This window comes from Rhinatrema bivittatum, chromosome 11 (genome assembly GCF_901001135.1).
Source record: "Rhinatrema bivittatum chromosome 11, aRhiBiv1.1, whole genome shotgun sequence".
Lineage (NCBI taxonomy): Eukaryota > Metazoa > Chordata > Amphibia > Gymnophiona > Rhinatrematidae > Rhinatrema > Rhinatrema bivittatum.
In genome coordinates, this window is record NC_042625.1 from 80,297,994 (window position 1) to 80,358,941 (window position 60,948).

Sequence of the window (60,948 nt, forward strand, 5' to 3'; positions counted from 1 at the left end):
TAGTTTCAATCAATGTAAAGATAGTGAGCAGCAGCAGAGATAAAAGATTTTCTTGCCTCTGCTTTCACCATTGATGCACCATACCAGCAATTAAATTGATTTCATGAGGCTAGTGCCTGCAGCTAGTGTAGAAATGCATCAGCTTCGCTCCCTCCCACAGTCCCATCTTGGAAGCTACTGTGAGGCACGTTCTGTTCTTCGGCTAAATTTCATCTCCATGTATTACCTGGTACAGCACAGGAGAGCCTATGGCACAAGGGCTAAGATTGCATTCGTATCCAGGCCTACTGGAGGCATAACTGCCAGCGGAAATGGACTCCCACTGACCCAGCCTGGTACTTGGAGGAAAGGTTGCTCCACAGGGCCAAGTAGAAGAAGCTGCTACCTTTCCCAGCTATAGCTATGCTTTGCCATGAGAGGGGACTCGCCACAGCACCTGAGACCCTGCTCATTTTGAAATATTATCATTTGCATAGTGCATACCAGATGTCTGCAGCACTGAACAGATGTATATATTGGATAGTCCCTTCACCTTGGAGCTTACAGTCGTCACAGAAAAAAACCAAACAAATAAGAGGCTTCAAATTAAGACAGCAAGACCATGATTGAGAGGATTTAAGAGGGTGCAAAATTACAAGCTAATTTTAAAACGAGCACCCAGGTGCCCATACTCGCACGTATAGGAGTGCAAGCGGAGCTATGCTGGAATTTTAAATCACGCACGCGCTTGTGCACATATAATTTAACATATGCCTACCACACATAAGTATGCTCCTAATTTTAAGCAGTTATTCGAGCAAACGTGCTTCGCGTATCATCCATAGGCTTTTGCTGGCTTTAATGCGCTTATGTAAGTGGATTTTCCAATTAGTTCATCAGTTTGCGCAGTCAATCTTGAGGTCGTCCAGACCTTTCTGGTTCTTTGTTCTGAACCTCCCAAGTTGATCCAGACCTCTTGCCCTGTCATGTTAGGCCTAAAATGTGATTTTCTTTTTTTATAACTCTTTATTTTAGCAAATTTCAGTACAAAAAGAACAAGAGGGAATCCATCTCCCACTAGAAACAACAGTAAAACTCCCCCCCCCCCAGAAGGGAATGAGAACTAGACATTAAGCATTGCAGGCCATATTCACAACATTACAAAAATACTGTAGGCAAACACATCACGTCTACAAGTCATGTCCATACAATTGTATTTATACTGAGCAGTTATTCGTACTCCCAATAGGGGAACCAAATTTTATCATATAACAGCATATTCTGCTTAAGTAGGTGGGTAAGCTTCTCCACCAGAGCAATTTCATGTACCTGACTCATCCAGTGACTCAACCTTGGAGCCGATTTCCACATTGAGGCTCTTGTAAATCTCCCAGCATGTATTCATTGATCTGCTAGCCTTTTTTGCGAGGTGGTGAGGTTATATTTCCCCCCAAATCCCAAGTAAACATAGCTTGGGTTTGATGGCTATCTCTTTTCCCAAGATAAGATGACAAACTGCCAGAAAACCACAATGAATTCACAGGACCACCAGACATGTATATAAGAGCCTGGATGACCCCCCCCCCCCCCCCCCCCCCCGCCAGCATAATCCAGTGGAATGTGAAGAAAACTTAGTGTAGAGCAGTGGTTCCCAACCCTGTCCTGGGGATACCCCAGCCAGTCGGGTTTTCAGGATATCCACAATGAATATGCATGAGAGAGAATTTGCATGTTATGGAGGCAGTGCATGCAAATTTACCAATGAATATGCATGAGAGCATATACCAGGACACAGTATGTTCCCTATGAAGCTACACCTTTTCCCCTGCCAATCCACAGGCCCAATGATAGCTCTATATGTCCGGGAGAGCCATTCCACCTGCTTCCTTAGGCCGCCAGAGTGTACCCAACTTGATGTGTGATGGTCTCTGGTGCCAAATAAATCTTGACATAGCCCCATAAAGAACAGAGAAAAAAATACCAGGCAAGTAACACTGAACATGCTGGAACAGGTACATTAAATGGGGCAAGATGTTCCATTTTCAGAACATTAATCCTACCAGCCCAAGAGAGGAAGTGATCACCCCAACCCACCAGATCTTGCTTGATCTTTGTGACAACAGGAGCATAGTTAAGTCTGTATAAATCAGTCGCCCTACGGGGCACCCAAATCCCCAAAGATTTGAAACCGTTCCATGCCTTCCTAAAGGTGGAGAAACATCTCGGTATCTCTTCTAACCTCAATGGTTCTAGAGGAAATAGTTCAGATTTGGAAAGGTTAATTTTATATCCAGAGAGTCTGCCGTATTCAGACAGTATAGCTAGTAATTTGGGGCCGGATTGCCAGGGGTTAGTTAAAAAGAGAACATCATCCGCATAGAGGGATATGATGTGTTTTGCCCCTTTCAGCTGAAATCCTGTCACATCAGGATTTGTCCGGATCTTATGTACCAGAATTTCAATGGTTAAATTAAATAATAATGGAGAGAGGGGACACCCCTGTCTCATGCCCCGCACAATGGGAAAAAATTCAGAACAGTATCCATTAGTAAGCACTTTGGCATGAGGGTGGGTATAGAGTATTTTCACTAATTCTCAGTATTCAACTGAGAGCCCTGCTTTCTCTAGAACTTTAAATAGGAATGTCCACTGAAGACAATCAAATGCCTTTTTAGCTAAGCTCGCAGTGCGGGTTTGCTTCACCAGGGCAATGATATTAAAAAGCCTCCTTGTATTTGTGGTCGAGAGATGCCTTTTGATAAAGCTGGTTTGATTATCCTTGACAAGGTTAGGCATCACTGTCTTGAGTCGCGCCTGTAATATTTTCACTAAAATCTTGACATCAGAGTTCAATAACTAGATTGGGCAGTACAAACCCGGGTCCAATCCATCCCTATCTGGTTTGTGAATCAATACGATGACCGCATCTGACATACTATGCGTTGCATTGGGGTTGCCTCTCAGATAGTCAAATGTCTCCTTCAGTCTTGAAGCTAGCTCGAGTGGAAATCTTTTTTAAAAATTGATATGAACGCCATCCAGCCCCGGACATTTGCCCTTAGATAAACCCATAATGGCCACATATACCTCTCCTTCTCCCTCTGTAATAGGTGACTTTAATCTATCTGTTTGCCTTTCAGTAAGTGAGGGGAACTCAGTCCCTGCAAAATATTCTTCCAACTCTTCCTCACGGCATTGTTCGTTATTACCATATAAAGTTTGGTAAAAAACCTTGAATACCTCATCAATACCTCTGCCATAAGCAACACAGCATCACTTCATTGTACAGAACCACATAAATATATCCTCTTAGATTAACTTAATTCAATTTCAGTTATTAAAGATTTTAGTGCCTTCTCGAACCATGTAGGATTCGATTTTCTGGTACTCATAATTAACTATGAGATTTGTTCATTTTGTTGATTTTTTTATGTTCCTATATATATTTTTTTTCCACACATAATCTTTTATACTATTTATTGTTAGATATATAAATAATTTCTATTTCAATAAGTTTTTCTTATTGTTTTACAGATTACAATTGTCGTATGGTTTTCATCGTTCCTTGTTATGATGTTTATGATTGTTCCTTGTAAACCGTTGTGAAGGCTTGCACCAAACAACGGTATATAAAAATCTACAAATAAATAAATAAAATAATAGACTAGGGATGACACCCAACCTCCCCAGCGGGGGGTCTTAAACACTCTATTATCGACTTGGCACATCTTTTCCGGATAGCTGAAGCTAATAATGCCCCCATTTTGTTCCTCTGCTTGTACAATTGCTGTCGAGAGAACTGAAACGATCTTTCAATATCCTCGACTTGCAACTGACGACGATCCTCCCTTGTCTGCTCTGGGAGAGCAAGTGGTAATTTTCTGTGCTTCAAGTGTTTTTATTCTCTTTTCCAGGGATTTATCTCTGCGTAACCGGGTTCACTTTTGATGGGATGTGTTGCTAATAATTCTGCCCCGTAATACAGATTTAAGCGTTTTGCAGAGAACAACAGGTGATTGCTCTGCCTCCCAATGCACCTCAGTGAATTCTTTTATTGCATCTCTAATCATCTGACAAAACTTCTCATTACTCAAAAATGAGGGTTTAGTCGCCAAATTATGGCTGCAGGAGGCCTCTGAGAGGCTCGCAGCGGCAATAGAACAGGACTATGATCTGAGAGGTGACAAGAAAGAATGTCAAGTTGTCCCATACCTGACAGCAAAGAGGTAGTACAAAGAAAGAAATTGATCCTACTGTAGGTTAGGTGTCGTGGGGAATAATAAGTGTAATCTTTTCCAGACAGATATTGAGCCCTCCAAACATCTCACTCCCAATCGAGCCGTTAGCTCTTTGAGCCCAACAGCCTGATTTGCGGCAGAGGTACACCACAAATCGGATCAAGACATACATTCCTATCTCCCCCCATCACTATTGGGAGGGGGGAGAAATCTTCAATTGCCATTGCTAACCCCCTATAGTATTCGTCCTGACCCATGTTAGGCCTGTACACATTTATCAGTGTAGATTGTGCTCCATAGAGTTCACATTCCATTACTAAATAGCGTCTCGCCGGATCTTTGATATTTTTTTAACAGTCAGAGGAAGAGTTTGCTAACTAATAGACCGGTACAGAATGGTGCTCTCGGCCTAGTGCACCGTTTAGCCCCCTTTTGGCTGTGCGTTTTAGACGCGCATCGGGAAAGTGGGCGCTCAACTTGGAGTGCTGGCTCTCCTGCATGTTTTATTGAATCGGCCTGTAAGGTACATACTCCCCTGCTTTTAGTGCTCTAAGAGGAATAGAACATCTGGCCGACCCACTCCCTTGGGAGCTTGACATGCTCCTTATCTGAAATATGGGTCTCCTGTAAAAGCACAATATGAGCCTTTCTTTTCTTCAGGTAATCCAAGATGCGTTTGCGCTTTACCAAAATGCCAATCCCTCTAACATTAAGCGTGATGATATTAATCTCTGTATTAACCATAATTGCAGTGATGTCGCCTGCACAATATGTTGCGACTTATACTCACTAAAGCTCCCTTCCAGGTTCCCACCAACATCCCAACACCCACCGAGCAAATAGCACGGAAACTGTAACCATCCCTAAGTTTCAAAGCCCGTCGAAGCAAAAAGCAAGAAGTGCTTATCCCCCAAACTCCATATCATCTTCTGCTTCCTAGGCCAGCTTTACTCAGAACCCTATGTCCTCCAATCCCCAGAACCACAAACCCCAAACACTTTTCCACCCTTCCACATCCCACCCCCAAACCCACTGGAAAATCTTGACCCAAGTTCCAGCCATAGTCCCTGACTAAATCGTCATCAGCGCCCAATACACAAATGTTCCATAAAACATTGAAAAGAGTCTCAGGATCATAGAACCAAATGCCTGCCATGTCTCTAAGCCGGTTACTGAAGTGCTCCAGGTATCAGGTCTCAGTCCTACGAAATGGAGAGAACCTCTTTCAGGTATCCAGAGAAGGCAAACTGGATGATCCGCCTCATCTTGTGCTTCATCGCCCAGATGAATAATCTGTCCAGCTAATATTAGAGCGCATATAGCAAGGAAAAAGCACTTGGCATATCCCCCCATCCCCCCGCACCACCCCCCCTACCCCCCATCCCAGTCCCCACCCTAGCCTTCTTACCCAGCTAAACTCCCCCCAATCCTCAGGTGGTAGAGACCCCCCCTTTTAACCATATAATACATTAAGCTCTGCAGAATTCCCACCCGAGGCCTCCCTCAAGAGACCCATCCTGAAAGGATATCAGGATTTGCTTTTTGACTGTGTGCGTGACACATCTCATGTCCAACAGCGCAAAGAACAGCTTGTGAATGGATACAGCAGAACCACTTGCGCCACACGGGCGTTTCTCACTCTGCCTTGCTTCGCTCTTCAGGCTCCGACCCATGGCACTTGTCTCTGGCTGCCTCCCCTATACCAAGGCACTAGGTAGTACTGAGGGCCACTGTAAGCAATCCTGAACACACCAAGAGGGGAGGCCTCTCGTGAGAATCACTCAGAGCAACGAATTTCTGGCTGGGGTTCCCCCATCTGCTACTGATGGGGGAACGTGGGCTAAGCCCAGCCACCCCGTATGTAGCATTAGGTGATTCCTGATTCTCTTTAGGCCTGTTGCCACCGTTAGATGCCAATTTTGCCTCTATGTTTTTCCAAGAACGCCGTCACGGCCCCTGGAGAGTCAAATGCTTTCCATGTGCTGTCCACCCAAATCAGCAGCCTTGCCGGATAAATCAGCTGAAGCCGGAGCTGTTTTTCATGCAACTGTTTCATCACCCCAAAGAACTCAGCCCTGCGTCTCAGGGTGGCTCCACTGTAATCCCGTCTACCTCAATAGGTGAGAGGCCCCAATTTTCGCTCCTGCCTCAGTATCTACTCTTTCACTTGATAGTAGTGTAGCACTTCCCCCCATTCTGTACAAGAGTGAAAATTGCCCTCCCCAGGCTAGAGTCCAAATTGATAATTACTTTTGAGTGCACCAACCCTATAAAATATCTAGAAAGTTGTCTTTGCCCAAATGTAACCTGCACCCTCCCACACCCGAAAAAAAATATTGTTATCTCACCGTGCCTAAAATTTGTGTTGCTGATTCATCATGGGATTTTCCCAGAGACACAGAACGAGTTGATAAAATTAATAGGGGCTAAGGAGATTAGGAAATTTCTCAGCTCAGCGACAAATAACAAGAAAATAAATCAAGAGTCCCTGGCTCACTGGTTGCCAGTATTTACAGAAGCTTCAGGCCACCAGTCCTCCACCTGTTCATTTTTCTGGATAGATATCATGGAGTATTTAGGCAGACAGAGCTGTGTCAGTTCCGGGCATGGATAGAAAACTATGAGGCCGTGGAAAACACGTGCGTGACGGTGCATCCAAGGTAGAAGTACGTGCAGAACATGGGCGTCCAACAGTGATGCACGTACGTCCAAGTCAAAAAAGTATAAAGTCAGTGGAGAAATCCCCCCAAAGATTTATTCATAAAGAATATGTGGAATATGGATGTTACAGAGAGAGGACTCCAAAATGGAAAGAAAAAAACCTGAATGGTATTGATATCTATATCTAAATATATGCATATACATAGATGCTTAAAGTCTGGGTAATAAAATCTGGCAGAGACTGGACACAGTCTTTACCACAAAGACCCAGGGTGATGTGAACAATAACTGTATTTCTTTGGTATCTGCATGCTTTGATACTTGAGGATTTTGTCTCCACACAATCCACAGAATAATCACTTGGAATTGACACTTCTGCAAATCGTGCTGTTTGGTGATGCTCCTCATGTGAAGGACACCTGGTAGTCTTCACAAAAGAGGGGTGTTACAGATTGCAACGTGGATGAGTCAATATCCGAGGAGTCCAGTGATCACTGGAGAGTGTAGTTTAAAACAAAAAGCACTGGTAGAGTCAGGCGAATGTCTTGGGCTTCATGAGTGCCAACTGTTTTAAGATGGGGAGGGACACATTAGGAGAGCACTGGCAGGAGGGCTCTGGGTGAAGTTAAAGAACAGTGAGCAAAATTAAAACAAGTTATTTAGGGATGGAAAATGGTTATGTAAAAAAAATCAAGAGTTAAATTAGACCAGGCTAGAGGTAGCTAGCAAGCTTTCAGCACACAGAAGCCATCATGGATGGAAGACAGACAAGCGTTTCTGGAAGGGCAGCGTGAATAAGGAACGTAGGTGCACACAGAGAACAAAATAACTAAGGACACGAGAAAGTATGGGGTCAGATTATATGACAGAGAGGAAAGGTGGGGAGGGGAGGGTGACAAGGAAAATAGAAATAAACAAATATGCAATATTCATAGAAGAATGGGGTTGGTGCAGGACCAGAGGAAAAGTGACAAAATTACAAATGGAAGAGGAGCGAACCTCAGTCCAGTTACAAGATTCTGGATGGAAATAGTAAAACTGAAAATGTGCAAGACAATAGAGTCATGCAGGATACATAAGCAGCACTCCCACCCCCTCATCTACACCTTGAGACTGGAGAGGTACCACTCAATACCAGGGCTTAGTCCTGATGGCTTTCTGGAATGGATTCTCTCACGGGGAAAGGATTTACCTTCTCGGCCCAAGGCTTGAGCCTTCTTAGGTGGTCACAAAGGCTCTTCATAGAGGCGACAGTATTCCAGAATAAAGTCTTCACTGAAGACTTCTCTAGCCTAACAGACTGAGCATAAATCACATTCTTCAGTGAAAACTCCAAAGTGCAAAATTGCACATAGACATTTGGCTTCTGAACCTTTCCTGCACCCGATCCTGGGATCCCCTCACGTCCCTCCTGAAATTAAGGTTCCCTTTGGACTGATGCTGGGTTCCTGATTCCCAAAGACCCTGGCGACTGACTGAACTGTGAGCTGCTTGCAATGTAATGAGTATCAGTAATGATTACTGATCCTACATGAGTTCCTGGTTTTGACCTCCCCTAAAAGACAGTGGACAGCACTCAACAGAATTCATATAGGGCTTCGATGGTGTAGCCACCTGCAATAACTAGTGGAAGATGAAAAATGATCCAAAGTGTGACTATGGCCATGAGTCGAAGGCAGTGGTACTGTATGCACTTCCAGCCTTCAGGGTAGTCATCAGGTCAGGTTTTCAAAATATCCTTAATCAACATGCATGAGATAGATTTGCATACCATGGAAGCAGTGTTGCTGCAAATCTACCTCATGCATATTCATTAAGGATATTCTGAAAACCTGACCTGTAGGGGGCTGGAAGTGAATATCTCTGGTCTAGGACCATGGAGCACATTACAAGAACATCATGGCCATCATGCAATGTTGACACCTAGTGGCCGCAAGCCTGGATTTAAAGTCATGATTGCAGGTGAAGCCGAGCTGAAGACTGTCACTGCAATGACTAGACTCGAGTAAGTTGGGAGGTGATACAAAATAGAGGACAAATCCCCCGGTAGTTACAAAAGAAGGCTTAGGGTTCCAAATCCCAGCCCTGGTTCCAATTGAGCTGGAAGCACAAAGGAGCAGGAGGAAACTACCAGGTCGAAAACAAAGATCTATAATGAGCGGCATCTAATTTCTCCATAAGGCATCCCAGGAGGACAACTGAATGGACTAATATCCTGAAAAAGATATACATTACAATTTCACCTGCTATGCAGCCTCATCGTACCCTGACCATGATGCCTCCCCACCAGCAGAGGTCTCCTTGGAGCTCTGTTTCATGCTATCCATGTCAGCTCCTTATTACTCAGTCTGTGGTGCAGCCTCCTCACCACCTGGAGTCCTCAGTATGCCTGCTCTCCAGCCTTGCCAAGCTCCTCCCCCTTGCCTGCACCACACCCAAGTATCAGCCCTACTTAACATAGTCTCTTCCCTGCTTCGATGTCTTTGCATGAAGTCTGTCTTGGCTCCTTGCTCCGGCTCCTGTTGTCTTGTGGTTCTGGCCTTTGCCTTGCTTTGTGCCCTTTGGGCCTTATTGCCTCTTGCCCTGCCTTCTGGCCTACATAGACCTTGTCTTGTTCTGTGGTCTATCTTGATTTCTCCTTTGTCTTGCCCCTTGGGGCCTTCCCTACCTAACACGGCTTTCTGGCCTTTATGTTCCATTTTCTGTGTTGTCCTTGTCTTGCTTTGTCCTGTCCTGTCTTAGTCAAACTCCTGTTCTCAAGCCTCAATTCCAATCCTTGCCTGCACTCAAGCTCCTGTTCCAGCCCTGCACGCCAGTCCAGCCTTGTTGTTTCAGTCCTGCAGTCCAATCCAGCCTTGCCTGTACCAGCTCCTGCCTTCACCAACACTCACTAAGATATACCACTTCTGCAGCTAAGCCCTACTGGCCCCCAGATTCCAAAGGCTCAACTTGCGGGGAAGGGGGCTGGCTAAGCGGAAGACCAGCCCTAGCCCTTTCCTGCCATCTTGTGGCACTCCCAGGATGGTGTTCCCATACACCTGACCAGCCAGTCCTGACAAAATCCAGTCGATTACAAGACTTGAAGCAGCATGCATTTACTAGGGGAACATTTTCTTTTATGTGTGCTTGCTGCTGTTGTTTTCTTCCCTATATATATATATTTTTTTTTTAAATCTTTTTTTTCTACTGTTTGTATATTCCAAGTGTAGTATTTTGCTCCTTTATTTTCTTTGTGTTTTGATGTCTGTACAGCATTTAGGATCCATTCAACATTAATATTTGCTGTGTGTTTGAGCAGATGAGAGGTACTGGAAAGTGTTAACATAACTTGTAGAAAGTGTGTGTGAGTATAAGAGATGTGACTTGAGTGTGTTACTGTGAGAGGGAGTGAAAATGTGAGAATAAGAAAAAAAATGCCTGGAATAGGCTGGGAGAGATGATATGCATGTTATAAATGTTAATGTAGACATTACAGTAGATCAAAGTGTTTCATGATGGCAACCACTGGCCCTTTCTAATTGACTTTTGCATGGGGACTTTAGGCAGGCTTTAAAAATAAGGGATAACTGAGAGAAAATGATTCGGTGTCTGCAGTTACCTTTCTTACTTTCTCCAAGTGTACAAAGGTTTGAAAGTGTCAAATTTGCTGTGAGGAGAAGGGGAGCCAAGTAGCTATTGCAATGGTCTGCCCAGAGTTACCCATTCTAGAGCTGGAGTAATTATAAGCAGGTCTGAAGGCTCATGGATTTGGGTGAAATGATGATTGTGGCAGAACAGAGGGGATTGACAGAGCATCTACCATGGCTACTCCCCAGTTTTGGGGCCATGATGAACTTTTTTTTTTTTGACAAATTTATGCTGAATTCCTGCTTTTTCTATTTGGCTCTTTTCCACTGTTTGTCCTCATAAGACCAAGAATAATTTGTGTGAATTGAACCCTAAGAAAGGTGCTCTGTATGTGCTGCATGGCTCATGGGACAGCTCCTAATCCAAATTGTTCCTTTCTATCTTGTGGAACAAATCTTCCCTGTTCCTCATTGTGTATTTCATATGCCCGCGTCTGTTTGTGGTATTGTATCAATGTCCTTCTTTGACAGCTGTTAGGTCTTTATTTATTGTGTATTGCTGCTAGGAATTTGAGCTATTCTACCTTGCATCTTTTTCACAAGAGTTCATTCCAGGTGGAGGCACGGATGGCATAAATCTTGCTTCTCTCACGCAGCGTCCAGGCACTCTTCAGGTCATTCCTGAGACTACATCATCACCGGTACAGATAGCTTAGCAGTGCCTTCGGGGTAAAGGTAGACTTGACCGTCTGCTTTCCATTTGCTTCTCTCAAGCAGCGTCCAGGCACTCTTCAGGTCATCCCTGAGACTACATCATCACTGGTTCAGATAGCTTAGCAGTAGCTTCGGGGTAAAGGTAGACTTGACCGTCTGCTTTCCATCTGGCAGACATTTGCTTGGAGATTTTGCATACAGATCCAACACTCATCATTGCCTCCATTCACCATATCCCTGTGAAATGTCACTATCTACCTCTTAATACGGGATAGTGATGAAACAGAATGCCAGGTTTAGACTCATGATTGTCAAATCCAGTCCCTCCCCCTCCCTCTACAAAATGGCTTTGCTGATCACGGCAACCAACATATGCAAATTAAACAGGATCTTGGACCAGATGCGGCTATCCTCCGGCTAGTTTGGGGGCTACAAGGGCTGGATTGGAGAACTACTGACTTAGATTTGGAGAGGGGGGTGACAAGAAGGGAGCAAAATAGTTGCTTGCAGGGTGTGTCCGCTTCTTCAGGCCAAACTCGGCAATGTGGTTGTGCAGAGGGGTTAGTACAGGCTCCGAGCCAGGAGAACGAGGAGAGAGCCAAGAAAACAGAGCACCTGTGCTGCTATTAATGAGCGTGTGAGCAGAGGGTGGAGGACATCTTAATTAGGCACATTTACTCACCTTGGAAAAGCAAAAAAAGAAATGAATCCAAAGCTCTCCTTCTCTTCCCATCCCGCTTCTCTACAGGCTGGCCTTTCTCCAAAGCTATGATTTTGTGTTCCTCATACCCTTGGCCCACGAGCCTCTAATCATTTGCGGTTGTTTAGTGTACTCCATCCTGGTCCTAGTCTATTTCCTCTTCTGCAAGGCATCCCGGGTAGGGAAGCCAAACAAAGATCAAAATAATCATAATAGTAATAATAATAATGACCCACGAGCAGGGGTCAGGAGTCACCTCTGTTTGCGCTTCTGCTAGATTACAGCTCTATGCTCTGGGACTGTAATAATTGTTTCCACATCCTCTCAAGCCGGACCCTCTACAATAAGGGTCACATTGCTGTTAACACCACACAACTAACAGCCAAAGGAAGTAAACTAATTGCATTATTTTGCTTTACATTCTTTCCTATTATTTTTTTTTAGCCTTGTCTTTATTTTGCATCATCCCAGTTCCACTGGAAATGTCTTTAAAAAAAAAAATAGTCAGCACTTGACACTAAAGACATACTCATATATCCAAAGAACAGGTACAACACAAACAGCAGCAGTGCTACACACACTCACAGACACACTCACTCACTCACTCTCTTTTCCCCATTACAGGGTTTTAGGTACCTGCCTCTCATCCCTAGAAGCCTAAATTTAAAAATTAGATGTGAAGGGTGGCATGGATGTGAGCCCTTTGTGCTGCAGCATAGTTGACACAGCCTCATAGGCGAGCCTAAGAGGCCTACGCCGGCAGCAGGCAAATGCGTCCTGTGGCTGGAGCTTCACCTGTACCAGCCACCTCCCCCGCAAGTTGAGCCCTTGGGTTCTGCCGGACAGCAGGTCTTAGGCAGAAGAGTCCAATGATTCGCCAGGGTCAGGGCAGGCAATAGACTAATGGAGTCAGAGTCAGGCCAAGGATGGGGCAGGTTGGGGCGAGGATAGTCAGGTCCAGGCACCAGGCAATCATGATCAGGTCCAGGCAAGAGGTCAGGCCAAGGGTGGACGAGGACACACGGAAATCACTGGATGAGATGGACAAATCAAAGCAAGGCTAGACAAGGAAGGTTGGACGAGGCAAGGCTGGATGAAGAATCAGGAATGCAGGACACAGGAACTCAAAGGCAACACGCACTGCTAAGGCAGGAGATCGATTGCTGAGGCAAGATTGTAGTGCAAGGCCCTTGCTTAAGTAGGCCGGTCAACCTGAAGTCATCGTTGGGTGCTGCTCAGCATTTCCTGTCGCTGGGCCTATGTGGGGATGGTAAACTTTAAACAGGCGCATTCGCGCTCCTTGGCCCGCACCAGGGCCGTGGTCATTTTATAACATTCGCGTATATAGGCATGCATGGTATAAAAGAGCCTGGATACGTGTACATGTGCGCTCAGTTTTAAATGCGCACAAATCCCGTATCTACCGAGCAAGTGGTGAAATTTTACAAGGGATGCACGCCAACCCCATTGCTGCTTTTCCCAGTCCATTCCCAGTTCACCCAGTTAAGGGATAGGACTTCCAAACCCCCTAGTTTAAGAGCCTCCCTTTCCCGGTGAGGCCCAACCCTTAAAAGCCCTCTGACTTGCTTAGAGTTTTTTTGTTTCAACGCTTCCACGACATCCATAGAAGTAAAGTTACGCAGCAGGGGACCTGGTGCATGCTGGTGCGTGTGCTGCACGCAAATTTCAAGTGTGAATCCTGGAACGCCCTTGGCCCACCCACGCCCTTTTTGCTAAACTTTTTATTTGCGTGCACAGCGGGAAATATCTGCATACGCAGGCGGCTTATAAAATCCACTCGACGTGTGCCGGCCCAACTTGTGTGCCTATCTCCCGGTTCTGGTGCGCGCTGGGCTTTTAAATATCACCTAAATGTGCACATAGGCGCGCACGCCTGCCTAAGGGTTGGCAGCTGGGTGGCGTCTCAGGCTGCACTGGGCGGCGTTCAGAGCAGGAAGCAGTGTGCTGGCCATAGGTCAGGTCCGGCCCACGTCAGGAGTGCGAGGCGGTTCGCGGGACCCTCTCGTGAGCGGCCAAATTTAACATCAGGCATCTAAGAAACACTTGAACCTTGAGTGCCAAAGGTGTGTTTTCAATTTACATACAACTTTATAATCTGCTATGAACTGCCATTTGTGATTTGTGCAGGTAACACATTTTAATAAATACCAAAATACCAAGCATCCTTATTTTCAATGTTAGACGTCTAAACTGTCTCTGGCTTATTGCAACTGTCATTTAGGTATCTTAACTAGGCACAGTAGAGTGCTCAATTAAATATCCAGATAGAGATTTAATCATCGGCTACCAACTGAAAAATCTGTCCACCATTTTGTGCTTTTGAATTCCCACCACTGATGTGTTTGAAACAGGGTCGGCTTTATGACTATGGTGCACATAGGCAGAGGACCAGGTTTGGGAAATTTTGTCCCCAGAAATCAGACATCAGTAGAGGGAGTCCCCTTTTTTTGGGTGACTTTAGAATTTGGGGTCCAAGGTGCGGGCCTACGTTGCCCGAGGCTAAATATGGCCCTGGTTTGAAAATTTAGCCTATGTAGGGTCAGCTTTTTTAAGACGATGGCACCGATAGCCAGAGGACCCGGGGCAAGGAGCTCCTTCCTTCTCCTCCCCCTGGAAACCAGGGCGGGAGTTCCAGTTTCCCGTCTCCTTCAGAATTTGGCACCCAAGGCCCCGTCTCTATGCGCCTACATCCGACCCTGGGCCTAGGAAAGCAAGAAATCCTGCCATGATTCAAGGCCTCATTGTAGAGCAGGGGGTAAGGGGGAGATGCTGCACTTGGGGGCTTTTTCGTGGAATATAACATGGCACAGAAATCAAAGCAAAACCCAAAAAAAAAAAAAAATCCAAACCAGGGTACAGACAATGTTTCTGCTTCTAAGCTTAGCTCTGTCTGTGCCGCACCACACGCACACAGCAAGGGAGTGTTTATTTATTTGTATTTATTTGAGCTTTTTTCTATACCGATACTCATGCTTAGACATATCACATATGGATTTTTTGGGCATAGAAACCTCTCTTTGGTCGGAGGATAGTGTTCCTGTACCTATGCATGTAGGTTTTGTAGGCGGAGAGTGAAGCTGTAGTGGGGTCCTTGCGCCGTAGGTGTTCTTTATGTCTTAGCTCTTGTTTGAGTTTTTTCAGTTCTGGTGTGAACCAGGGTTTTTTATGCTTGATGGCGGGGTTTAACTCTTTCGACGTCAGGGGGCAAATTTTTTTTTTTTTTTTTTTTTTTTTAATAAAAGCTTTTTTTTTTTACTAGATAAAAAAGGGGCTTGAGGTAAACAGTCCTTCAGGAGTCTTATGGCCTTTTATCATGTCTAATAAGCAGGATTTACATATTTAATGGTTACCATCAGTGTTGTTTGTCAGTTGCTGCTTTTCTCTGCCCCAATGCTATAGCAACAAAATAAGAAAGTAAAGCAGGCAGGAAAAAAAAAATCTAATATTTTCAGATTTGGAAGGGTGGATCTATCACTCACTTTGTACCTGTGGGGCTGGGATCAGCATCCAATTCTTGCATTCCGGCTCGCATGCCATTGCTAATGAGCCAACAGGTCCTTAACAGTGCGAAGTGTGGAGGGGGGGTTCTCTCTCCCTCCCCTCCCGCTCCCTTTTCTCTTTCCCACTCTCTCCCCCTCCCTTCTTCTTCCCACCCCTTTATGTTTTTCCCTGTCTTTTCCATTCACTCTCTCCTCTCCCTCCCCCGCTCCTTATACCTCTCGATCCCTCTTCCCCTTTCTCCATTCTTCCTCCTTTTTTCTTTCCCTTCCTCCCTTTCCCACCATTCCTCACCCTCTCTCCTTTCTCTTTCCTCCCCTCTACCTCTCTTCCCTCTATCCTTCTCTTTCCCTCTCTCTTCCCCATTCCTATATCTCTTTTCCTCCCCTCTTCCTCTCTTCCCTCTATCCTTCTCTTTCCCTCTCTCTTCCCCTATTCCTATATCTCTCTTTTCCTCCCCTCTTCCTCCCTTCCCTCTATCCTTCTCAGTCCCTCCCTCGTCCTATATCTCTCTTTTTCTCTTTGCATTCTCCCTCACCCCCACCTCACTCCTTGATTCTCTTAAGGCATCATGCAATAAGGACAGGCATGCCCATTTTTTCTCCCCAGGGACTGTAACGGCCACATTTCCAATAAATAGGTGTTTGGCCACACGTTTTTGACGCGCTATTTTTACCCCTTATACAGTAAGGGGTAATATCGTGTCAAAAACACGCGTCCAACCCCCCCAAACCTAATAGTGCCTGCAACATGTAAATGCATGTTGATGAGCCTATTAGTTATTCCCACACGATACAGAAAGTAAAATGTGCAGCCAAGCCGCACATTTTACTTTCAGAAATTAACACCTGCCCAAAAGGTAGGCGCCGGGGAAGTGTACAGAAAATCAGAAAAAACTGCTTTTCTGTACACCCTCCAACTTAATATCATGGCGATATTAAGTCGGAGGCCCAAAAAATAAAAAAAATGTTTAAATTAAAAAAAAAAAATTAAAATTAAAAAAAAAAATTAAAATGTGCCCACGGGTCGGAAGAAGAACCGCTCAATTATGCCGGCGTCCGTTTTCCAAACCCGTGGCTGTCAGCGGGTTCAACAACCAGCGCCGGTAAAATTGAGCATCGGCTGTCAAACCCCTGACAGCCGCCGCTTCTGTCAAAAAGGAGGCGCTAGGGACGCGCTAGTGTCCCTAGCGCCTCCTTTTACCGCGGGCTCTCATTTAAATACTTGATCGCGCGCCCAGAAGAGTGGCCTGGGCACACCTTGGGAGAGCGGGCGCTCGCCTCGGAGCGCCCGCTCTCCCGCGGGTTTTACTGTATCGGCCATGGTGGGGTCAGGAAGCATCTGATTGCCCACAGTAGCAACTTAACCTGCTCAGAGTCAGTGCATAGATCATCATCTGCTTCAAAAATAACAGCAGCGGGTAGCAGAGACAACGCTGACGATCCGACCATAAGAGAAAGCTATGATAAAGTACATTAGAATTTTGTATACTGTTGAATATGTACGGCAGTCCTGGTCTTCCGCTATACTTCTAATATAGACCAGGATCAAAAAGCAAGCAGTGGTGATTCCCAGCCAAGGTCTGGGATACTTATCATCAATATGTTGTTTGTTTCTTCTTTTCTTTTCTATTTGCTGTATTTTCAGTTTTGAATGCAGCTACATTTAGTTGTATTTTCCTTCTTTCCCTGCTAATTGTAACTACCTGACTGGTATTCATATATTTTTCTGTATTTTCTTTTGAATGCACTAAACCATTTCATAAATAAAGAGTTATAAAAAAAAAAAAAAGAAGAAGAAGCAAGCAGTGTCTCCGTTCAGATGGAGAACTCAGTTCACAGAACAAAAGATGACTCCATTAGCTCAGGACAGACAGGCGAAGGATCTACAGAGGCAGAAGAGACAAACAAAACCAAGGTGCAGGAGTTTTACAAAGAAGAATCAAAAAACAAAAAAAAACTAACAACCCTTGTTAATTAAGAGGCAACAATGCAAGACATCACATTCTGTTATATATGTGCATTTGTGCTGAGGTACCCAGACAGACTCATCCTCTCTGCAAATAATTACCTAGCACTGCGTGTCTGTCACTCTGCCAGTCACACTGAAATCTGTGGGAGGGGAAGTAAGGACAGCTGCTGATGGATTCCGTGTCCTTAGGCAGCCCCTTATGATTTTGCGACCACCCCCGGAGCATGGCATTACATACTGCGGAGGATATTGACCCTGACAGCTTTGATAGAGGACTGCCTTTCCTGCGACATGGGGTGGCAAACAGCACGCAGGGAGTGACCTGTCGCGATGTGCACTGACAGGCCGATGCAATAAGCTGAGCGTTAAAGCACTGTGCGCTTGCCTTCAGCACACGCTTTTAACCCTCAGCTTAAAATATTTTTCAACTCCCTGATGCAGCAACCTAATGCTATGCAAATGCATTGGGAGTTTAAAAAAGCAGGTTGCCTGTAAAATGTGCCTTCGGCACAGACTGAACGTGCCTTTCAATTCAGGAAGGGGGGGGGGGGTGTGTCGGTGTATCCCTGACAGGCAACTGTAATGGCCAAAAAGAAGGAAATTGTAAATAAGCCTAGTGATATCAATTTAAAAGAAAAAAATCATGCCATACAGCTTGTGTGCATGAAAGGACAGCATCAATCCTGAGTGTATCTGATCCAAAAAGTCAATTAATAGCAAAGACAGGGTACCGCCACTTAGCCGGACAAATACTGATTTATCTGGCTTTCTGGCATAGTTCACTGCTGCTATTTAGCCAGATAAGTCAGTACTGCGCTCCAAGCAGGAGCTCCCAGCTGAGCCCCCGACTGGGAAGTCACAACTCCTGTGCCGAAGGCTCGAGGCTTTTGCACCGAGCGCACCGATGGTGCAGATGCATCGAATGCGCTGGCTGACGGCACCAAACACTCCTGCATTGTGCGTTCAGCGGGCCAGATTCTCCTGCATCAAGGGAGCTGGATGCTCCTGCATCAAGGGAACTAAATGTTCCTATGCTGACAGGCACCACAAACCACTCTGCAAGGACATCTGCTCTGGTGCCCTGTGCTTCGCTTCCTACTCAACCCTACTCTGCCACGGCAATATCTGGAATCCAGCGCCTCAGGGAGGGAGAGGCCTGTGCGAGAAGCCCCTGTTCAGCTCGAGTGTAACTGAAATAAGAACATAAGAAACTGCCATACTGCGTTAGATAAGGGTCCATCAAGCCCAGCATCCTGTTTCCAACAGTGGCCAATGCAAGCTACAAGAACCTGGCAAGTACCCAAACACTAAGAAGAACCCATGCTACTGCTGCCAGTAATAGCAGTGGCTATTTTCTAAGTCAACTTGATTAATAGCAGGTAATGGACTTCTCCTCCAAGAACTTATCCAAATCTTTTTTAAACCCAGCTACATTAACTGCACTAACCACATCCTCTGGCAAAGCATCTCGCAGGCACAGATCCGAGATCTATGGACACAGAAAGTAAAGGCTATTATTCTTTCTTTTTTTCTTCTTTTTTTTTTTTATTTTTGAAGCACTGAATGTGCTGAGGGGTTGTCTAGGCAGCAGTGAAAAAGAGAAAAACAAGGCCCCAAGAGCAAAAATCAAAAACATTTTAAAAGAGAGAGAGAGAGAGGGTACCCTTCCAAACAATAGTGCGGATAAAGAGAGACTGAAGGGTTCAGGAAGCACTACACATGCTCAGTAGTAAAAGCTCTACTGAGCTAGAGAGATGGGTCTGTTCAGCGCCATCGGATGATCTCAGCCACTTGTCATGTTTAACTCAGCCCTGCCTGTCACCGGAGAATAGATGCTCACCTTGCATTTGTGGTTTTATGCAGGTGGCTGAGGAGGGAACAAGCCCATGTCCACTCATGAGACTGTCACGCATGTGCACAATGTTCCTCCCCTAACCTCGTACCCAGTCTGAAAGTACACACGTTAGGTAAGGCCGGCACCCTGGCCAAACATAGACTACACATTTAGCCGGCCAGAGGGAATTTTTAGGCAACCTATTATACTTGGGCAAATTACTATTTACTTTGGCAGATGGCTTGAAAATTGTTCTCCATATGAATAACAAACCAGTCTTTACATCAAAGAACTTAACATAAATAAACGGATGCTTGAGGCAATGGGAGATATGGTGACTTGGCCAAAGTCAGATGGAGAAGCTGGAAGTGAATGCTGGGTTACTCCCTATGCCAGCAGGTGTAGATGTATTTCTAAGTCCCTTTTTATAGCTTGGTAGCAGCATCCTTCGAAGACCTCTAGCTCCAGTAGGCTTTCTCGTATCTCTTCCCTTGTGTTCAGCTGCAGTGGTGCTGGAGGCCCTCTGCCAGTACCTGCAGCATGGCGACATTGTTTTCCCAGCATCTCTGGGGAAGGAATATGATGATGCTAGGGGTGGAGGGGAGGAAAGGGAACGTGAGGATGCCGGGGAGGGGGTAAGAAGAGGAAAGGTGATGGTGTGCTGCAATCAAGTGAACTCACTGCTGGGTGTGTCATGGCATAAAGAGGGCGGGGAGCCACTGGAGAATATTGTAGGCTAGGAGTTCCCACAATAGATGACACCAGGAGGTGTTGAGTGGAGATTGGATTAGCAACCATTCAGGTTGATACAGAACGGTGCGCTTGGCCGAGCGCACCCTTTAGCCCCAGTTTGGCTGCGCGTTTTTGACGCACTATTATTACCCCTTATACTATAAAGGGTAATAGCGGGTGGAAAACGCGCAGCCAACCCCCCTGAAACTAATAGCACTCACCAAATGCAAATGCATGTTGATGAGCCTATTAGTTAATCACCCAAAATACAGAAAGTAAAATGTGCGGCCAAGCCGCACATTTTACTCTCAGAAATTAACGCCTGCCAAAGGCAGACATTAATTTCAGACAGCACCGGGCAAGTGTACAGAAAAAACTGCTTTTCTGTACACCCTCCGACTTAATATCATACCGATACTAAGTCGGAGACCCCAAAAATTAAAAAAATCCCCCAAAACTTCTTTTAAAAAAAAAAATCTGCCTGCGGTCCGCGGGTTGGAAAACGGACACTCAACTTTGCCGGCGTCCGTTTTCTGAACCCATGGCTGTCAGCAGCTTCGACAACCGACGCCGGTAAAATTAAGCGGCAGCTGTCAGACCCGCTGACAGCTGCCGCTTCCACCAATAAGGAGGCGCTAGGGACGCACTAGTGTCCTTAGCGCCTCCTTATTAGTGCGGGCCCTAATTTAAATAAAGAATCGTGCGCCCAGGAGAGCGGGTGCTCGCCTCGGAGCGCCGGCTCTCCCGCGGACCTTATTGAATCGGCCTGAATGGAAACAATTAGCTGGAGCTGTTAGAACTTTTGTGGTCACTCCTCATCAGGACTGAGAGCTGAAGGCGCTAAAGACCTTGGCAGTGAGCGCTGAAGACCTCCATCTCAGATGCACAGTGTGACACAGTGTCTTAGACACTGACTTTAATGGATGGCATAAGGAGCTGCATTCAGCCTCATTTAAATTTGCTTGCATGATAAATGAGTAGAGGGTCCATCAAATGAAACTGCTGACTGTCCTGGCTGATTTATCGAGGAGTTTTGTTGTTGTTAAAGCTAATGGAAGTGATTAGTTGGAGCGTGAAGTGCACATTTATCAGCATAGTGCTGCTCAGTCCTGCAGTTTTATATTGGTAGGAGACTACAGCAAAGAAGATGGAAGGCATACAGATGTTCAAACACACACACACTACTTCTCTTGCCCCTCCCCCCCCACCCCCAGAGCAGGTGCAGCACAGGCAACAGCAGTGCAAGCATCCTATGTGCACGCACACGCACACACACACACACACACACACACACTAGGGATGTCCATTCGTTACATTTGTTTTGGCAGGTACGCGTATACCGCACTGACTTTCTAATACTCGCAGGAAAATGAATAGTATGCATAAGTCTCAGTATTAAAAATACACGCATACTCTCCATTTCCCGCGTGTACTAGAAAGTCAGCGCAGTACTCGCATACCTGCTGACATGGATGTGACAAATGCACGACTCTAATACCTAATGCACACTGCTCCAGCACAAAACAGATACAGCACGGGCAGCGGCAGTGCAAGCTTCACCCACACAGCCCTCACCACACAACAGGTACCGTTCAGGGTAAGCTTCCCCTATGTGCTAGACAATTCTTGTCATTGAAATTTATCAGAGCCTGCAAATAACATATAGTGACCTAGATGGGAAACGCTCTGCACAGCCTTCCGGTTCAACTGCTCTGTGCGCACATAGGTCATTCCTGGCAATGCTTCCGATGGGGAGTGTGGGAACAAGCACCCACAGTCTTTAGGTGCAACGAGTGTTGAAAAACAGGAAGCCCTCCTCCCTGGAGGCTGCAATGCCCTCACTCCGGTTACATTATCACAGAATAATTCCACATTTCCTCCTCCTGACACATTACTCTGGTTTGCCTAAAAGAAAAAAAAAAGGTCCAGCAGATCCCTGATGTGATCCACAGCAAATCTCGACACAAGTGGAAACTGGATGGTTTGGGGATGGAAAAGGGCCACAAGGCTTGCCTTATGGTTTTAGCACAGAAAGGAATGTGTATTCCATGCAGATGCCTCTTGCTAGAACAGCAAGAGAGAGGGCTCATGTCTTACTGAGGTTTCGAGAGTCCACTGTTATGGGTGTTTCAATCGTGATTCACTGTTTTACCGGACAGTGCAACGCCGTTGCTCAACGCCGCTCCATTCACTTCCTCTTCATACCGGCAATGTTAACATTATAGTTGTTACTATATGTGTTACTATATGTGTTACGACTCATGTTCAATTCTTTACAATTGATGTACCAATACCCCACTCTTTCTTATCAAGTGCCTCGATCTTCCTCAATTGATGTTATTGATGTCCAAAGCCCCAACAAGGCACCTTGTTTCACTCTAAATCGGGCTTCTTCAGGGGACTCTTATTATGTTGCACAATTTCAATCGTATTGCCGGTATGAAGAGGAAGTGAATGGAGCGGCGTTGAGCAACGGCGTTGCACTGTCTGGTAAAACAGTGAGAGACTAATATTGATATTCGTTAGTTGTGGAAGTCTGGTGAAGAAAAATCGAGTCCCTCCTTTGGGTATTTGGCTGTCGGTGGGAATTTTGTGTTAATCGGCTGTAAAAAGTAATATGGAAATGTGTGGATGCACTTTGTAAGCATATGTAGCGAGGTCCGGATAAGCAGTGTTCAGTTGATTATGATATTCGTTTCATTGAGAGTGATGTACGATTGAAATTGTGCAATACAATAAGAGTCCCCTGAAGAAGCCCGATTTAGGGTGAAACAAGGTGCCTTGTTGGGGCATTGGACATCAATAACATTGAATGAGGAAGATCGGGGCGCTTGATAAGAAAGAGTGGGGTATTGGTACATCAATTGTAAAGAATTGAACATGAGTCGTTTCATAAATGTTATAAAATTAATTTAACATATGAATAGATGATAATATTAACGAAATTAATGATATTAGATCATTTTTACGGGGTATGGGGTTTTACGTGGATGAATGAATGAGTGTGTGTGTGTGATATTAGGGGGTTAGGGTTGGAATAATGATGATGAGTTAGGACTTGTCCGGACGGGGTGTATACAAAAAGGTGATTTAATATTGAATTATCAGAATAGAAATTATGATAAGTTATATGCAGGTTGAGGGGTAATGGGATTGATGAATATGTAATATTGAATATGATGTTATGAGAAATTATGTATTTAATGTAGTTAAATGATATATTTAATGATCATTTTAATAAATGTAACATATTAAATATTTATGTGTTAAGTACAATAAAGGATATAATTGTAAAAATTTGAAGAGCAATTTAAATTGTTGGTACACTTTTTTTTTTTTTTTGCCTTATATCCTGGAAGTAAAATGCATTAAAACGGCATTTGTTGCATGTATTCACGCATCCTATGCCACAACTGCCAAGAGAAAAATATATTCCAGAATTTCTTAGAAAATGGAATAGCTTGGTTGGATTTATTTATAAATAACAACATTTACATTCCACTAATCCACAGATCTTGGTACATTGCAGCAGTACATGCACAATTAGTACACACAATTATTTTTAAGGATAGCTTCTACCATTTTGCCAGGCACCAAATCAAGCTACAGTTTCATGGATCACCCCTGGAGCCTTCTTTAAAACTAGCATTACATTGGCCTTCAGATACTGTGGTTATTTTTACACAGACAACTGACATTTAGAGTTTTGCATGCAAGGCACTGAAAAGAGTTTTTCCATTTTTTTTTCACTCCTTTTCAAAAACTTTGCAAGTTACAATCAGAGCACTTTGATTCTTTGTGCATTAAGTGACAATGCTGAACAGAACCTCACTCACATTAGCTGCTATCTGTTACAACTATTTTTGAATAAAGGACAGGGATAATAAATACCAAGACCCAAGTATGCATCTCTCTGGCAGATTATAAAATAGCAACTTATATGCGTAACTGTTGGCCCTGCCTTGGCCCACCCCTTTGTTATATGAGCAAATTTATTCATGCACAATTTCTTGAACGTGTGCGTTCGAGGCTTATAAAATAGAATTTATGTGAATATGTTATTTGTGCACACATTTACTAATTTGTATGCACACAACCCTTTGAAAATTCCCTTTAAGTGTGCAAAGCTCAAAAGACTCACAACTATAATTGCTGACAAAGATGCTTTCACCAAACGTTGACTCAGGCAGTGGAGACTTACCCAATTGTTGGATTTCAGTTGGGTTTTTTAAAATACGTATCTACCCCTTTGTCGTCCGCCCCAAAAACGTTTTTGGCCCTGAAAGGTGTGGAGTATGATGTGCTGTTCAGCGGTAAAAATCCTCCTCATTTAAATGCACAAAAGTCTGATGCACACAATAAAGCGTGAAACATTTTTTGATGGCCAATGCATATTGTTATGCAGTTACAGATTAAATTTGCAGCTGTCCCAATGCTGCCCACCCCACCTTATGTTATCTTTTAAGACTCATGCATACATCTTTACAACCCCTATAAATCAGAACACACGCCTGTGTATGAGGCTTACTACATCATGCAATTTTAAGCCTTCACTAATTCTCAAATGAAGCCATGATCATCAACAATGCTGAATGAGTCACATTTAAAGTCAAGAGATTTGTTGGCTAATAGTTACAGATCCCAAGAAATCTCTGGAAGCCTTTGCAATTTGCACAAAAACATCATTTTTTGTTTTCACAGTTAAATTCACCTATATGGTAGTTCTTCCAATCCTTGGCACAGATCCAGCAACAGCTTTGAACACACAAACCACATCAGCTTCGTGTCCACATGATTGACAGCCGTTGTTTCGATAATTCCCATGCAGGGCTCGTGCTCTTTCTCTCTCCAGAGCCCTCTGACTGCTTCCTTTTCCTGTGCGTGGAAAAAGACCACCATCAAGTTTACCACTTTTAAGCCTGTGCCCATGTTCTCACATGCCTTATAGGGCAAAAACCTACTCCCACAGACGATCTCCATTACTTTGGCCGTTCTTTTACCTTCGCCTCCATCTTTTCTGTGAAAGCCACAGGTCACTGGTGAAACTCACTGGCTCACATATAAAGCTGAATGGTGTATCAGCACATATCTACAATATTTCCATCTAGACCTGGATTACTAGACCTCCACATGCCCATAGGTTTCACAGGAAATCAATGGAAAATGTCCACATTGTGTGGAGGCACTACAGGGCTCCATGTTATTTTTAAGATAAATTGTCACACTCGGTCAGACTTCACAGTAACAGATCTGCCTGCAGATCTGAAAACTCTCAAACAATGCAAGCTTCCCATGAAGCAATCTAGTAATTCCTTAGGGATTTTCCCGCAGTTTAGTCCAGTCGTAATCAAGAACCGATAATAACAGTGGCAAATCCAAAACCAACATGTAGACTTCCCTCCTCAGAGTCCAGGAGCTCAGGAGAGCTGGCACAGGCCGGGAGAACGCGCCCTTCAGGACAAAGGAAGAGACAAGACATCCCCTTCCTGGGCCCCGGAAAGCGATAAGACTCAGCGCAGGATTCTGGAAATCCAGGAGGCAAGAAGAATCAGCACGGGATGGGGGATTCTCTCCCTTGCCTCTGGCAATAGAAAAGAGTTATCGCGGGTCGAATTAAAAAAAAAAAATTCACATCTGTGATTTTGGATAGATTTTTACTTGTTTCTTATAAGGAACAACTGTTCAGCACTAGTAGTTAAAAAAAACAAACCATAACAGTCTATGAAGGAAGTTTATCTCAGGGTAACGTATTCATGCCAGACATTTTTTATTTTAGCTACGATAATAACTGTAGAAAGTTTGTCTTGAATACAGTGTTGAAAGGATTCATTGTCTGGACCTTCAAATATGATGCTGAATGTTTTGTTCATTTAAATTTGAAATTATTCCTAATATGACCTACAATAATTTCAGGGGTATTATAGTTTATAGTTTATTGATTTTCTAAACCGTCACATCAGCCGTAGCCTTCACAACGGTGTACAGTAATAATTTAACATAAGAAATACAGTAAATTCATAAAAAACAATAACAGCTAAAAATACTAAAAGATGAAGCACAGAAATAAATTAGCTGTTAAAATTACATGGAAATAATAAAATATTTAAAAAATAAACACAATAAAATTCCTAAACCAATATAAATAAATCAATCATCAAATCTTGTACATATTAAAAGCTTCAGTTTTCCCTATGATACCCAATATTTCAATCTCGCGTATAAGAGTTGGCAGAACTCTGGTAGCCAGACTGGAATCTTAGTAGGCTGTTAGGGAACTGGCTGGGATGTTGGCGACTTAGGAATTAACAAACAAGTACCTTAAGCACAGGATTCAGGGACCCCTTCAGGAGTTCCTGAGCTTGGCGAGACCTAGTGACTCACGGTAAGGTCCGCAGAGAATATGCAGTCCATGCAAAAAGTGGAGCTCCAGGAAACCCCCAGGCAAAAAGCCCAGGCAAGCGGTACAAAATCATACGCAAAAGTCCAGGGCAAAGCAAAGTCCAGGAGAGAACCAGTCGGGAAGTCCAAACAAGGCAGGCTATAGAGATTGTCAAGGCGCAATCCAGCACAGGTAACACAGAAGTTAATCTCAGAACAAGGCAAGGTCAGATCCCAGACCAGGTCACACAAGTTTGTATACAAATCAGGACTAGTGTTGTACACAAACACGGAAGTTTGTGTACAAATCAGGACTAAGGCTACTACTCACTCAGGAATGTAAAAGTGCATTGAACCAGCCAGGAGAAGGACTGAAATACATCAAACAATTTTGCCCACAAATCTTCCTGGAAAAATTCCGAGGCCAAGTTTCAAACTCCCATAGTGCTTTGCACCTGCGGGCTCACAAACCAATTTTCAAAGGGAAACTCTGTGAGGACTACCTGCACCCAAGGTCCCTGTTTGTTCCTCAGTCGCCCACATACCAGCCAGTTCCCTAACAGTCTAAAAAGATTCTCGGGGGCTGGCTGGGCCCAGGGTTCAGAAGACCTGATCCAGGCAGAGCCATCCCTACAATATCTCTCTTTTTTATGCGGCCAGATTCATGCACCTTATGAACTTATGGGTGTATTTTTTTAGGCAGCTGAGAATCCACAAGCACATGAGGTCAACTTACATGTGCAACACCTCTGGTTTGCAAGCACAGGACCCCACCGGGCGTTTGAAAACATTTCCCCCAATGATCTCTCAAAGCTCCTGCCCGGATGAATTTACAGAAGGATCTTTCATTAAAGAGTTTGCGTTTTCCCCAAACCAGTTCCTTCAGACACATTTGTCCACACCTTCGGGATACTTCACTGCTGGTTTTGAAAACTGCCGTAGAAAAAGCTAAGAAATGGACCTCATCACCCAAAAGCTATTCTTGTTTATTTCTGATTAGACAAGATGGCAATAAATGAGATTCAGAGAGCAGCGACATCTTTACCTCCAGCTATGCAAAAAAAAAAAATGATGGCAGTTCTGGCCTTGCCTGGCACCATCGGGGGGGATATGTGTTCGACGTGCGCTGCAGCAGCATTGCTGGAGGGATTCTAGAGGAGGAAACGAGTTTTAAGAAACAGGCAGAGATACGGGCTGCTTCTATTTTACAGGTTCCAATGAACTGCGGTAAGCCCCTATTTCTAAATAAACTTCTTCTGTTTACAACACGCTGTGCTACAACAACCTTCTTCACAAGCTACGTCGAGTTGTAACGCCCAGGCAGAAAAACATAATTTCCAGGTCTCAGGGCCTCAAACTGGCAATAATAAAAAAAAAAATGCAAATAAATCTTCAGCTTTCCCTTTACGTGTGTTAAGCCTGTTTCAGGGCTTCCCAAACCTGTCCTAGTGACTCCACCGCCGGTCGGGTTTTCAGGATATTCTCAGTGAAGATGCACGAGATGGATTTGTATGCACTGGAGTAACACAGGAATAAATACCAGATCAAGGCAAGATCAGATATCAGGGGACAGGTTACACAGGACCAGAAGCTGAGCAGATTCAAGCCTCTCTCGTGTATATTCATTGTGGATATCCTGAAAGCCCCCGACTGCCGGTGGAGTCAGCTGGACAGGTTTGGGAAACTCCGGCCTATTCTCCTGTAGGAATCCTGCTTGTCTTTGGAAACCAGACCATAAGCATCAACGTGTATGAGAAGGAAGGCAGATTACAAAATCACCACCATTAGAAATGGAGCTGGATTGGCAGTTGTTTTCCTGTTCGATCCTTTTAAAAATATCCCTTACTGAACCTAGCTGCCGTCCCTTCTTGTCCCTTTGCATACTTTGGAGCTTTTGGGTTTTGCTCACCTCATTAGTGGGATGGAGAACTGGAGGAAGGTAGTGGCCAAGAGGCTAGAAATTCCTTCAGCATTTTCTGGTACATGATACCACCATGAAGCGCTTTTGTGCAGACAGGTGCCACCAGGATGACAAATGGAAGGAAACTTCCACCTTATTAGTGGCAGCTACCTGCATCGGCACCTACAAGGTGATATTTGGCACTGCCAGCTGTCCCGGGAAATGCTGAGCAATGTCCCGATTCTTCTGCCCTCTGTCTACTCCACCTCCCTGCAAACAGCTTCTCTTTCCCTTCCCATCTTCGCTTATCTCCCAAAGGTTTGCTTCCTCTATGTGGGGGCCACATCTTCTCCTCCCTACAACAGTGGTCTGTCACTCTTCCATCCTCCCAGCACCAGTGCAAGACTACTGCTCTTCCTCCCTGCTACTCCTCACTCCTTCTACTGCTGGCACAAGACCTTGGATCCTCCTCATCGTAGCAAGGTCACTTTTCCCTCCTCCACAAGACCTTGGATCCTCCACTTCCTCATCGCAGTATTGGCACCTCCTCTCCTCAGCAGCGCTCTCTCCTTCCTTCTCCCAGCATTGTCTGCTACTCACAGAGCAACATAATAGATAGATGGTGGTGGTTGACAATGACCAACTGGCCGATCCATTTCTGCCCTTATTCCTGTTCCCAATGCTAAGGGATGTAGCCCATAATCCCAGCAGCCAGGCATAGAGCATGACCACTGGTAAGAAATCATTCCTTATCCAAGATGGTTTTGTTTTTTTTTAATCATCTTCCTCCTCTACACACTGCCATCTTGGTAGACGATCACACAAGACCGCTTGCTTAATTCACACTCAGCCATCCTCCCTTTCCAAGTCCAACCACAAGGCTTTGCTATAATCTAAATGCCCAAACATCTGGCATCCTAGAGACCAGGGAGTCTGGATCAGACCTTAGCGAGGTCTCAGGTGTGGTCTTTTGATGCCCCTCAGCCTCAAATGGGATAGACTGGATGTGACTAAGTTAAGACTGACCAATGGACTCCACTGTTTCAATATGGATGAAGTGGCTCAGAAACAATGGAGGATGATCAGGTATCATTTATTGAGCAAACATGAAATAGAAACAGCAGGCAAGCTGGAGGCCTCCACCACACGCTGCTTCCATTGCTATCACAGTCATGATATCACATTAGGGGAGAAGGAGGAGTAGCCTAGTGGTTAGAGCAGTGGACTATGAACCAGGAGACCAGGGTTCGAGTCCTGCTGTCGCTCCTTGTGACCTTGGGCAAGTCACTTTACCCTCCATTGCCTCAGGTACAAACTTAGATTATAAGCCCTCTGGGGATGGAGAAATACCTACAGTACCTGAATGTAAACCAGTGTGATATCTCAATTGAGATCAAATGTCAGTATATAAAAAAAATAATAATAGAACTAAGGTTGCTAACTTTCAACCATCAAATTTTCAAACACTTGGAGATGCTATATATCTTCTCTGACAGGGTTTTTGCAAACGCAACCTTTATTGCCCTTCTTTGCCATTATAAAAACTCAGAAACAGAATATAACAGCAGATAAGGATCCATTTAGTTTCTGCCCAGTTTACTTTCTGCCACAGTGCTATAGATCCCGACTGATCTCCGGCTTTCCCTTCACTTCTTCACAATTAGCAATCCTCTCTATTTGTCCCCCATGCTTTCTTGAACTGTTATTGTTTCTGCATCCAAGCATCCAGAAATATTTCCCGCTGTTACTCCTGAGTCTAGAACCTTGGAGTCTCAAACCATGACTGATAGCTCTAGAACTTCTTTACTCCAAAAAAATGGTTTGCTTATACCAGTCCAAGGGCCAAACTAATGTTTTATTAATTTTTTTAGGCCTGTGACTAGATCACGGACTGAAGTCTACGTATTTCACACAAAACAAGTGCAGCCAATGCATACTGCATAGAGAAGCTACCAAAGTACATACTACATTGTATACTCACGGAGCAGGACTGGACGTTGAGCTGCAGGTTGTGAGCTAAATTTAGGACATTTCAGTCCTCCTCCTTTTTTTTCTGACTAGTACCTCAAAAAACAGGGAGTACTAGACTAGAAAAAAAATCAGGACAGCAGGCAATCCTAATTAGAATCTTACTCCCCCTAAGTGCCACGAGGCCTGCAAAACCACACCTTTCACTTCATTGCCCTCTTCTGCAAACCCTGGACCTACAAAACCCCCGCCTGGAGGTAACCAAATCATTATAGACTTTCACAAATGACCTCAAGCATGCTATTGTCCGAGGATCTCGCGTCTGGCAAATACTGTCAGAGGTGACATCCCACACAGGCTGCATGGGCCAATTAGATTGTATCTGTAAGCTCCTTTGTGCCAACATTAGTGCCCCAGTCCAAGGGAGTAGCTTAAACCCTTACATTTCAAAGTGAAACACTGAATTCTTAGAAAGCAGATGTTACCACTTAGCATATGAGCCCCTCCAGACCACCGCCCTCTTTTGATAAGATCTGGACTGAAGCACAAAGTTTAGTGAAGTTCAGTGAAAACTTGCTAACATGCTACATACTAGGTCTGGTTTTTTTTTTTTTTTAAGCTCTCGGTTCTTTCATATATTCATCATCTGCTTGTATCACCAGGCAATCTGCCAAACTCTAGCTATGCTCTCTAGCTAGTTGCCATGTGTCCACATGGAAGATAAGGTAGAGGATTCCTCAATGTGCGTAGGCAGCACTGCCAGAAACCAACAGTCAGCCTTTCATTCTGATCAATGTAAGTCTCCTGCTGCTTTCACCATCTTAAAAGAAAAAATGGCTGTGGTCTATGGCAATGCTCCCTCTAAGCTGCACAGGAGTCAGCTGCTTGTGTTCTAACTGCAGGCCACGCTGAAACCCTACCTCAGCTGAAACTTCACCGAGTGGCCAGGTCCCAAGGGACTCCCGTGGAACCTGCCCACTCTATGTAATTCAAACTAAGGGAGGGCGGCAATATGCCCCTCAGTTAGAATGTGCACAGCAGACTCCTGCGCAGCTCTGAGGGAACATTGGTCTAATGGTTTATGGCATTGCACTGGGGATGGCATAAGCATGGTTTAAGTTTCAATCTTGCTTTACTGCCTTTCTATAATAATCAAACCTGTGTACTATAAAGTTGATGAGGTATGCGGATACCGCGAAACGTTTGTAACAAATGCACATCCCTGAAAGAAAACAAAAACATCAATAAATTGCAGCAATTAAATTCAAATAAGGTAAAATAATAAAACAAATTTGACATAAAACATAACGACATAAAATTATATGAAATAAAGAATAAAACCTCATAAAAGGCATAAAAAGAGAAAACGGCAAGCATATATCATCAGAACAGAGTAAGCTAAAAGAAGACTAAAGATCCTCAAATGTCTGACTGAAAAGTCAGGCTTTAAATTTTTGCAATACGGACTGGATTTCCTTGTTTTCTTTTATATTCTATGGTATTAATAGGGACCAGATTGGGAGGCTGCAGTATGGCAAACAACTCACCTTTTACACCTTCAAGTGCAGAGGCAAGGGAAGAAGTGATAAGAGCAAAAGGGCAGCGAATGGATGCAGAACCTGGTGATAATTACAGGCCATGGGCTGATGTCATTGCCAGGCACGAAGTGAAGAACCAGCCCAGGATGGGGGGGGGGAGGGGATGACCAGAGAAGGGGGTGAGTCAGAGGGAGACCCACTCCACTAAGGGAGTTTTCATTGATTCACACACAATTTATACATATTGAGCAGCAGCTCGTAAGGCACCACACCTCTTCTGATTAAGTCCAATTTAGTATGGTATGCGCTATATGTTATTATTTTATCTGGTCTTCAGGAGACGAGGGTCTCTTCAGGGTCTGAGGGAGTTACAGCAATCACGGTGAGGCAGCTTAATTTTTCTCTCACATTCTATTCTAAGACGTGTGTTGGTAATTCTAAGGCCAGGGCAGGCACTAGAGCTTCATGAGGGTTTTACCTATTCAAGTAACTGGGGGCAATGGCAGATGTGATCGAGAGACAAAGTCGGCCTGAACATTACTTACCTTGCGCCTCCCACCACTTTAAGCAGGTGGAGAGGCAATCACTTAACCAATCCAATTCTTTTACATGGTAACATAGTACTGTCGGCAGAAAAAGACCAAATGGTCCATCCAGTCTGCCCAGCAAGCTTCCCCTGGCAGCAGCTGCCGCTCCGTGCAGGTTACCCCCGAGTGTCCGCCAAATGAAAAATATAAAAAATATGAATCAATGCATTAAAAACCCAAGCTTCTATTGTGCGCTGGCTCTGGAAATGAAGAAATCTATTGCTATCTGAGGGGTTTATGATTAATCATGGAAAAAAAAAACATAATCAGTCTTTTTAATCATGATGTCCAATAAAGGAAATTTCCCTAGACCTGCTATTTTATTTGAAACCTGAGATTCTCATCTCTCAAATTCAGGCAGTGATAAAAACTGGTCAGTTCGACCAAATTACCTTTCCAAAGGACAAGAATATCATCTATGCATCCCTTCCATGGAGTAAACGTTTCTAAAAATGGATGATCTGTCAGAAAACTTTTTTTTGAATTATTTATTTATTTTATTTATTTGAGTTTTTTCTATACCGGCATTCACGGAATTTGTATCATGTCGGTTTACATAAAACGAGGGGTGATCAATACATTAAAAAACGTGCATAAATATAACAAGAGAGTATACATTTACAAATTATAACAAGTTATAACAAGTGCGCAGAAAAATCAGTTACAATAAAACAAGGATTCTGCTACCTATCAATTGGTTTTATCCAGGGTCACTGTGGCACCGACAGTTGTAGCCTTAGAGAATCATATTGGTCTCTTTCTCCTTTTCCCTGGGTTAACCTGCCTTGCACAAAGATTTGATGTCTTCTCAGTGCTCCCTTTTGTTGCTCTCCAAGGTTCCCCTGTACCCTGCTGCACTCGGATACCCAACAGGGGCCTCCTCAGCCTCTTGAAGTTAGCACTCCTGAAGTCCAGTTTTGGTACAGTTCAGTTCAGGTTGGATTTTCACATTACTAGCAGGCATCCCAAAAGGGTGGCGGGCACAGATGGTAACTATATATTTGGGCATGAGAAAATCAAATCAGAAGTAACTAGGCACTTCAGACACACACACACAGAGCAATTATCACTGTGGATAGGCACAGTGTATTGCAGGCATTCCTGCCCTACATCACAGTCTCATGACATAAGTGCGCTGTAACCAGATGGGCCAGAAATCAGGAAATGACCTTGCTAAAGAAATAATGACTTCTTGTTTTCTTTGGCATTCCTGACGGCATTGTGCAGTGAGCACTCCAGGGCCTGATTGACATTCAGCCTTCATGGACAACCCAACCCCCCCCCCCCCCCCCCCCACTCCATTCCCCAGTAGCAGCCAGCTAAAGGCAGCCCCAGACACTGATATCAAGCCATTGTCATGCCTGGAATCTGAGGACTTCCTGATCTAGCACCCGGAAATGTTTGGGGTGATACGGGTAGGACTCCAGCCGCATTCCACACTCAGAACGACGAGTAAAACGTGCCTACTGCTGATTTTATTTTCCAGCTGCTTGACTAAGATAATTTCAGTTGCTTTATGTTCAGATAAAAACCAGTCCACTAAAAAAATAACATATCTGCAGTCTAAACATACCAAATAATGTGCAGGAAGCTAAAGTGGGCTATGGAGAGACTGTCCTACCGCGCAGAAAGATGCCCCGGTGGTACACAGCAGAGTGTGCCGAGTCACTGTTAGCGGCGTGCGCTTAAAGGAGGCGAGAGAGGAAACCACTGCTGCCACCCAGCAGAGAAGCTGAATCGGCGTCAGCATGCATGCAGAAGGGCTGACAGAGGGAGGCACTGCAGCACCCAGTGAAAGATGCCGAGTTATGGCCAGAAAGCTACCCGCAAAGCAGGGTCAGTTGTAGAGGAGGGGGCAAAGAGGGCCGTTGTCTGGGACCTCAGTACCATAGGGGCTCTCCCTGGCAAATCTGAGTGATGTCACCAAGGCAGAGCTTCGGGGCGCCTGGCACTGGCTATACAGGTCCACACCTCCGTTTCTGTGCAAGGCCCCAGTGTGTCTAATGCTGGCCCTGCACACGGCACAGAAATGGAGGATCGGAGCGATATTTGCACCTATTGGAAGTAGCAAGGCAGTCCTTCACAAACTTCAGTGCCAACGTGCTTGCAACCTCGCCACAGGAATTTTGAGTCGTCCCCCAATAAAATGTTGAAACCACAATATCATTCATTACTCATGTTTACCTAGGGAAATCATACACCATAGTTTTTCCACAGAAGGGGATTTTCATTGTTGCAAAAGTTCACACGGCTGACAGGTCACAGTTACCTATTATCGTTATCTCTGGCTAAGTGGTGAGAGGTTGTGGAGCTGAAGTGTCTTTTCAGCAACAGTGTTCCACGTCAAGGATTACTATGAGCAACCCGAGATTACAGGGGAAAGAACACGCCATCCCTTCCAGTTTCAGAAAAGAGGACCTATAGATAGAGGCTCTATTATTCAGGTGCCGTTTTTACAGTAAACCTGAGTGCAAGATTATTTGGTGCCCTAGGCAAACCTTTAGTCATGCCCCCCCCCCCCCCCCCCAGCACAGCCCTCCATTCCTACCGGATGGGCAGTGGCACCAGCACAGCATTCCCTTCTTTGCCAGGACTGGCTCTGGTACGGCACTCGTCTGGGCCTAGTGCTGGCAGGAGTTTGCCGCCCCCAAAACGTTGGCGCTCTAGGCCAGTGGTCCCCAACCCTGTCCTGGGGGCCCACCCGCCAGTCGGGTTTTCAAGATATCCACAATGAATATGCATGAGAGAAAATTTGCATGCACTGCCTCCATAAAATGCAAATTTTCTCTCATGCATATTCATTGTGGATATCCTGAAAACCCGACTGGCCGGTGGGCTCCCAGGACAGGGTTGGGGACCACTGCTCTAGGCAACCGCCTAGTTTGCCTAATGGAAGCACCAGCTTTGGCAGCAGGGCTCCAAACAGCTTTGATACAACCCTACCAGCTTCCTTCTCCGAGCCCTGTGAATGCAGTGGCCGAATGATGAGGCATCCGTGCAGAACTGATTTCTTCCTGAAACGGCACAAAGTCTGGATCACAGAAATAGGTGAATTATTTTATTTCTCTCCCGTTTTTTTCTCATCCAGAGCCCCCTCTTGAGCTAGAGCCAAAGTGTAAAACTATTGGTACTTTTCAGTAACTAACAATCCTCTGGTCTGAAGAGGATTATGGGTAGAAAATTGTTACAGGGGAAAAAAACCCAAACTATACAAAAATAAAAAGCCCAAGTCATCCATTCCTGAAATTCCTGTTGGTTTAGTTTCAAGAAATAGAACTTGTGTGGCAATGTCTTACTGCGAAACCATTCTTTTTCTACAAGAAAAAGGCAAATGGGTAACAGACAACTTTTCTGCACCCTGTCAGCCGTTCTACCCACCTCACGCCCCAGGTCAACAGAACAGGCTGATCTGCTCCAGGTTTTGCCCCATTGCATGCAAAGACTTCTGGCTCTGATTTTCCCATCAATTTCCTTTAGAAAATCAGAATCCTAAACCCACAGCTGTAAAAAGGGGGCAGGAGCAAACGAACCGCTGGCTCACATCGGATTTACAACTCTCTATCTTCAGTTGATACATTTAGCATTACCAATTGGTTTTGCCATTCCACTGTTGTTATATTGAGGATTTATAAAACTCTCAGATGATTTTTTCTTATTGTTTTGATAGCTTTGATAGCACAGACCGAGGGTGTTTATCTGGGATGTTATTTGAGCTTCTTTTTCGCCATTAAACTTACACTTCATTTCTGGAGTTTCCATAAGCAGTTAAAAAAAATCGTTTGGCACAAGCAACAAAACACGTTTTTATAAAAATATTTGAGGTGAAACCAATGATTGTGCCCTTGCAAAGGTGGAAGGTGGTTTTCACCCAATTTCCTCCACTATTTTGAGGTTTTCCCATCTTTGAATAGTGTAGGGTGCTGTATTCCTTAGGAGGGATTCTCAGCCACAACTCAACAGACATATCTTCCCCGTCTTGTTGTTCTATTTCCCTTCCCACTTCCCATTCGGGCACTTGATCCTTGCAGCCTTCCTTCTCCCCTTCTGCAAATCTTCTGTCTTTGCATCTTAGTCATCCACGCCTTAATAGCATCCATAAAAACACAGGAATAAAGAACATGGACAGCAGAAAAGATGATGCGGCCCATCCATACACCCTGCTCAGCTTGACAATCCCTTCCTCTCCCTCAGAGATCTATGCGGCCACCACTTTCACTGTAAAGAAATACATGATTTCCTTAGATTACTGAGTCTACCCCCTTTCATCCTCACCCCATGACCTTCCATTCTAGAACCTCTTTTCTGCTCCTCCTGTGGGGAGGAGGATTAGCCTAGTGGTTAGAGCTGTGGGGTATGAACCAGGAGACCAGCGTTCAAGTCCCGCTGTCCCTCCTTGTGACCTTGGGCAAGTCACTTTACCCTCCATTGCCTCAGGTACAAGCTTAGATTGTAAGCCCTCTGGGGATAGGGAGATCCCTACAGTACCTGAATGTAAACCAATGTGATATCTCAGATCAAATGTCGGTAAATAAAAATGTATTCCATGGAGATATTTAAATGTCTCTCCCTTTTCCCTAGATGATATACATCTTTAGATTTTTAAGTCTGCCCCCATATGCTTTATGATGAAGACTGTTGTCCATTTTAGTGGCTGCTCTCTGGACTGACTCTGTTTGGTTTACATCTTTTTTAAGGTGCAGTCTCCAGAATTGTACACAGTACTCTAAATGAGGTCTCACCAGACACCTATACAGAAATAATAGCAGCTCTTTTCCCTGTTGGCAATTCCTCTCCTTATGCACCCAGACATCCTTCTGGGTTTTGCCATCACTTATCTACTATTTGTCCACCTTAAGATCATCAGATATGATCGCCCCCCCGGATCCCAGTCTTGTTTTGTGCACATAATTTCACCCCCTATACTGTACACCTCCCTTGGGACTCTGCAACCCAAATGCATGACCCTGCACATTTTAGCATTAAATCTTAGCTGTCAAACTCTAGACCATGCCTCAAGCTTTACTACATCACTTCTCATGTTTTCCGCACCTTCCAGGGTGTCTACCTTGTTGCTGATTTGGGTATCACCAGCAAAACGGTCAACCTTGGATTTAATCACTCATCTTTCCAATCCAAGATCAAGGTGAGTTACAAATTCAGGTACAGTTGGTAGGTTTGGGTGGGCAACAGCCAGGGAATGAAGGGCTACATTCTTAGCAACAGTGCCAACTAGGGAATTGGAAGTAAGCAGGGCTAGAAGTCATAAAAGTCCAAGAAAGGAGAAGATAGCCACTCTCTCCATTGAACTGTATTGTCCAAAGCCAAGCTAAAAGAGGGTTGCTAGGAACAAAAGGCTACCCAAGTGCTCTGATAAGGTGAACACCTTCCTTCTGTGGCAAAGCCCTGCTACTTGAAGTTCCAGTTCCTGCCTTGTTCTAGTCTGCCAAGTTCCAAGATGTGGTTCCTGTCTTTGCTTAAAGCTCAGTCCAGCTTTTATGTAAAGCTGCAGTTCCAGCAATGGTTCCTGAGTGAAGCTCCAACTCAAGTTTCCTGTACTCATTAGTCCATCGCCTGCTCTCAATGCTAAGTCCCCAAGGACTGCTCCAAGGCCCCCAATTCAAGTATCTGCTCAGAACTTCAGTTCTAGTCATTGCTCCAAGCCTCCAGTTCCAATCTCTGCTTGGAGCTTCAACAGCAATCACCACTTTGTGCTCTCACCTTCAGCTTCAGTCCTGGGATGCGGTTAAGCTTCATTTGATCAGCTATTCAGTGCTGATAGCCAATGTTATCTGGAAAACTCATCGGCCAAATAGTAAACCAGTTAACTGGTCATTGTAGACATGAATGATAAGATAGTTTAGACTCAATGGAAAGTATGTGTTTGAGAAATAAGTGCACAGGATAAGGTCTCTTTTGAGCTGTGCAGCTTTGCCCCTGAGGACTCCATCTTTGACGAAACAAGGCCTGTGAGGGGGAGAGGAAAAACTGTTATACCAATTCATCCAGTGACATATATACCTTGGAAGTTTCAAGAAGATAAATCACTAGATACATTTAGGAGCTCTATTTGAGATACTTTATTGAAGGATTCTTGGTCAGCACATATTATTTTAGATCTGCTTTTTCATGCATTTGATAATTGATGTGTGTCAAGTTATTTTGCCACATTGGCAACTTATTGCCAACCAGTGGCACGTCTTGCCAAAAACCGGGGCCGTGACTGGTGTATGAGTCAGCTCTTACTGCTCTGTGGAATGTTTTGCGGTGTTATTTATGAACCAAAATGCATTTTTTTGCATGTGCTCACTCTGGCCTTTAAAAGGCAGCTCATTTTAAATAAAAGCATTGTCCTCACTACCTACACCACAGAGTCATGATGACACAGCGCACGCAAAGCTAGGTCCTCCCAGCAAGCTTACTTTTAATGGAGAGGTGTCCTTACTGTAGAGTTTCCAAATTGGAGATGTTTCACTGTAAACAAAAGAAAAAAAAATTAAGCAGGCAGCTGGCCAAGCTGCGAAGCATTCTTGCAAGTGTTGTTATCAATGAGCCGGACACAAAGCATGACCTGCTTTGTTTAGTCTCGTTTTTTGAGCGGCAGGAAAACATTTGCCATCCTGTTTTTGAGCCCGCACCGTACAAACAAGAATGGGAGAAAACTCCGGCATCCTTCTACCAGGCTGGGGTTAAATGCCGCTGCAGTGAGGTGCCATGGCAGTAAGAAAACAAGGCAGGGGAACTGAATCATTTGTCAGGTGCAGGACTCTGCCCAAGCTCGGTCCACTTCGGCCCTGGTTTTCAACTCGTATAGTAGAGCACGGTGGGCTGTCTGGTATTGCATGCTGTTTTCATAGAAAAATCAGTACCACCATTGCCGGCCTTGGATTTGGATTTTAGATTTAAATACTCATCTTTTCAAATACAAGCTTAAGGCAAGTAGCAATCAAGTATCGTCTGCAGTTCTTTGAAATGGGATTGATATGTTTCAGCATCATTTCACTGCTGCTGGTACCATCTGTCATCGGGTCCCCCTCCCATAAATTTATTTTATTAATGCGGGAGTGGGGGAGAGGACTGGCTGGAAAAGGGAACTATTAGTCAGGACATCATGTAGGATGCAAGGTCAAATCCGAATTTCTCTGCGTTCCTGGGCGAGTCATTTTATCTCCCTATGCTTCAGTCCTAAACCCCAGCACTGCCACTGAATCAGTGTGACCTTGGGCCTGTCACTGTATCTCTCTGTGCCTCAGGTACCCACTTAGATTGTAAACTCTCTGGGGCAGGGACTCATTGTACTAGTATGCACTTTGCAACAAAATGACCTGGTTTAGGGCTCTATAGCAATGCCAGAGTAATAATAATTAATGCATCACATCTGATAGTCAACAGCCTTGCTAAAGTTGAGATATGTCACATCTGCTGATTCATCCCCATCTTCCAGTCTTTAGGGGTGTGCTTGGAAAAAAAACATTTGCTTTTTTTTTACTATTTTTTGTTTGTATTTATTCTGTTTAATTTCATTTTGTTTCTGTCTTTTCATTGTGCTAAAACAAAAGAAACGAAACAACATTTTGTTGTTTGTGTCGTTTCAGATGAGGAAAGGACACAGAAGAAAATGTGCTTGGGTGTGGCATAGTTCGTTCTTCACAGATCTGGGCTGGTTGTTTTGCTCCCGTTTCGGGCCGATACAGTACAGTGCGCTCCACTGTTACCCCGCGATTGGATGCGCGTTTTGGATGCATTAGCTTTACCCCTTATTCAGTAAGGGGTAATAGCGCGTCCAAAACGCATGTCCAACCCCCCCGAACCTAATAGCGCTCGCAACATGCAAATGCATGTTGATGGCCCTATTAGGTATTCCCGCGCGACACAGAAAGTAAAATGTGCAGCCAAGCCGCACATTTTACTTTCAGAAATTAGCGCCTACCCAAAGGTAGGCGCTAATTTCTCTGGGTACCGGGAAAATGCACAGAAAAGCAGTAAAAACTGCTTTTCTGTGCACCCTCCAACATAATATCATGGCGATATTAAGTCAGAGGTCCCGAAAGTTAAAAAAAAGTAAAAAAAATAGAAAAAAAAATTTGAAATAGGCCCGCGGCTCGCGGGTCGAAAACCAGACGCTCAATTTTGCTGGCGTCCGGTTTCCGAACCCGTGGCTGTCAGCGGGTTCGAGAACCGATGCCAGCAAAATTGAGCGTCGGCTGTCAAACCCATTAACAGCTGCCGCTCCTGTCAAAAAAGAGGCGCTAGGGACGCGCTAGTGTCCCTAACGCCTCTTTTTACCGCCGGCCCTAATTAAAATAAATTAAAATACTGAATCGCGCGCACAGGAGAGTGGCCTGTGCATGCGCTTAAGGTACAATTTGTTCCAGGGCTTTGCGAGGACAATTTTCAAAGCCATTTACATGGGTTTACATTGGCTGTCTGAAAACTGAGGGTCCCTCACTACACCTAAAAGTAGGTATATTGGAGAGGAAGGGAAGCAGCAGCAGTTACAGTGAGAGTCTCTTGTGCCCTCATGGTAGGGATGTGCATTCTTTTAAAACAAATGCGCATTTAGTAATGAATAAGGCAATTTTCAGTTTGTTTAGAACAGAATGAACCAAACATTGACTCAGCCAAAAAATATCCAAAGATTTTTACATATTTTTTCTGTTCATTTAAAAAGGGGGAGATGGATGATTCTGTTCAATATTTTCATAAGCAATATTGTGGAAGGGCTATTGGGAAAGGTGTGGAGAAGTAGCCGCCCTAGTGAGTACAGAAGCAAGTTGAGAACTAGAGAAGCCAAGGTTCAAATCCTGCTTCTCCCCCTGATGCTTCTTGTGATCTTGAGCAAGTCACGTCACCCTCCACTTCCTATTTACTGAACATGTTTCCATAGACATAAAATAGGAGTAAATAGGTTTCTTAGATTATAAGCAGAACAGGGACTGAGCTTTAAGGTTCCCTAGCCACATGGGTACTCATGGGTAGGTCTTTGGGATTAAGACAGAGGGAGGATTCCTGTCATGCTGATGCTGGAAACTGGAGCTAGAACTTGGTGCAGGAACTACCTCCTGAGCTGGAACATGGAGCTGAACCCAGAACTCAGAACAGAAGCTGAGGTTTAAAGCTGGAATGTGAAGCTGAAGTTGGGAACAAGTAACTGAAGCTGGAGGCAGAAGCTTGAATGTGAAGCTGAAGGTGAGAGCACAAAGTGGTGATTGCTGTTGAAGCTCCAAGCAAAGATTGGAACTGGAGGCTTGGAGCAATGACTAGAACTGAAGTTCTGAGCAGAGACTTGAATTGGGGGCCTTGGAGCAGTCCTTGGGGACTTAGCATTGAGAGCAGGCGATGGATTAATGAGTACAGGAAACTTGAGTTGGAGCTTCACTTAGGAACCAGAGCTGGAACTGCAGCTTTACGTAAAAGCTGGACTGAGCTTTAAGCAAAGACAGGAACCACATCTTGGAACTTGGCAGACTAGAACAAGGCAGGAACTGGAACTTCAAGTAGCAGGGCTTTGCCACAGAAGGAAGGTGTTCATCTTATCAGAGCACTTGTAAGACATGTAAGATGAGGGCTGCCTCATTTTTTTCCAGGGAAACAATTCGCCCAGACAAAATTTAGTCAGCAAGTGGGGAAAAATTTAAAACACCAGGGTTTGTCTAGCTAACTCCAAAAGTTAGCAAGACAAAACCCTTTGAATATCAACCTCAATATGTTTACCTGTGACTATGTCACGCCCTCTTCCATTCTCTTATCAGCATTGGGTTTCTCTGGTGGAAAGGAGCTGAAGATGTTTGACTGACAGATGATGGTGAGCAGTGGTAAATGGAACCTACTCTGAGGAGAGAAGGGTGGTAAGTGGAGTGTCTCAAGGATCGATACCGGGGCCGGTTCTGTTCATAGCGAGAGATAACCAGCAGGAAGCAATAATGCCGCTGTACAGATCATTGGTGAGGCCTCACCTGGTGTAGAGTTCAGTTCTGGAGACCGTATCTCAAAAGGATAGAGACAGGATAGGAGCAGTCCAGAGAAAGGCAACCAAAATGGTCTGAGGTCTGCACCGAAAGGCTTATGAGAAGAGACTAAACATGTATACCCTAGAGGAGAAGAGAGACAGGGAAGATATGATACAGACTTTTAAATAATGCACAGGAATGAAATCTCTTCCAATGGAAAAAGAAGCTGTAGAACAAGGGGTCATGATATGAAACTCCAAGAAGTAGACTCAGGAGCAACATCAGGAAGGATGATGGATACATGGAAGAGGTGCCGTCCAATATACATTCATTCTGTTTTCCCAATATTCAACACTAAGCAGTTATTTAAAAAACACTTAAAGTGCAGACAGCTTCTCATTGATCATCACCATAGCATCCTCAATGTTACCACCAGTCGAGTGAATCAACTGCACATCATTAGCATAAAGGAAACCCCTTACACTCCAATTCTTTAATTTCCCTAATGGCTGTATGAAAAGATTAAACAGTAAAGGGGAGAGAGGCGAACCCTGTGGAACCCCACATTCGAAACCATAACGCCTAGAATGCTCATCTCGCAGCTGCACCACAGCAGATCTCTCTTCCAAAAGAGAGTTCAGCCATGTTAAAACTGTTCCTTGCAGACCCGATTCCTCACATCGTTCCAACAATAAAACATGGTCCACAAGGTCAAACGCGCTAGACAAATCTCCAAGGATTAGAAACACAGATTCTGCTTTCTCCCTACACCTCAAAACCTCTTCCTGTACTGCCAAGAGCACAGTCTCTGTACTATAACCACGTCTAGACACACATCCAATCCATTAGTCTCCTCCAAATATGAGGACAACTGTAAACACACAGTACACTCAATAACCTAAGCCAATAATGGGCTATTTGCCACTGGACGATAACTTGCACAACATCCCTTTTCCAAAGTTGGCTTTTTCAACACTGGAGTCACAACTGATTCTTTTAACTACACTGGCAAACAACCACTAGACAGTGAGATATTAACAATTTGTTGTAGAACTGGTCAAAATTTATTTGGCATATTCTTTAGCAGAAAGGGAGGACAAGAAAGCTTTAGTTACATTTTCCACAACTCCTTCATCCCCACAGCGGAAAACTCTTCTAGACCCCAAGTCTGATTCCTCAAACTCAGGTCTTGACGACTTCCACCTCTTATCTCCACACAATTATCAATCTCTCCTCCCTTCGCTGTCAAAGAAAAACTACACTACTGAACCTTGTTTTTCCAAAATTTCACAAAACTATCTCCATTAAGCTCCTCTGGAATAACTGTCCTTGATCTACAATCATTGCCCAAAGCGGAGCATACCACTACAAACATTTCCTTTGATTTATTCTCAGCAGCTAAAATTTTATCTTCCAGAAACTGTTTTTTAGCAGAAACCACCTACCATAATATCTATTTGCTTCTTTACGCCATAAAAGCTTATCTACCAAATCATGCATCTTTACCCATTTCTTCTTCATTCTCCTAACCACCCTTTTCTGATTACATAAAGCTGGGGAGAACCAAGGAGCTGAAGCCCTACGCCTTCAGCTCTTAAATTTTTTCTGGCGCTACCCTTTCCAACGTTTCTCTACTGCTAATATTCCACCAATCAAGTAACCCCACCATATTTTCTTTTCCAACCATCGGAATTTCACTCCATTCCTGATAAAATTTGTCAGAATCTATTTTTCCTCTTGATTTTTTTTTATCCTTATATCATATTTTACATTTTTACTCTCAAATGCACAGAAGGAAAAAAGATTCAATTTGTGATCTAACCACCCCACTTCTTCAACCCCCTCTAGTTTCAATTTTCCCACTTCTAAACAGAACCAAAAACCAGATCTATCATATGGCCCTTATTATGAATTGGCTCACCCACTAATCATAGGCTCACCCACTATCAAAGGCCATCATGGAACCTATTAACCTACTGGCTAATGTATCTGTAGGATCTTCTATACGTAAATTAAAATCACCCACCTCAATCAAATTGGGAAATTTTTCTGCTACCTCACCACAAGCTCAATAAGTTCATCCACCCTAATCCTGGTGGGGAATATAGCACCAGCATGCCTAAAGCTTGTTTACCCCCTACTTCACTAACAAACATTCACATTCCCTATCAGCCCTCAATTAAATCGATTCAACTTCCCAACTTTCCTTATAAATAAGCATTGCTCCCCCACCCCTCCTCCCTATTTTGATTAACCACTTTATACCCCCTAGGGCATAACTGAGGCAATATTCCTGCAGAATCTTCAGGCAACCAAGATTCAGTTGGTTGCTGACCCCTGATGCTTTTTTTGTTTTCAACGCTGATCCTTTGTTGCTGGGGATATCCGCATGAAGTCTCTTCCATAAATGCTGCTACATTAAAGGATGAGTTACCTGTCTAGCAATAGGACTTCCAGAAATACCGAAGGATCATGTGAACAGCGGAGCTTGCATTAGGATAATCAAACTCCTTCCAGCTTCCTCCTCCATCTGTCTTCTAATGCTCTCCTAGAGTCCTGGTCTCTCTTTGCACTAAGAATGGGCCATGCCAATAGTGTTCTCCAGGGAACTCCTTGGGAGAGCTCATTCCCTCTGTGCAGGTGAAGCAGAAAGTTGGCTCTCTTTTCTCTCTCCCAGAAGAATGAACACCTTCCCCCTTAGGGGCCTCTACTCCAGCTACACACGGATTAGACCATTTCAGCCTTTTCCAAAAGGGGTGCCCTGAAACGGACCACACCATCTTATTGCTGAGATATACAACAGCCATATGTTAAAAACTGCAATATATTGTAAGGCCACCACCAGGAGGCACTCTTCTGTTTTAGGGGTTCAAGTATTGCTTTACCAATCCTTGTTTCAATGGGGAGATGCTACTCACTTCTTGTCTCAAGCTTTAACGAAATGAAAAGCCTGGGTACCAAATAAAGTCGGTTTCAGATTCCTGCTGCATCATATTGGAACAAGTTCACTGTATGTAACACTTATAACCAGTTCCGCACAACACACTTCACATCTAATTAGGACAAGGGTTCCTTATCTATGTGTTTTCTTGTTTGCTGGTCCAACTCTTTCCTTGTTTTGCAAATTCTTTTGTGTCTTTCCCCACGTGTTAGGTATATTTTCACTTATTCCTTGCGTTCTTCGGCATGCTTGCCCACAGAATATTTGCTTGGGACCGACACTTCTGTTAACACATTTCCCTATGAGGCAGGTGGGGGGTTTGCTTTCCAGCACATTCATAGAATCAGATTCATCTTGCCCGCAGTCACAAATAGAAGGGGAAGCGTCAGGACAGGGCGCACGCTGCAGCCCTATGTTTTCCTGCCTTGTTCATACCTGTATGCGGCTAAATATAGAAAGGCAAAACAAGCTTGTGGGCTGTTTCCATCAACCTCTCTCATGCCAGCCATACCAAGATGATCACCACGCCTTGCCCAGCCTCACCTCCGCATCATCATTTTTTTTTTGTTTGTTTTACAAGGAAATTCTGAAGCAGACGTAGAAAGCAAGCATGCTGATGAACTATTTCCACTTTTTATGCCGCTGCTACTGCTTCAGATATCCTCTGACCCTAAATGATTATGCTTCTTAGTATCTAGCAGATTCCAGAAATGTTTTCAAAGCAAATTGCATCCACTCACTTCCGATTCAGTAGTGTCTGTTTAAAGCCCTTGCTTTATTTTCCATTTCTTTAAGTTTTCTTCTTTATCCCTACCCCTTTCTGGAAGCAGCCCTGTTACATCTACGTTAAATCTAGCATGGCAGTACGTTGAGCTTTAACGCCCAGTTGTACCAAACTAATGGCATGCAGAACACAGCAACGTTACCAAGGCCGCGTTACAGACCGTGCAACCAGCATAACGCTGCTGCATTCTCCCTCCCCCCATGGAAACAGGATCAGGTTTCCGTGCCCTCCTCCCCTACGAAACGGTGTCGGGCATGTGCTTTTGGCAACAGGGTCAGTATGTTAGTGGCACCATTTTGATTTTGGCGCCACTGCTGGTTGGGCAAGGCACAAAGGGGGAACCAGCTCCCTCCTGCAGACAAAGCTGAAGAAGACACTTTCAGCAGCGACTTTGATCTGGAGATGGCCAGTGGTGGGCCCTGAGGGTCAATAGAGATTTGGGGAGGTGGGGAGAACGACAGTGTCTGGAAAGGCCATTTTTGTTTTGGGGAGGGGAGGGGATCAGGACTGACTAATGTCACTAAGGCTGAAAATGTTTATTACAGCTTCTAAGGTGTTAGTGTTAGATAGGCTGTGTTAAGCCTCTTAGATATTAATGCTAGAGGGTACATCCAGAGCTAATGACTAGTGAGGCCATTAGCAGTTTTGGTTATTTGCATGCACATTAGCAATATTGACTTGGGGGACTCTCTCCCATCAGGAAAGAAGAGTGAGTATAGAGTTGGGGGAATCCTTCCTGCCAGCACAGAACAATAAACTAGATCAAGCAGTCTCTTCTGCAACTATAGTCCAGTCTAAATGCTGGACTGGGATGATCATTGAGTGTAGTGAGTAGAGTCTGGTTTAGTAACTGGAGACCCATCAGGCATGAACCAAAGTGTCTCTCAAGTGATTCACAGAAACATAGAAATATGATGGCAGAAAAAGGCCATACGGCCAATCTAGTCTGTTCATCCACACACCTGCTCAACTCTATAATCTCTTCCATTGATTCATCCTCCATAGTTGCAAGCATAGAAGAACCTCACCACCTACATTGTACTGCTCCATTGGGCTTTTACAACCTAAAGGCCTGACACTACATCTTTTTTAGCATTAAATCTTAGCTACCAAACTCTAGATCGTTCCTCATGCTCCACTAGATCCCTGTTTTCTACATCTTCCAGGGTGGCCACCCTATTGTAGATTTTGTTATCACCTGTAAAAGGACAAATCTTTCCCAAAGGTCCTTCCGCAGTATCACTTGTGAAATTCTGAACAGAACCAGACCGAGGACTGATCCCTGCAACACACCACTGGTAACCTCCCACTTTCCCCCAGAAGCTGCTGGGGCTGGGCCTGGGCCTGGAGGTGAATGTGGGGCTTGAGCCAGTGCGCACTGACAGGTTCCACCTTTCTATCACTATGGGCTTCCTTTTCTTGCTTTAAGAAGGCCAGGTGAGGGAAGGAGGGAGCTGGAGCTCTGTGCCCTCTTCCTAGCTGGGCTTAGGGCAAAAGCCTCCCTTGTTCCACCTTGTTCTGACAAGAGAAAGTGAGTACTGGTTTATTCTACCCAAAACACGGTTAGTTAAAAGACTTGGATAGTGCTGTTACCTTTATAAATTCAATTCATTTGGAAACATGTAAGATTATGGGGCTGCTAAGATGCTTCTTCAGGCAGTAGGTTCTTTAGATATCGCGACCCTAAATCTTTGTTGGTTTTAATTCATTTTCGTTTGGGAGGGCAGACCCAAAATCTATTTTGAAGCACCGACGCAGATGTTGACAGTGCTGGCAGCAGAGGCTGCAGTCGGCCCCTTTCCAGCAGGGAAGAATTCTATTTGGTCATTCAGACGTTAAGAGTGATTCAACAGGAATTACTTCAGGATGGGCTGGAAAGCAAGGATCCAGCCCAGCCACAGATTACACAGTAAGCTCCCAGGACCTAGGCTATCCCCAAATACTAATGAGTGCCATCAGGGTGAAGCACCTGTCAACAACTGCTGTGTAAGCTTGCTAAATTCACTTCCATTCTCAAAGGATACTACTACAGTGCTGAGGAGAGGACCCTACCAGGCAATGTGCAATGCTTCCGGAACATCTTTGCAGGTCAGAGCTCACGCTACCGACAGCTGGCTCTGCGGAGATAAAAGTGCTGCTGGGAACAAAGTGAACCGTTCGCTGAATGCCTTCTCCTTTAATTGCAGTATAACCTCCGCACCCTCTCTCTCTTTGTAGCTTTACCCTGGTTTCTTACAGTTGCTGATCCAGGTTCTACAGTGGGCAGGGAGATGCATGGACGCTTTCCTGGCAGTCTTCTCAATAACCCTGCACAGAAGCAGGTTATTGTTCAAACATGACATGCTAACAAGTGACATACTTGATACTCTTGCTGCAAACCAATAGGACCAACATGAAATGCCCTGCACAAACGTTACACACATAAAAATTAGCATATATGTGCAAAAGTAGCCTCTACTCACACATTCTAGATTTTATAAAAGTTGAACGTAAGCGTGTATTTTACTTTTGTGCACACATATGAGTGTGCATATGCCGCTTAAACCAAGGCCCTAAGCGGCAAACAGACAAACACACGTAAAATTAAAACATTTAGAACACTCACGAAAGACCAAGACAAAAGCACAAGCATTGCTGATCCTGGGCAGTTACCTTAAACCTATACTGGTGAGGGAATAAAGGGCTAAGGGAAGGCCAGTTTAAAGAAAAACGTTTTAGCCATTTTCTTGAAAGTTTTGTGGTGGGGCGTTCCAGGGCGGTGTCAACATTTCTACGCTTAAGTTGCTATTTTAAAAAAATACTTAATGTACGTACATTTTCCAATTTACTTGCGTATTATTACATCTGCTAATTATCAGGTGCAAGTCATATCAAACAAATAAGTCCTAGTTTATTTTCACACATAAAAGATGTGTGCACATATTTTTAAAATAGGTTGGAAAACTACATGCATTCAATGCGTTGATATGTGTTTGTTCTGTGCATTGCATGTCCTCATGCGTAAACCTACATATGTGCATTTGTTGCGGGACAGAGATATGCGCATTTTCTAAACCGCAAGTATATCATACGCATGGGTTATAAAATACTAGCTTAGATTTGCACACACATTTGTTTGAAAGTTATCCTCATATGCTACATGTGCAGTTTGAATCATGGATGTGAGATCGGCTTGCACCTTTGCTGCCTGTGCTGTACCTGTGGGGCAGTATTGTGTGTGTATGTGGGAGGCTTGCACTGCTCTTGCTCAAGCTATACTCGATCTGTTGGCGGCACTGAAGTGTAAGACAGAGGCCGCATGGGCGTGTGTGACTGAGAGACTGTATGTGTGCCAGTAAGAGACAAAAAGAGAGGCAGTGAAAGTGCATGCGATACTGACTTTCTCCAGCAGAATTCTGAACCAGTGATAGCTGAATTAGCTGGGAGGATAATTCACATATTCTGACCTAAACCTGTAAGTCTTCCATTCCATGGTTTACATCGTTATAAACTAAACAGCCATTTTTGTCGTCACTGAAACAGGGAATATGATAGCGAAGGAGGACTGTAAGGCCCATTCTATTCAGCCAAATTCATTTCAGTTATTATGTTTTATAATCGCCTGTCCCCTGCTCCAAGCAATGAACCTCAGACTTACAAAAGTCATAACACAAACCATCTGCAGTGAAGCAATACGATAAAACATACAAAAACCACAATAATTATAATAAAAGCAAAACATATACAATAAAATCACAAAATAATAATAAAACATATATAGATAGCCTAACTCATAAAACTCCATAATCGCTCTTCTTCTAACCCTTTATAACAGTATTTGACCCACCTAATACAATTTCTTGGGACAGTGTCACAGACCCCAGTTTTCTCTGGCTTTCCTTTCGTTTCTTTGCAACTAAGGATCCTCTGGGCTTATCCCAAGCTTTCTTGAATTCACTTATAATTTTTGCCTCTGCCAGGGAGCCTTTTTCATGCATCCAGCCCCCCTTACCAGGAAGACATTTTTTCTGATGATATGCTCGGCATTCTTCTGAGGATACACGATGTTCATCTTTCGTCGCTCCTTTCTGGACAGTGAGCACTACAGGGGACGAAAGCAAAGAACAATTTTCTTTGGCGTTGGTTTGCTTCTTTTTGAATTAGAGCTGAATTTTACATCCAGGGGGGGTGGGGGTGGGGGGCACTTGTTTGCTCCTGTCCATAGACACAGGCAATCAACACAGACCGGTTCTTGTCCACCCAACCAGGAGCCCTAAGGCAGGAAACAAGTGTGGAAAACTTTGAAAATATGGGAAGAAACGTGGAAAACAGCGGATGGAAAAACCTCAAAATAAGATGCCACAAAACCGGGAGCTCAGCTCCATCAGGAGCCGTCAGCGGCTCCAGTTATTTTCTAAGGAATTTCACACATTTCTGTGGCAACTTCTCCAACTCGTTTGCAACTTTCAACAAGTAATCACACACAGTCATGGCCTTTTTCCCTAATTGTAGGTTTCGGGTTCTTGCTGCCTCGGAGGTGTAGCTGCTGGGGGCCATTTATAATGCGCCATTTATTCCCCTGTCTGTTCACAACTTGTTCTTTTCTCTTAGAAAGCTGCCAAAAGCATCGCGTAGCTATTAATGTTTTTCAACCGCATTTGGCACTCTGTCACTGGTGATGAGTCTCGCAGCTCGGATTAGCTTATCTGAAAAACAACTTACAGTAAAGTGGGCTGTATTGGATGGCTGGAGGAAAGGTCACGGCTTAGGAGGGGGTATCATATACCCTCCCGCATTCAAGTATTTTAGAGGAAAGGAATGTCGCGGATCCATGCTCCAAAATCAGGCGTTCAGTTCTCGCTCATGACCTTTTCTGGACAGGGTGCGCATATTTAAAAAAAACCCTGCAAAATCAGAATTACATGGTTGGTGGCACATGGGAAGGCCAACGCCATATGGGGCTGGCGGGGCAGGAGCAGGGGCAGGAGGAGGGTTTTAAAAATTTAGGGGCAGATTTTAAAACATACACGTGGGCGTACATTTGTGCGCGCAAACCGGCACGCAGAAATGTACGCCCGATTTTATAACATGCGCACGCAGCAGCGCGCATGTTATAAAATCAGGGGTCAGCGCACGCAAGGGGGGTGCACACTAGTGCAAATTGCGGGCGCCGAGCCCTCGGGGAGCCCTGCTGGCTTTCCCCCCCCCCCCCCACCTTCTCCTCCCTGTCCTGCCGCCCAACCCTAAAGAACCCCCCCCCCCGTACCTTTGTTTTGGAAGTTATGCCTGCTAGAGCAGGCGTACCTTGCGCGCACCAGCCGACTGCTGGCGCGTGATCCCCCTGTGCCGGAGTCCTCAGCCACGCTTCCCGGACCGCCCAGCCACGCCCCCTGACGGCCCCCCCCCCCCCTGCCTCCGTCCTGCCTCCTGCCCGCCCATTCAGAAAAGCCCCGGGACATACGCGTGTCCCGGGGCTTTAGGTGCGCCGCCGGGCCTTTCGAAAATAGGCCTGGCGCACGAAGACCTTTGAAAATCTGCCCCATATTCTTTCATTCATCTCCTTTCATTTATTAAATTTATAATCCACTTCCTTGTGGGTTAACACTCCAAACGAGAAAAAGTGATTTAAAAATACAGCCATATAACAAAAGAAAACTTAAAATAAAACACAAACATGAGTACAAATAGTGCACAAACACATCTTGCAAATACTTTGCATACAAACATAGCAAAATGCAAGGCTCCATACTGATAAATAAGGGACCGAGCTCATTGTTACGCGCCCCGTCTGCGCACGGGCCTGCTCACCTCGTTAGCTCCTCTGCAGGTCACGGGTCGGCCTCCTCAGCGGCAGCCGCGAGCTCCTCCAGGCCTCGGCATCCTCGTCGGCGGTCGCCGGGCCTTCCACTACGCACCAGGCCTCACGCCGGAGTTCGGTGTCTCCAATGGCGTTGGCCATGCCCCTATGTGCGCTCCGCCCTGTCTCTTGTAGGGCCAGGGGCGGGTCCTAGCTCCGCGGTGCGCCCTGATTGAATGTTCAATATAAGGAAGCTCCCGCCTGCACTTCCTTGCCTTGGCAATCAGGTCGGCACTGTTAAGTGTACTAGTTTGCCTCCGCGTTCACAGTCTTGTTCCAGTCTCATTCCAGCGTCCTTCTGTTCCAGTGTCCGTCTGTCTAGTCTCCCCAGGTAAATCAGATCCCATATGAGCTGCCTGTGGCAATGATCACTCTAGGCATGCAAGTAAAACAAGTAAAAGAGTCAGTAGTAAAATATCACTCTCAAGTCCAAATTCCCTCCTTTCGAACCGAAAAATTAAAATAAAATAAAGTAGGTGGTTGACAATGGCATGGAAAGCAGATTGAGCAGCGGGGTCAGTAAAGCCGCTGCAGTAAATGAGACTGAAGAGTCATGTCCTTCATTCAACCTCTGCCAGGTCTGTCCCTCTTCTACAGGTCAGGAATCTCCAGGTGCTTTGCCGGGAGGCAGGAATGTTATCTGTTGATTATTAATCTTTGTATACTGGGCTCAGTGACTTTCTGCTTCTACAGAGAGAGAGAGAGAGAGAGAGCTCTTTGTCAAATGTGGCTCCTTGTTGTCGGTTTCTGCTTTGATAACTTCTGTTTTTCTTTTACAAGTAGACTCTGGTACTGACCTCGGCCTGTTCCTTGACCATCCTGACTGCTGCCTGCATCCTGACCTCTGCCTGCCTTGTGACCTCGTCTGACCTCCGGAACCTGACCTCTGCTCCATCAGACCTACAGCCTCGAGTCCGACCGCGCTCCCTTACTGTCCGTGGGCACGCCTGTCTACTACCTCTCCAGGAGACCCTGTGAGGCCCACCTAAGTCCAAGCAGCCCGGGTCCCTATGGGCTCCACGGACTTCAGTGGTGAAGCTCATCCTAGCCTCTGTCTCCTCCAGTGCTCCACCCCCTGGGGGGCAGGTGCTTCCTGGTCCCTACCAGGGAGCCGTTCTCCAGTGCTCCAGGACAAGGGTCCACCCCCGAGCGCAACACTCATGTTCCATGTAAACGGCGCTGAGCGATTGCTGATGCCATACAAGCTGAGCTGTTTGATCGACTATAATGTATCTAAATATAAGTCTGCAATCTTAAAATTAGGAACCAGTCTAAAGATGACTTCACTTGGAACAGACAATGTTTAATCCCATACAAATGGGAGCTGAAATAAGCATAAGGTAAAGGTACCACTATATAGATCAGAATATAGTGATTGTATCAAGCCATCAGCAATCAGTCTTTGTTAGATAAAGAGCAATTTAAAAAACCCACACGTTTACTAGTTTATCTTCTAATTCTCAGACCTGTAGTGGCAGCCGATTCCACAAAGCAGGGGCCGCCACAAGTAAAGGGATGGGCCTGAGAGGATGTAAGATGTGTCATTTCAAAGATGGGGTGGTTAGTAACACAGCCTGAGAAGACCTCAACAGACACTAAAGGGCAACGTGGGGGAATACAGTCACGTAGATAACCCGTTCACCACTACCGCCGAGTCTTGACAAGTCAGCACAAAAAGGTCCATTTTCACTTGTTGGGCGGCTGGCAAAGTTAAACTTACCCAGCTAACTGTGCTGGGATACTCAGCGGGGGTGCCGCGGATCATACCAAGCTACGTCAAAGTTAGCCCGTTAAGTTCACTTGGCTGACTTTAGGGGCTGCTTTCCAGCAGGTCTTAAAGTTATTTGGCTAATGTTAGCTGGCCAATGCTGAAAATCAGCATTATCGGGCTAACTTAGCCGGATAGCAGCGCCTCGCGCCGGAACCTTCCCGGACTGCCCCTTACATAGCTAGATAGGTCTTTAGTCGGATAACAACGTCCGGAGTGTCAACATTCTCCCCTTTTCCCTAGCCGTCCACCCTCCCACCCAAAGAAAAGAGTTTGGCAGGTGTGGGGGCAACATTCCCACTGCGATTCCCAATTCCTCCCATCCAGTGAGAAACATCCATGATCCCCCTCTCCTTCTTACCCAATTTCTTAATAAAATACCCTAGCACCAGTCCCCCCCCCAAACAAGCCAGGAAGAATAACTGAGAATGCTTTACACCAACAGCCAAAAGACCCCAGCAGCTACGGGTCTGGCAAGGATGTTGCAAAAATGTTACTGCACATAATACCAAAAGCTAAAAAGATGGAAAATAATCAGCCCACCAAACACACAAACACCGAACAATAAAGCAAGTCCTCTACCCCTCACTTTCTGGGCTCTCCATAATGTCCTTACAAAACTCACAAGGCTCCCCTTCCTCTCTTCCAGCCCCTCAGTTTCCCGATGAGCAAGGCACTGGGAGAGGAGGTGGCCGTGGACGCCTTGGTGACCCTCTTTGAGGGCTCGTCTGGCATTGACACCATTGCTGGCAAGGGACTGTTGTTCCCTTCCTTCCCTTGTGGCTCCATTGGGACCCGTAGGTGACCGGTGGCTGTGGGCTGTGATTGGGGCTGCAGTTGTGCTGTGACGTGGGGAGGCCCATGCTGGGCACCCAGGGGTCCGCAAGGCTGGATGTGGAAATGGCTTCTTGGGAAGCTGAGCCTGACAAATAATTCTTTCTTCAAAGATCTGCCCTGAAGACATCTGGGATTGATTTAAATCCTCCAACGCTCAGAGAGATCGGGCAGATCTTTCCTGCTGAATCTTTGAAGCTGGACATGAACAAATTACCAGTCCTGCTTCGAGTTTATCTGCTGCTTGTTGGTTTTGTTTTTGGACCTCTCCAAAGTTTCAACAAATATCTGCCAAGTATATTTTAAAAGAGGCCCACCCCTTTAGCAGGCAGTAACCCCGCCCTGAATCATAGCTCCGCAAGAAGCATCTCTACATCGTGGTGAACCCTCTGCTGTATGGTTACCCTTACTATACACATCCATTCTCAGCAAGCCTCATCACCTGTTGTCCACAAATCTTGTAAACCGTTTTGACCTACTCTGTTTGTTAAAGCGGCATACAAAAATTTTAAAATAAATAAATACATACTACCGTGTTCAGTCAAAATTCTTGGAGGTGCTGCTGTACAATGTCCTTGCGTTCATTCCTCCCATCTGCCAGGAAGCAGACAGGTTAGCAAGAGAGTCCCAAATAACTTCATGCTCGCTGGATATGAACGGCTCCCAAGACAGTTGTGGATATGACAGCTCCCCAGGGGTTCAGGGAAATCACTAATTAATTAAATAGCAATAGGGACGGTGACTCTATAATACAGCCCGCATGGAGAAAGTGCATGCCGCCATCAGCCCTAAGTGTCAAAGTAGACTTAACAAGCGTACATCCACTTTTTCAAAATTCGAGGATAGATGCGTACCTATGTGCACACATTTATGCCTGCTTGGGAGCAAGGGGTGAATGTGTGCATGTACATTTATGCGCACACTTTTGAAAATGGAAAGAATTCGTGTACATGGTTTCCCCACCCCACCTCTGCTCTGGGAATAACCGTATATGCAAAATATACAACCAACCCCTAGGTAATTGCCCAGAAGCCCATTTACGCACATAAAGCCAGGTACTATGCTTTTGAAAATCAGGCCCAAATGTGCACTTGATAAAAAGTGACCATAATAACTGAAACAGAGAAACGTGACGGCAGAAAAAGACCACACGGCCTACCTAGTCTGCCCAGCCACACCAACTGCTCAGCTCTACTATCCCTACCACTCCCTCAGACTAGGTAGGCCGTGTGGTCTTTTTCTGCCGTCACGTTTCTCTGTTTCAGTTATTATGGTCACTTTTTATCAATTGCACATTTTGGGCCTGATTTTCAAAAGCATGTCCCATGCTTTCTTAAATTCAGATACAGTCCTTGTTTCCACCACCTCCATTGGGAGGCCTTTCCATGCATTCACCACCCACTCTGTAAAGAAATATTTCCTTAGATTACTCCTTCGTCTACCCCCTTTCACCCTCATCTCTTGATCTCCTCGTTCCAAAGTCTCCTTTCCTTTGAAAGAGGCCTGCCTCCTGCGCATTGGTACCTCTGAAGCATTTAAATGTCTCTATCACATCTCTCCTATCTTACCTTTCCTCTTGGGTACACATGTTTAGACCTTTAAGTCTATCCCCATACGCTTTAAAACAAAGACTACTGATCATTTTAGTGGCCGCCCTCTGGGCCGACTCCATCCTGTTTGTATCCTTTTGAAGGTGCGGTCTCCAGAATTGTACACAGTACTTCAAATGAGGGTCCACCGGGGACTTATATAGGGGACAATATCACCTATCATTTACAACAGCCACAATCTCTGAAAACTGGAAGGTGGCCAATGCAATGTCGATGTTTAAAAAGAGCTCCACGGCGTTCTGGGAAACTACAGACCAATGAGCCAGACATTGATGCCAGTCAAAATGGTAAAAGCCATTCTTAAAAACAAAATCACTGGCATACAGATGGACATGGCTTAATGGAGAAGCATGAACATGGTTTCAGCAAGGGGAAGTCTTATCTGGGCAGACTGGATGGGCCGTTTGGTCTTCTTCTGCCGTCATTTCTATGTTTCTATGTTTTCCAAATTTTTGAAGGTGTAAATAAACAAGTAAAAATAAGTTGGTTGATATAGTGTATTTGTATTTTCAGAAGGCATTTGACAAAGTCCCCCATGAGAAACTCCTCAGGAAATTAAAAAGTCATGGGATAGGAAGCAGTGTTCTAACATGGATCGGTAACTGGTTGAAAGGCTGGAAATTAGGACTACATGGTCAGTTTTCCAAATGGAGAAAGTTCCTGAGCTCTTTAATATATTCATAAAAATGATCTGGAAAAGGGAGCAATGAGGGAGGTGATCACATTTTCAACAAAACTATTCAAAGTTGTTTAAACAGGCACTGGATTGCAAGGAATTGCAGAAGGCCCTTGTAAGACCTGGAGACTGGGAAACGGAACAGTAGATGAAATGTAATATGGAAAAGTGTAAAGTGATACACAAAGGAAAAAATAATCCCAACTACGGGTAGGCAATGCTGGGTTCTGTATTGGGAGTCACTGCACAGGAAAAAGCCCTTGGAGTCCTGGTTGACAATGCATTGAAATCCCCTGCTCAATGTGTGGTGGCGGGCAAAAAAGCAAACAGAACGTTAAGAATGATCTGAAAAGGAATGGAGAATAAAACAGAAAATATCACCTTGCCTCTGTATTCAGCCATGATGCAACCACCCCTTCAGTATCGTGTGCAGTTCTGGTCATCCCATCTCAAGAAAGACATTGCGGAACTAGAAAGGATGCAGGGGAGGGCAATAAAAATGATAAAGGAGGTGGAACATCTCTCCTATGATGTGAGGCTACGCAGGCCAGGACTCTTCGGCTTGGAAAGAGGCAGCTGAGAGAAGACAGGATAGAAATTTATAAAATCATGAGTGGGATGGAACAGATAAATAAAGGATTTATTTATTTATTTAACAGTTTTTTATACCGACCTTCATAGTAAATAACCATATCGGATCGGTTTACATTTAACAAGGGTATAACTGGAGTAACAATTCAAGTAAACGAAAGATAACAATAGGTAGGAATAGGTCAAAAATTACAATCAACAGGGAAAGAGAACTTGGAGGCTTGTGACAAGCTGGAAAGAAGATAAGGCAGGAAATAAGTATAAAGTGTTACCATAGAGCGTACGGGTTAAAAGCTTAAAAGGTGCTTTAACCTGGAAGTGTCAGAGTCCATTGTTCGTGAGTATAAATGCCAGACCGGGTTAGAGTGAAGGACAACTAGTGATTGTCTGGTGGATCGGCGAAGGCTTGGTGAAAGAGCCAGGTTTTAAGTCTTTTTCTAAAAGTTAAAAGGCATGGCTCCAATCTGAGATTTGTTGGAATGCTATTCCAGATAGGATGGTTATTTACCCTTTCAAATACTCCTACAACAAGGGACTCTCCATGAAATTAACAACCAGCAGATTCAAAACACATTGTAGAAAGTACTTTTTCATTCAGCGCACTGTCAAGCTGAGAAACTGTTGCCAGAGAATGTCCTCAAGGTGAATGGCATAGCGGAGTTTAAAAGAGGTTTAAAAGAGGTTTGAGAAAGTTTCTGGAGGAAACTCCAGGTAGACTAAAGAAAGCTATTCTTATCCCTGGGTGTGGGTAAGAGTCGTGTCTTCTACTTTCCTCGTCCAGCCCTGCTTTATGCTAGTCATCTTGTCCAGTGTCTTCAGTATGTCATCATCCACCCTTGTTCGGACTCTCTGGATCTTGAACTCTTGCTTGAACCTGACCACGATTGCCTGCTGCCTGGATCTGACCATTCTTGCTAGCTGACTGCCTCCACCCTGGCCTGTCTGTCTTCCATTAGTCTGCTGCCTGTCCTGACCCTGGTGTGCTTCTGGACTTTAGTTATCTTCATCGCCCTAGAGACCCAGCTAAGTCCTGCTGGCTGCCAGAATCCAAGAGCTCAACCTGTGGGGGAGGCGGCGTAAAGGTGAAGCTCCAGACTGTCCCGCTACAGGGCATGTTCACCAGCTGTCAGCGTAGACCTCGTGGAGTCACCCTTGAGGCTGCATCAACTACAACGCAGCACAAAGGCCTCATACCCCACTACCCTTCGCAGTATGTTTTTAGAGCATTGTTTTATATTTTACTTTTTTTATGATTTTTATTTATAACTACAGTTTATGTATGTTTACTTGTAATCTGCTTTGTATTTAAAGATAAGCAGACCATACATTTATTACTAAATAAATAAGCCAGAAACTTGAAATCTGAATTGGCCATTGTCAAAGACAAGATGCTGGGCTTGACGGACCTTGGTCTGTCCCAGCATGGCAAGTCTTATGTTCCTCGTTTTTCCTGGTGACCTTTCCTATCCCTATGCTCCCAATCAACTTTCTGGCTTTTGCCATCACCTTGTTTGGCAACTTTGCGATTATCAGAAATGATCACCTCCATTCCTTATGCATTTTTTTTTTAATTATTTAGATTTATATTCCACTTTTTGCAATTTTTTTTTCAGCACTTCAAAGTGGATTACATTCAGGTACTGTAGGTATTTCCCTATCCCCAGAGCACTTACAATCTAAATTTGTACCTGAGGCAATGGAGGGTAAAGTGACTTGCTCAAGGTCACAAGGAGCGACAGCAGGACTCAAACTCTAGTCTCCTGGTTCATAGCCCACTGCTCTAACCACTAGGCTACTCCTCCTTACTGCTCCCTTGGGTTTTTGCATTAAGTACTTTAGAAATGCAACTCCAGGCACAGGAATCTGACTCTCTCTTAAGTCAGGACTTTCCAGGCCAGTCTTGGGGACCCCACAGTCAGATGAGTTTTCAGGACATCCACCATGAATATGCATGGCATAGGTTTGAATATAATGGGTTTCTAATGCATGCTGATTTTTTCCAGCATATTCATGTCAGATATCCTGAAAACCCAACTGGCGGGGGGGGTCCTCAGGATAGGTTTGTGAAGACCTGCTCTTAATTTGTCCCTTTCATAGCACTGGTATGGCTGCGGTAAAACACTTTGGGACGATGGCTGTGCTCTCCATTGTAACTACACTTCTTACCCAGACAGAGAAAAAAAAAATCCTTGGGACTGGCAATGCATAATCAGACACAGGAGGAGTTTTGTTCATAAAGGTCACGCTCTATCTAGGTACTGTTTTCTTTAAATAGCCCAGGAACTGATAGTGAATTAGAATGGAATTCCTGCAAACTGCAAACGTAAGGTGCCCATTGTTAACACCTGCTATCCTTTTCTCTATTTCCCCTTTCGTAAATAAGAACTTCAGAATCAGATTCTGTCTGTCTTCTGTATCTGTCTTCAGGCACAGTAATTTTCCCAGGAGCCTGGGTCTAAGCTTACAAACCCTAGAACACCAGTGGAAAACAGGGTCACATAATTGAACTGAAAGCTAAAATAAGCCTTTTTCATTCAGATTTTCATTTCATTCCTGAAGAGAGGACCATTTTAAGTATCAGAAAGCTTCTTATGAATCTAAACAAATTAGGGTGCTGCAGTGCCATTCATTCAGGCCAGTGGGATGGTGGTGTTCACATCATTGTGCGTGGAATGTGCCCAAAGTTAAAAGTGCAAAAATTGAAGTGGCAGCTTTGGCCAGACGCCCTTGAAGCTGCAGCGAGTGAAACATGGCGCTATGTCGTGGTTGAGGTGGCAGCGCTTAATGATTAAATATGACCCGAGGCATGCAAAGCAAATAATGGCTTAGCAATTGCATGGCTGTTATGAACAGTCCCACCACAATTCTTTTCAACAATATTTCAGTTGGTGCGTAGGAACTTCTAAACGAAACTAATAAAGTTTATCTATGAGTGCTGTTTGATTAGTAAAAGATGTGCACAAGGAGGCCAATATTAAAAAAAAAAAAAAAAAAAATCTAACGAATAAGTTATCCAGCTAAGATTAGCAAGGTAAGCCACTGCATACCCAGTTTACCGCGTTGAATATTTTAATTTGTTTTATGTTATAACCCTCCCCTGAAATCCCTGTTCCCCACTAATTTTTGGTTCCCATTATTACTCAGCTATATGTTACCTACTGTTCCGTGTAATTGTTCGGTTCTTATTTATATTACCTGTTCTATGTAAACCGATGTGATGTGTACACGAACGTTGGTATAGAAACGCTTTAAATAAATAAATAAATAAATAAATAAATAAGTAAGTAAGTAAGTAAGTTATCCTGGATATTCAGTAGGATAAACATTCCACTGAACATCCCCAAATAAAGTTATCCGGCTAAACCTAATCAGCCAACTTCTGAAAATTGCCAGTTGGGTTTAAAGTTATCCAGCCTTGTGTGGCAGGATAACTTTAGACTTAACCAGCTATATTCAAAAAAGAATAGGGGAAGGGGAAGGGAAATTAGCTGGATAAGTGTCACAATATTTTAAAATAAATGCAATGCATGAATACAGCATGGACAGCTGAAAAGCATAACTTGTGAATTATCTGGCTAAATATCTTTGAATTCTGAACTCCTTGTGTTCCAGAAAAGTGCGAACACATAAGAAACTGAATATATTAGAACAAATGGGAAAAAAGAAGTAAAAAAAG

The 60,948-nt window shown here is 44.5% G+C and overlaps 1 long non-coding RNA gene across 1 annotated transcript; it reads right to left on the minus strand.

Moving 5' to 3' along the window:
* Positions 1-36,761: 36,761 nt before the first annotated feature.
* LOC115073445 lies at positions 36,762-48,132 on the minus strand. Its single transcript, XR_003852015.1, has 3 exons — positions 48,010-48,132; positions 38,705-38,756; positions 36,762-38,249 (listed from the first exon to the last, which is right to left on the minus strand). It is a non-coding gene; the product is annotated as an uncharacterized LOC115073445 (long non-coding RNA).
* Positions 48,133-60,948: the final 12,816 nt, after the last annotated feature.